The sequence below is a fragment of the Lolium perenne genome, chromosome 3, assembly GCF_019359855.2.
Source record: "Lolium perenne isolate Kyuss_39 chromosome 3, Kyuss_2.0, whole genome shotgun sequence".
In the NCBI taxonomy this organism is placed as follows: domain Eukaryota; kingdom Viridiplantae; phylum Streptophyta; class Magnoliopsida; order Poales; family Poaceae; genus Lolium; species Lolium perenne.
Genome location: NC_067246.2, coordinates 210,290,458 through 210,361,856, shown reverse-complemented (window position 1 = coordinate 210,361,856; position 71,399 = coordinate 210,290,458). Strand labels below are relative to the sequence as shown.

General features: G+C 45.1%; 3 protein-coding genes across 4 annotated transcripts; 2 read left to right on the top strand and 1 right to left on the bottom strand.

Annotated features, from left to right (window-relative positions):
* The first annotated feature begins 32,250 nt into the window (after positions 1-32,250).
* Positions 32,251-40,143, top strand: LOC127343223 (uncharacterized). The gene is made up of 7 exons (XM_051369344.1): positions 32,251-32,390; positions 36,982-37,166; positions 37,757-37,857; positions 38,289-38,394; positions 38,597-39,076; positions 39,165-39,502; positions 39,723-40,143. Exons 2-7 carry the CDS (start codon positions 37,010-37,012, stop codon positions 39,873-39,875), a joined length of 1,335 nt encoding a protein of 444 aa, XP_051225304.1. The 5' UTR covers positions 32,251-32,390; positions 36,982-37,009; the 3' UTR covers positions 39,876-40,143.
* An 884-nt stretch (positions 40,144-41,027) lies between these two features.
* LOC127343224 (large ribosomal subunit protein uL5m) lies at positions 41,028-42,781 on the top strand. Its single transcript, XM_051369345.2, has 4 exons — positions 41,028-41,182; positions 41,295-41,368; positions 41,447-41,501; positions 41,771-42,781. The coding sequence occupies exons 1-4, from the start codon at positions 41,114-41,116 to the stop codon at positions 42,374-42,376; spliced, it is 804 nt and encodes a 267-aa protein (XP_051225305.1). The 5' UTR covers positions 41,028-41,113; the 3' UTR covers positions 42,377-42,781.
* A 2,461-nt stretch (positions 42,782-45,242) lies between these two features.
* Positions 45,243-51,198, bottom strand: LOC127343222 (mitogen-activated protein kinase 8). 2 transcript variants are annotated; one of them, XM_051369342.2, is made up of 10 exons: positions 50,814-51,198; positions 49,044-49,452; positions 48,382-48,509; positions 48,208-48,267; positions 47,432-47,581; positions 47,194-47,349; positions 46,895-47,106; positions 46,672-46,773; positions 46,301-46,377; positions 45,243-46,212 (listed from the first exon to the last, which is right to left on the bottom strand). In XM_051369342.2, the coding sequence occupies exons 1-10, from the start codon at positions 50,847-50,849 to the stop codon at positions 45,791-45,793; spliced, it is 1,752 nt and encodes a 583-aa protein (XP_051225302.1). In that variant the 5' UTR covers positions 50,850-51,198; the 3' UTR covers positions 45,243-45,790. The 2 variants fall into 2 exon arrangements, with proteins under 2 accessions (XP_051225302.1, XP_051225303.1); XM_051369343.2 differs by lacking the exon at positions 50,814-51,198 and adding an exon at positions 49,814-49,993.
* Between the last annotated feature and the right edge of the window lie 20,201 nt (positions 51,199-71,399).

The following is a 71,399-nucleotide window of genomic DNA, read 5'->3' as shown; positions in this document are numbered from 1 at the left end:
AATTAAACTCCAATCGGTTGAACCCAAACCTCATAGACCCACCCCCTGCCTGCGATGGCGGCATCGAACAAGGAAAATGATGACTACGAACTGTTTCGAAGGTCTTTTCCGAAGGTCCCCTTGAAGAACTCGTAACAAGATGCGACGTCATCACCGCCGCGAGCCTCGTCAGTTCGTCCAAACTATTTTTCGACTCTGCAAATGATAGTGCAACTCTATCTTTTTCTCTCCCGTTTGGCCTGCCATGTGTTCTTCATTCTCACCCGATGAAGGTAGCACGGGATTGCAAGCTGACGCCACTGGACAGGTTCTCCTCCGGCGCTGTGATGCCAGACGATGCACGGTAAGCGGTGGGTAGGTGCCAATGGAGATTGGGTTGCCATGGTTGACACCGGCTTTCACCTTGCAAATGGAAACTTGTCAACGTCTACACTCGCCATGAAATTCCTCTCCCTGTGCCGTTTGAAACCACCCACATTCCAAATATATACCACCACAACCTTCGTGCTATTATATTTCACAAGATATATATTTGCCAAGTTCCCACATTCTTTGGGGGTACAAAAATTTCTCTCTTGTTGCTGTTTTTGACATCGAGTTGCCCTCCTTTGCGGCGAAGATTACGGATGGACAGTTCTTACAGAGCCCAAGTCCCACCTCTTTTACAATTACAGCGATGCAATTCTCCACAATGGGCTTGTGTTTGCCACAACTCATACCGGCTCGTTCACGCATGGAATCCTCGACAAGTTGGTAATTTTCCTCAGGACGTAGTGTATGATGAGCTTCATTATTGATGGTCAGTAAAGATAATTTTAATGCACAAACTTATTAATTTTCGAACCTGACTGATCTGACTTGGAGGCTTGGGGCATATTTGCTTCGGATGAAATTTCATTGGTATTTAGACTTTTTATTCGAGATGATTACCATAGAAAAATTTGAGGATTGTATAATTAGGAGTTTTATTCTCGAGATTGAATTATGTTGGATTTTGACCTCTACTTGAACTTCTTGAAATGAATCCTTTGGTTTCCCATGTGATGTACTCAAATACACCAATATGATGTATTATTGAATGGAAATGCCATTATATCATCCCTTCGAATCCTAATGCGTTTTCCCAATTCTTACGTTTTCAGATTTGTGCAAACCAAACATACCCTTCTTAACGGTAATTTCGTTTTCAAGCAGGTCCTCCGTTGATCGTAGAGCCACCGCCCATTGTGTTTGAATGGCGGTGTGCACTTGATGATGCTCTTGGCCATGATCACGAGGTCGATTATGGCATGTGGTGGTTAGCAAGATCTATAGATGGTTCTAGACTTCTTGATCCATACACCGGGCATTCTTGATGAAAGGGAATATTCCTGTAAAGTTTGCCATCTTGCTTCGATCGTCGTGTTCATCATGGTCGCCTTTGTTGGCAACTATGCTTCCAGGTTTGGTTGCCTGGTGTTCACGAAGGACACTAGTAAGTTAAATGAAGGTATTCCATGGGAAAAGATTGATGACCTTGGAGAATATTCTCTTTTCCTTGGAGTGAACTATCCGATTATGCTGCCGTTAGGCGGTGCGGATGTTGTCCCAGGATGTCGACGAGAAGAAATTGTGTGTACACCTTGCCGAATGAAGCATGGCTTCGCAATTCGCAGTTACTGAAATATGCCGATTCAGATCTGAATCATGAAGATTGCGCCGTTGGTTTCCAAACCAACGCCTTGGAAGAAAACATGCAAAACAAAAAAAGATAGGTACCTGGTAAAGACACCGCTTTGGTTCATCCCAAACTTCGCCAACGCCCCGGATTGGAACAAGTGTGATGTTTAATTAAACAGGGCCTGCAGCCATTGTAGCTACCGATAGTATGTAATTTCATAGCTAATGAACGAGGCAATTGTGGTCTACTAATTACAAGCTGTTTTGTAAAGAGGTGGTCTATAAGTATACCCCTCTCTTCATTGATGCATTTGTGGTCTACATGATGGTACTCTTAAATATATTGGTGTGGCTCCTCAACACATAATGTGGGGGTATTATTGTGTTAAAGTTGAAGGCTTGATCAACTATAGGTTCACTTCTCTAGTTACATTACTAGGTACTCCGGTTGGCTATGTTGTGATGAACACATTGTGTTCTGTTGTTCGGTGAAGACAAAAGTAGAACTATGGTATGCTTATGTTTAAGAGCAAGCGAGGTTTAGCTTGAGATGTTAAAATTCAGATTTGAACTATTTTTTGATATGGAAATTTGAAATATATATGGTACTGTATATGATTATGTATAACAACAAGCGACGAAAGGGCTGATGCTCCTATTCCTTGTCGGCGGGAGGACTATGTGTGCGGCGACTTGAGCCAAATTAGAAGGCCATAGCTATGTTGATTAGTCCTTGAAGTTGGAGGGGCTAGGATTTCGGATGAGCGGAGTGGGGGAAGTTGTTGCTCATGGAACAAAAGTCCTTAAAATAGTAATGTTACTAGTATATAGGAGTACAAGGTATATGCTTGTACTATTTTAGTACTATAATAAGTATATCGGGTTCATCAAAAAGAATTATCTCGGGTTCACAACCACGTGGGGTCAAGGTGAGGGAAAGTTGGTCAATACCTCTTACCGCTATATCCCCGCCCCAAGTTCTAATGCGCAAGTGCTGTTATTTTTTTAAAGGGAAATAGTGGTTCCTCTCCCCCGGAAACATGCCCCGCATCTCCACCTCCTAGTATCGTAGTACTACTACTGCATCTTCTCCAAAAAAAAACCTCTTCTGTCTCTTTCTCCCGTTCACCCATCTCTCCCTTGCATTAGATTACCGACTCCAATGAAGCAGAAGCGTAAGGTTGAGGAGATTCCTGATTGCTACCACCAGTCCATGGGGTGGGGCAACCTCCACTACCCACTGGTGAAGAACATAGCCGAGCGGGCGGATATCCTCAGCACTAGTCGCCTCGCTCGAGGCATGATCGGCATGCGGCATGCCATCCGCGGAGCGCATAAGGTTCCGTTCGGTTTACCGAGCCTGCTCCACTGCGACCCCGAGACATGGCCGGGCAACCGCGACAATACTGTAAGAGTATTTATTTATTTACTCATCTCGTTTCAGCTTGTGTTTTTTCAATCAACTTTTCTTATTGCCAAACATCATGCATGAATTTAGACTCAACATCATCACCTGATTTGGGAGTACTGTAAGGTTTGCTGCCTTCACTATGCACATGTACTCTTCGGAATTGCTTTATTCATCCATTACATCTGTGCTTCGGTTACGCACAATCCGCTCTTCATTCTGTCGAATACCTTGCATGCATAGACAATTTTGAAACAAATCCTATTTGCGGGGCATTCACGCGTTGCGATGCCATTAGACAAGCCGACAGTTCCAGCATTTATCCATACCAAGGAGGAACTGGATGGACATGGACCCATGCCTTTGGGTGGGTTGTAACGGCGATCTGGTGGCATTTGTCCAGCAGGACGGGCACTTGACGATCCGCAACATATACATATCAGATACTATTATACCTCTTCCATCTCTGCAAGATGCAGGAATTTCTTTGGGCCCTACTAGTGAATGGTGGCATGGCAGCCCACCATTCCTTTTCAAATACAAAATAGATAAAAGTTTGGAACTGCTCAAAGTACGGATCATCAAGAGGCCGTACAAAGATGATCTAGCAGGGCCATGGCATTACGAGGTAATCGTTGTATTTGACGAATTGATCGCTATCCTACAAGCGCCCCTAGAAAAGGAGTGGAATATCCTGAGAAACCCTGAATTCTTTGATAGAAACAGCTATGTCGATGCCATGGGCATTCCTGGATATGGTACAAGTTCACACCTACATCGTGTATACGCAGTTACATATCCGTATGGAGATGTTCTGGTTTGGGAACCATATACCTGTGGTGAGTCTTTGTTTTATGTCTTAACTAGTAAATGGCATGCTGCACATGTTGGACCAATTACGATTCGCAATACTGATGTATAAAAGTTGCGTTCTAAATGTTGTTCAAACTTTCAATACAACTAATAATTTGGTTATACCATCAAAATAAGTGTGAGCATACAGTTTATAAATATGAACAAAAATTTGGAACCTTTCTTAATCACTATCAAGTGGGACGTGTGATATCGGTGTGAGACTGCTCTGATTTTTCTTCACAATGGAAACATGACGGTTCTAGAAACAGTGGACACTGGTGTGGTATTTTTTTCACGCGAATACCTCTAATCCCAACCGTTAGATTTTGGACACCAACAGTTGGAATTGCTGATACATGTCTTGTTAAAAACTGGTGCCTTATAGTAGTAGAAAATAGAAGATAGAAGAGAAGAGATAATTTTCAGTGTAGTTCCTACTTGCTGCATTGTGGTTGATCTTTGTGCATTGCAGGGACACATGCAGCCCCGCGTCTCATTGACGCCCCTGTCATTGAAGATGAAGAAGCAGAAGTGGCTGCAATTTTCGCTCAAATCGAGGGAGATGCTGTCATAGAAGATGATGAAGCAAATGTGGCTCAAGGCGATGGAGGTGCCAATGAAGATAATGATGCTGATGAAGAAGAATTAGAAGAAGAAGAATTAGAAGAAGACGAATTCGATGATGAAGAATTAGATGATGAAGAATTAGATGATGATGGTGATAATCATAATTATGAAGATGAAGATGTATTTCTTGGATTTTCTGACCAGTGCACTTGGTTCCTGGCACCAATGAGAGCAGAGTCCATTACTGGTGAATCTGATCTCGCGTGGATTCAGGTTAAAGGTTATCGACCCATCCTCGGTCCTTCAATATTACATATGGGTAACAAGCTGAGGTCTTATCCTTTGGTACGGTGCTACGTTTTCTTGAGATCTGCCCATACCTTGGACCCTGTAGAAGAGGCAAGGTGGGAAAGATTGAACAATTTGAAGGGGCGTACTTTATTTCTTGGACTCAATCACCCAATTTTCATGCTACCCCCGCCAATCGACGCAGAGGCTGCAGAACCAGATTTCCAATTGTTCAAACCTGACTGTGTCTTTGCTACCCACAATCGCGCCCGTGATACATGGATACGTCCAAGGCCAAATTGGTGCAGAATGCACGTCAATGGAGGTCCTGCCATAGGCTCAAGATTGCAGTACAAAAAAGAGAAGATTGAACATAGAGCCGAAGCACCCATGTGGTTCGTCCCAACACTTCCACCTGTTTTTCCTTGAGAAATAAGAGACAGATGGTGACCTAATTTTATAGAGAAAACATAGTGTTCGTGAACTTAACCTCATGAACATTCGCTGTTCGGTTTTTGCTGAAATCAAAATTTTGCAGAGATGAAGATCTTTGTTTGAATCCCGTGCTGAACATATTTTTCACAAATTAGCTACCCGTATTGTGATGAATACATGCTGGTTTGTTGTTTGGTGCGATAGCAGACATGAAGATCTTTGTCCTGAATACCACAATGGACATCTTTTTTCTTCAAAAATTAGCTAAGCTCACGCTATTAGGCGCAAATGCCTATTAAGAGATTTGGTGCTCTTGGGCACCAGTGCTCCTGCTATTTTAGAAAAAATAAAAAATATATTTATTTGTTCAAAAAATTAGAAAAAAAAATCATTGAGTAGCTAATGAATTGTCCCATAAACGTGCAAAATTTCAGTTTCAAATACAAAAAATTCTGGGCTACACAAAAGTAACAAACGTGTGGATCTGGGTATGCATATTTCAAATCTCCAAATTTCAACAGATTTTGTCTTTTTTGTGTAGTCTACGATATAAAGAATGTCATATTAAAATTTTACACGCTTGTAGGTTACTTTATTTATTATGTCTACATTCATTTTCAGATTTTTTTGAAACAAATATGTATGATATTTGATTTTTTTAAAACAGCAGAGCATCGGTGCCCATTAGCCAAAGACACTTTTCGCAAATGCCTTCAATAAAGGAACAGATGGTGACCTTATTTTATAGAGAAACCATAGTGTTTGTGAACTTAAAGTCATGAACACACGCTGTTCGGTTTTTGGTGAAATCAAAATTTAGCAGAGATGAAGATCTTTGTTTGAATCCCGTGATGAACACATTTTTCCTAAATTAGCTACCGGTATTGTGATGAATACATGCCGGTCTGTTTTTCGGTGGAGTAGCGGACATGCGGGGATCGAAAGAAACGGCAAAGTAGCCGTAAATCGGGGGTCAAATATAAATTCGAGAAAGGAAACGTTTATTCAACGATCGGCTGACATGTGGGACGTATCTTGCAGCCGCGGCCTCAACATTTATCATTCGGAGAGGATGACATGTGGGACCCACGAACCAGCATCGTTCTCGACGTTTCTCAAAGGGGCGAGGAGATCGAAAGAAAAAGGCAAGTAGCTCGAAATCAGGTGTCCAAAAAATCCAAGAAAGGAAAGGTTTATCGCACAAAGAGGTGACATATTGTACCCGGTTGCAGCGGCGTCATCAACGTTTCAAAGGCGGTGGAGTTCGAAAGAAAAAGGCAAATAGCCGAGAAATTAGGGGTCAAAAATAAATCCAGCAAAGGAAACTTTTATCGTACAAAGAGGTGACATGTGGGACCCAGCCAGCGAGCGTCCTCAACGTTTCTAAGGTGGCGAGGCAATGGAAAAAAGGCAAATAGCCGTAAATTAGGGGTCAAAAATAAATGCAACAATAGAAACTCTTATTGTTCATAGAGGTGACATGTTGGACCCATGAGCCGGCGGGGCCCTCAACGTTTCAAAGGCGTCACGGGATCAAAAGAAAAGAACCAAGTAGTCATTAATTAGGTGTCAAAAATAAATCCAAGAAAGTAAATGTTTTACTTTTCATAGAGGCTGTCATATGGGACCCATGAGCCGGCGAGCGTCTTCAACGTTTCTAAGGCGGTGGGGATCGAAAAAAAAGCGAAGTAGCCATTAATTAGGGGTCAACAATAAATCCAAGAAAAGAAATGTTTATTGTTCTTAGAGGCTGACATGTGGGAGCTATGCGCGGCGACGTCCTCATCGTTTCAAAGGCGGTCGGGGATCCAAAGAAAAAGGCAAATAGCCGTAAATCGTGGGTAAAAAAAAATCCAAGAAAAGAAATATTATTGTTCATAGAGGCTGGCATGTGGGACCCATGAGCCGGCGGCGTCCACAATTTCAAAGGCGGCACGGGATCGAAAGAAAAAGGCAAGTGACCAAAAATCGGGGGTAAAAATCCAAGAAAAAAACTTTATTGTACATAGAGGATGACATGCGGGTCCCATGAGCCAACAACTTACTCGTCGTTTCGGAGGGCCGAGGCGGCATGAGATCGAAAGAAAAAGGAAAGTGACCAAATATCGGGAGCAAAAAATAATCCATGAAAATAAACTTTCATTGTACATAGAGGATGACATAGGGTCCCATATTGTAGCGGTGCAGAACGTTTCAAAGACGGCATGAGATCGAAAGAAAAAGGCAAGTGACCAAATATCAGGAGCCAAAAATAATCCAAGAAAAGAAACTTTTATTGTCCCTTTGAGAGTCGGCATGAGATTGACATACAAAGGCACGTGACCACATATCCGGAGCCAAAAACCTAGAAAAGAAACTTTTATTGTACATAGAGTATGACATGCGGGTCCCATGACGCTGCAAAGCATCCTCAAAGTTTCCAAGGCGCGGGGATCAAATGAAAAGGAAATAGCCAAAAAGCGAGAGGGTGAAAAAAATCGAAGAAAAGAAACTTTTATTGTTCATAGTGGATGACATGTGGGACCCATGAGGCAGCAGCATCCTCAACGTTTCCAAGCGACGGGGGATCGAAAGAAAAAGGAAATAGCCAAAAATCGTAGCGTGAAAAATAATCCAAGAAAAAAACTTTTATTTTACATAGAGGATGACATGTGGGTCCCATTTTGCAGCGACGGTCTCGACGTTTCAAATGCGGCTTGAGATCAAATGAAAACGAACGTAGCCTGAAAGTAGGGGGAATAAAACTCCCAGACAGGAAAGTTTTTTGTACATAGCGGATGACATACGGGTCCCAAGGCGGCAGGGGAACAAAAGAAAAAGGAAATAGCCAAAAATCAGAGGGGTGAAAAAAAATCCAAGAAAAAAGAAACTTTTAGAGTTCATAGTTCATAGAGGATGACATGCGGGACCCATGTGGCAGCAGCATCCTCAACGTTTCCAAGGCAGCACGGGACCAAAAGAAAAAAGGATGTACCCCTGCGAGCCTTTTGATCAAAAAATAATCCAAGATAAGGAAGATATAAATTGGGGCTGCACAGCCATCGGGCCTTCTAACTCTTTGGACGTCTTTTGACTCGTACAATTTCAGCCCACTCCAAAACAAGAAAGTCCTATGCTTCGCAAAAACAAAACAAAAACAAGGAGATTCATATTAGTTCGTTTATGTAAAAATAAAGATTTAATTTATCCGTTTGCAATAGCTCAGAGCGAAATACACTTTTTATTGTCTGCAAAATAATCAAGATATCACATGTTTCTTGTACGGGGAGGCTGACATCGGGACCCATGAGCCAGCAGCGTCGTCAAAGTTTTAAAGGCGGCAGGGGATCGAAAGAAAAAATAAATCAAAAATCAGTTGGTAAAAAAATCGAAGAAAAGAAACATTTATCGTTCCGAGAGGATGACATGCGGGACCCATGTGGCAGCAGCATCCTCAACGTTTCCAAGGCAGCACGGGATCCAAAAAAAAGGCAAAATAGCCAGAAATTAGGGGTCAAAATAACTCCAAGAAAAGAAAGGTTTATCGTCCATAGAGGCTGACATGTGGGACTGTTGTCGTCAGAAACCCACCGGCGGGCAGCGACGGGCAACACCGTAGAGCCGGGAACAACCTAGAGCTGCGGCTGGCTGAGGTCCCTCCGAGCGACGGCCCGCAAAGCCTTCTGGTCACACGTCCGATGCTGATTGCAAGGGCGTGCCACCTGACCTATACCTGGTCAGGAAGGTGATGGAGATGCCTCGCTTAGTTTCCTGCATGGCATACACGTAAACATTAAATACGAGCCTCGATCGGCTCTCAGGTTATCCTGTGAATCGGCTCAAGGAGCCGATCCACCCATGATTCGTACGGGGTGCACGAATATATGGTGGTCCTGCTTGATCAAGATAAAGCTAATGAGATCTACGACGATTTAGGGTTTTCACCGCATAATCGGATCATCCTACTCCAGGTTGGGCCTCGCGGCCACGCACGGTGATCGTAAGCCGATCCTAAACAAGGCCTAAAAACCAACACGAAGTTGATCCCCGGAACATCCTGTTTAGGACTAGCGAACGACACCCTACGTGCCGCTGGATCCTCCCCCCCTTTGTAAGGCCTAACTATTGCAGATATTAAACTAATCCTTGTAGAACAAGGAGCAATCGTAACGGATCAGATCTACTAAATAATGATCAAGCGGGGTGCCGCCCCCACACCTAAGATAGGTGTGAGGGCGGCTAGACATGCAAGGGTTGCACTACGATAGCATGTTACGCGAAGAACTATGCTAACCCTAACACATCTATGATAACTACGTTGCTCGCCATCAACAAGGCTTCAGTACGAGCAACGCATGAACAACGTGGAGCTTGTGCTGCCTAGATCGCAAGATGCGATCTAGGCAGCATGTCGCTTACCGGTAGAAACCCTCGAGACGAAGGAGTTGGCGATGCGCCGAGATTGATTTGTTGGTTGAACGTTGGTTGTTGTTTATTCCATAAACCCTAGATACATATTTATAGTCCAGGGGACTTTCTAACGTGGGAATAATCCTCACCGTGCACGATACAAACTCTAACTTTTAATCTAAGATACAATCTACCATAATTAAAGATACACGGGCAATCCAGCCCAAACTCCTCGTGCAAGGCCGCTTCAGAGATCTTCCACGTGTAATCTTTCAAGCCCATCTCCTTTACGGCCCACCTCCTGATTTGGCCAAAATCTGGTGATAACACATGCCCCCCTGGTTTTGGCAATGATAATTCCAAAACCACTCTGTTTTTCCTTCGAAGGGTCATGTCGTGGCAGAGCAGAGCTATTGCAGTATTCTTCATCATGATGACCTGTCTTTCTAGCTTCTCTGCGAAATTCGATAGCTTTGGCATCACTTCCTCGGAAACTGCAATGGCATTAAATTACCACCAGGCTTCTCATTATTTAACTGTGCCGATCGATTAGCTCTCTTTATCCTCTTCCTCTGTTCCAGCCATCGGCACCAAAAAACCCTCTCCCCCTGTAGCAATGTCTTCCTCCTCCTCTTCCTTCTCAAGCCTCCCCCTCCAATCGTCGCCGAAGAACAAGAAAGAGGATGACCTCCACTCCGGGGCGAACCCCATCTCCTCTGACAAGGAGAAGAAGGAAGGAAAAGTAGAGAAGACCAAGGTCTCCCCCTCCGCCAGGCTCCCGCTGAAGAAACGCTCCCGCATATGGGCGGACAGCGAGGACGACGATGACGACGAGGAAGGAGAAGAGGAGGAGGAGGAAGATGATTCCTCCTCTTCCGCTGGGTACCCACCGACGAAGCGCTTCCGCTCCTGGGCGGACAGCGAGGATGATGATGATGACGAGGAGGACGAGGCTCCGGCCAAGGGCTGGGGCAGTAGCGACGAGGAGCTTCCTGGGAGCAGCGCCGATGACATCGACGGCGGTGATGACGAGGACAGCGACGACTAGTAGAATAGGACTAGTAGTAGCAGTGCACTAGGCACCAGATCCCTCTTTTGAGAGCCATCGGCTCTTTCTTGTAAAGCCGCTCCTTTGAATTAATGAAATTGTCCTTTTAATTAATCCAATTTCATTCCTTCCGCCTGTCATGCCAAGACCAATAGCAACGTATCGGATTTCTTTTCTTTTGGTCGCCTGTGAAGCCGGACTCAATGCCGATTAGCCCGTCGGTCAAGCACTTCTCAATTTCAGACTGCGATTTGATATCTGACCACAATTTTCGCAATCCCTTAGCCGATAACTACTCATCGGCTATTTTGAGAATCCAGTCCCTTTCCTTCTCTTGCAGCGACAGGACGGTCCAATACCTGTAAAAGCCGACGGCCTCCTTTCCTGATTCCTCTCCATAGCTTCAGTAGTCTTCTTTTGCAACACCTTACTACTTCAGAGAAGATCACAATGCAGGGCCAGTCGACGTGACTCCAATCGGCTCCCAAAAAAGGACATCTACCAAGTTAGCTGCCCCCCGAGCCTTAATCAAGGCGAGAATGCCGGCGAGGATGCGCAGATTATTGACCAGCCACTGAACGTTGATATTGATGTGAAACTTGAGCACATAGGGTCCTGGTCTTGTGCAACTGTACTAGAGTCGATGGCTGCGCATCGGCTTCGCATCTTGCGCAAATTTTTTTTTTATTTGGCCGATTTTTCTTAATCGGCCCCCAATGTTTCACTGCACGCATGTTTACACATGTTTATCTGCACATGTTCATCTGACTATATGCCCCCCGAGCCGAATCTGCCAAATGACTGCAGATATCGGCTTTTATGGTTAGCCAGGGCACTGCACTTGCACGTCAGCTCCGTAAGGATTCGTGCTGACTTTCATCTGCCGACGTGGCCGCCGCCCCGTGGATCAATGCTAAACATAAGCAGAACATGTGGTAAAGATAATTTTGGCCGATTGCTGGAATCGGCCTCCATATCCATTGGAGCGCTGACTAAAGGTTCTGTAATGTTCCTTCATAATTTTTTGGGGCCGATCACAAGGATCAGCCTCGCCCCGTTTGCTCATTGGTTTAACCTTGCTACTCGGTTAGGCTGGTGGATAAGACCAGCCCAACCTCTGACTTGATGCGCCTGCTGTCGTCCAACTTGAGTGCATCGTAGAATCGTGGAGTACTAAGCTCCGTCGGAAGGACGAGCACCATGTTTGTACCAGCCGATGTTTCATCATCGGCTTTCCTTTGCTTGGGACGCCACTCCATTTTCCGTGGACGACCCTCTTCATCCAGGGTTCGCTGAACTTTCGCAGCCAGATCAGGTCGTGCCTTCCTTAACGTATGCAAGTATAACCTTTCGGCTTCCTCCAGGCCGCGCAATCGCTGAACCCTGCACTTTTGGGAACGGCTGAGTCCATCAGGGCACCACCTTGGACGGTGGTACCTGTCTTCTTCTTCTTCTTGTCCCTCGTCTTCAGAATCCTCGAGATCTGCCCACCGAGGGGACTCAGCACGTTTGCTTTGTGGCGGGAGAGGCCCTAAGCGCCTGAACACAGACACGTTGGCTGCCTCCTTCTTCTTCTGGTTGCATTCTGGGCAATTGCCGATTGTGGGTAATCGGCTCATTCCTGAATCCCAGCAGTGTCTGAAGAAGGGGCAATCCCAGTGCCTGTCGTTGTCGTCTTGCTCCCTTAATTTTCCTTTGGCACGGCGCTCGTGCTCCTCCTCATCGTGATCGTGCCGACGATGTCTTCTGGCTTCTCTAGCCAGACGGTCTCTTTCATCATCATAGCTGGACCGTCGTCGTTGGTCATACTGACTCACATATTTGTTGAGGAGGTGATCAGAGAGGGGTCGCTGATATCTTATGTTCTTCACTTCTCCCTCTGTGACGTAGCGCTTGCCATCATGATGGAGCCGATCGCGTGGAGCGGCCTCCTCTGTGTCCTTGCTACGAGAGCAGCTGCCCCCGTCTCCATCTTTGCCAGAGTGGTTCCCAGGTCCTACCATGTTGATGCTGAACAAGGACCCTGGCTGGCAACCTTCAGGGTAAGTGCACTCCACCATGTTAACGGCGGGGAAGGGCTGGGTATCGACCTTCATGGCATACTGGTTGAAAATTAGACGCCCTTTTTCTATCGCCGCTTGGATGTGCTGACGCCATACCCTGCAGTCGTTGGTGGCATGGGAGAGCGAGTTGTGCCATTTGCAGTATGGCTTTCCGTTCAGCTCTTGCACCGTGGGGAATTTGAGACCTTCAGGAATCGTCAACTGTTTCTCCTTGAGCAGGAGGTCGAAGATTTGCTCAGTCTTGGTCACGTCAAAATCAAATCCCCTGGGTGGGCCTGGTGGCTTTACCCATTTGCAGGACACGGGGTTCCTCCCCGAGTCCATTCAGCCATCGCTACCTCTTGGTCTCCGCAGAACTTCGTCTTCCTGCATCGACCGGGACTATCGCACGCTTGAACTTGTCTTGGTACAGGTCCGGTGGCGCTGTTCATATGCCGATAGTTTCTGAACCATGTGCGCCGGTGAGGGATAATCTGCTTGGGAGGCCATGTCCTTGAGCTGTGTTGCAAGGCCTGCTACGCCAACTCGATCGCTTCTTTTTCGATTATACGAACCGAATAACATCGGTTCCTAAGATTCCTGAAGCGCTGGATATATTCTCATCACGGTTTCTCCGCGCTTCGACGTAGTTGTGCTAGATCGGCAATGCCAGACTCGGAAGCCTCTGAATGGTACTGCATATGGAACTGCTCTTCCAACTGCTTCCAAGTCCGGATGGAGTCCGGTGGCAACGAGGTGTACCACCCGAAAGCCGATCCCGTGAGGGACTGTGAGAAGAGCCTCACGCGTAGTTGATCCGACACTGAAGCCGGTCCTAGTTGCGCCAAATATCGGCCGACGTGCTCGATGGAGCTGGAACCATCTGATCCACTGAATTTGGAGAAATCAGGGAGCCGATATTTAGGTGGCAGCGGGATCATCTCGTAGTCGTCGGGGTACGGCTTGGAATAGCCGATTGCCCTCCTTTTCGGCACCATGCCGAACTGGTCTCTCGCATGGTACGATCTGATCCGTGTCTTTGCCGCAGAGTTGAACTCGAAGATTCGCCGGGTGGCATACTTAGCCAGCCATGTTTGCTTTTCCAGTTCTGAGCCAACTGCAGGAGCTGAGCTCTGGAGGTTCGTCGGGGTGGCGTACTTAGTTAGCCACGTTTGCTTCTCAAGCTCTGTCGCTGACGTCCCTCCTGTTTTCCCAGAAGTCCCTGATGTTGTGGCCTGGTTTGCGAGTGCCCAGTTGCCACAATCTGGCACATACGTGCATGTGTACCCGTGAGGGATCTCCTTAGGCGCCTCGGGCAAGAACTGGTAGTCACTAGGGTCACCACCGATCTTGTAGACGACGAATGCCGGTGTAGCCGGCACTTCTGGTGCTGCCAACGCAAATGGCAGCGGTGGACGGGACTGGAGTGGCAACTCTCCTTGATGCGTCCTGAGAGCTGGTCCTGACGGCGAGTACTGGTGCCTCATGATCTCCTGGATCACGCGAAGAGCGACACGCTCCAACGTGTTGACCAGGTTCTCAGAGTGACGGTGTAGCGAGTGAGCCACCAAGTAGTTGATCTCCTGCCGCAGGGACCTGGTGCGTTCCTCCGACGGGGCAGAGAGGTCTATCCCATCGAGTGCACCTTGCGGTGAGAACCCCTTCCATCTGATGCCATGTGAACGGGTTCTCTGAAAAGAGCCGATGAGGTCGGCTTCGAGGGTGACTTTGATCTCATCATACCTCTTCTTGAGCTCGTCGGGCAGCTCCTCGTAGGTGACTGGCGTGCCGTCCGCCATCAAAGATGTAGATGGCGATGTGGTTGATGATGAAGCTTGTCCCACCGGGCGTGCCAGAATGTGTTGTCGTCAGAAACCCACCGGCGGGCAGCGACGGGCAACACCGTAGAGCCGGGAACAACCTAGAGCTGCGGCTGGCTGAGGTCCCTCCGAGCGACGGCCCGCAAAGCCTTCTGGTCACACGTCCGATGCTGATTGCAAGGGCGTGCCACCTGACCTATACAGTCGGGAAGGTGATGGAGATGCCTCGCTTAGTTTCCTGCATGGCATACACGTAAACATTAAATACGAGCCTCGATCGGCTCTCAGGTTATCCTGTGAATCGGCTCAAGGAGCCGATCCACCCATGATTCGTACGGGGTGCACGAATATATGGTGGTCCTGCTTGATCAAGATAAAGCTAATGAGATCTACGACGATTTAGGGTTTTCACCGCATAATCGGATCATCCTACTCCAGGTTGGGCCTCGCGGCCACGCACGGTGATCGTAAGCCGATCCTAAACAAGGCCTAAAAACCAACACGAAGTTGATCCCCGGAACATCCTGTTTAGGACTAGCGAACGACACCCTACGTGCCGCTGGATCCTCCCCCCCTTTGTAAGGCCTAACTATTGCAGATATTAAACTAATCCTTGTAGAACAAGGAGCAATCGTAACGGATCAGATCTACTAAATAATGATCAAGCGGGGTGCCGCCCCCACACCTAAGATAGGTGTGAGGGCGGCTAGACATGCAAGGGTTGCACTACGATAGCATGTTACGCGAAGAACTATGCTAACCCTAACACATCTATGATAACTACGTTGCTCGCCATCAACAAGGCTTCAGTACGAGCAACGCATGAACAACGTGGAGCTTGTCTTTGCCCTAGATCGCAAGATGCGATCTAGGCAGCATGTCGCTTACCGGTAGAAACCCTCGAGACGAAGGAGTTGGCGATGCGCCGAGATTGATTTGTTGGTTGAACGTTGGTTGTTGTTTATTCCATAAACCCTAGATACATATTTATAGTCCAGGGGACTTTCTAACGTGGGAATAATCCCCACCGTGCACGATACAAACTCTAACTTTTAATCTAAGATACAATCTACCATAATTAAAGATACACGGGCAATCCAGCCCAAACTCCTCGTGCAAGGCCGCTTCAGAGATCTTCCACGTGTAATCTTTCAAGCCCATCTCCTTTACGGCCCACCTCCTGATTTGGCCAAAATCTGGTGATAACAGGGACCCATTAGCGAGCAGATTCTTCAACGTTCAAAGGCGGCAGGGGATCAAAAGAAAAAGGAAGTAGCCAGAAATTAGGTGTAAAAAATAACTCCAACAATGGAAACTTTTATTGTTCATAGAGGATGACATGCGGGACCCATGAGCCAGCAGCTTCCTCAACGTTTCAAAGGCGGCATGGGATCGAAAGAAAAAGGCAAGTGACCAAATATCAGGAGCCAAAAAAAATCCAAGAAAAGAAAGTTTTATAGTACATAGAGGATGACATGCGGGTCCCGTTTTGCGGCGAATTGTATCACCGTTTGAGAGGCGGCAGGGGATCGAAAGAAAAAGGCAAGTGACCAAATATGAGGTGCCAAAAATAATCAAAGAAAAGAAAGTTTTCAACGTTTCAAAGGCGGCAGGGGATCAAAAGAAAAAGGAAGTAGCCAGAAATTAGGGGTCAAAAATAACTCCAAGAAAGGAAACTTTTATTGTTCATAGAGGATGACATGCGGGACCCAAGCGCCAGCAGCTTCCTCAACGTTTCAAAGGCGGCATGAGATCGAAAGAAAAAGGCAGGTGACCAAATATCAGGACCCGAAAATAATCCAAGAAAAGAAATTTACTTACATAGAGGATAACATGTGGGACCCATTTTGCACAGGACCAAAAGAAAAATGAAGTAGCCAGAAATCAGGGGGTGAAAAAATCCAAGAAAAGAAAGATTTCAATTGGGCTGCATCTGGACATCTGGGCCTTCGAACTATCCTGCTGGGCCTTTTGACTCGTACAATTTCAGCCCACTCCAAAACAGGAAAGTTCGGTTTTTTCTCAAAAAAAACAGAAAGTCCTATGCTTCGCAAAAACAAAAAACAAGGACACTCAACATATAAGTTTGTTTATGTAAAAATGAAGATTTAATTTATCCGTTTGCAATAGCTCGAAGCGAAATACACCGTTTATTGTCCTGGAAAATAATCAAGATATCACATGTTTCTTGTACGGGGAGGTCGACATCGGGGACCCATGAGCCAAAATCGTCCAACGTTTCAAAGGCGGCAAAGCGATCAAAAATAAAATAACACACTAAAAATCAGTTGCTAAAAAAATGCAAGAAAATTAAATATTTATCGTTCTGAGAGGATGACATGCGGGACCCATGAAGCAAGACATCATAACGTTTCCAAGGCGGCTAGGATCAAAAGAAAAAAAGGAAATAGCCGAGAAATTAATTGGGGGTAAAAAATAAATCCACCAAAGGAAACTTTTATTGTTCATAGAGGATGACATGTGGGATCGACACCAACGACGTCCTCATCGTTTCAAAGGGGGCAGGGGATCAAAAGAAAAAGGCAAATAGCCAGAAATTAGGGGTCAAAAATAACTCCAAGAAAGGAAACTTTTATTGTTCGCAGAGGATGACATGGGGGACCCATGAGCCAGCAGCTTACTCAACGTTTCAAAGGCGGTATGAGATCGAAAGAAAAAAACGCAAGTGACCAAATATGAGGTGCCAAAAATAATCCAAGATTTATTGTACATAGAGGATGACATGCGGGTCCCATTTTGACGGCGGTCTCAATGTTTGAAATGCGGCTTGAGATCAAAAGAAAAAGAAAGTAGCTAGAAATTAGGGGGTCAAAAAAAAATCCAAGAAAAGAAAGTTGATGGACATAGAGGTTGACATGCGGGTCCCATGTGCCAGCAGCTTACTCAACGTTTCAAAGGGGCCAGGGGATCAAAAGTAAAAGGCAAATAGCCAAAAATCAGAGGGTGAAAAAAAATCCAAGAAAACAAACTTTTATAGCACATAGAGGATGACATGCGGGTCCCATGAGCGGCGGGTTCCTCAACGTTTCAAACGTGGCATGATATCGAAAGAAAAAGGCAAGTGACGAAATATCAGGAGCCAAAAATAATTCAAGAAAAGAAACTTGATTGTACATAGAGGATGACATGCGGGTCCCATGTGTAAGCAGCTTACTCAACGTTTCCAAGGCGGCAGGGCATCAAAAGAAAAAAGGAAATAGACAAAAATCGTAGAGTGAAAAAAAACCATAGAAAATAAACTTTTATAGCACATAGAGGATGACATGCGGGTCCCATGAGCCGACGGGTTCCTCAAAGTTTCAAACGTGGCATGAGATCGAAAGAAAAAACCCAAGTGACCAAATAACACGAGCCAAAAATAATCCAAGAAAAGAAAGTTTTATAGTACATTGAGGATGACATGCGGGTCCCATTTAGCACCAGGTTCCTCAACGTTTCAAACGTGGCATGAGATCGAAAGAAAAAGGCAAGTGACCAAATATCAGGAGCCAAAAATAATTCAAGAAAAGAAACTTGATTGTACATAGAGGATGACATGCGGGTCCCAATTAGCAGCAGCGGTATCACCGTTTGAGAGGCTGCATGGGATCGAAAGAAAAAGGCAAGTGACCAAATATCAAGAGCCAAAAATAATCCAAGAAAAGAAATTTTATTGTACGTAGAGGATGACATGCGGGTCCCATTTTGCAGCAGCGGTCTCAACGTTTCCAAGGCGGCATAGAACCAAAAGAAAAATGAAGTAGCCAGAAATCAGGGGGTGAAAAAAATCCAAGAAGAAAGATTTCAATTGGGCTGCATCTGGACATCTAGGCTTTCGAACTATCCTGCTTGGCCTTTTGACTCGTACAATTTCAGCCCACTCCAAAACAGGAAAGTTCAGAATTTTCTAAAAAAACAGGAAAGTCCTATGCTTCGCAAAGACAAAAAAACAAGGAGATTCAACATATAAGTTTATTTATGTAAAAATAAATATTTAATTATCCGTTTGAAATAGTTCAGAGCGCAATACATTGTTTATTGTCTGCAAAATAATCAAGATATCATATGTTTCTTGTACGGGGAGGCTGACATCGGGGACCATGAGCCAACAGCGTCGTCAACGTTTTAAAGGCGGCAGGGGATGGAAATAAAAAATAAACCAAAAATCTGTTGGTAAAAAATCCAAGAAAAGAAACATTTTCGTTCTGAGAGGATGACATGCGGGACCCATGAGGCAGCAGCATCCTCAGGGTTTATTGTTCATAGAGGTTGACATGTGGGACCCATGAGCCAGCGGCGTCCTCAACGTTTTAAAGGCTGCAGGTGATTGAAAGAAAAAATAAGCCAAAAATCGTTTGGTCAACAAAATCCAAGAAAATAAACATTTACCGTTCTGAGAGGATGACATGCGGGACCCATGAGGCAGCAGCATCCTCAACGATTCCAAGGCGGCAGGGGAAATATCCAGAAATTAATTAGGGGTTCAAAATAAATCCATCAAAGGAAACATTTATTGTTCATAGAGGATGACATGTGGGACCGACACATCAAAGGCGTCCTCATCGTTTCGGAGGGGGCGGAGATCAAAAGAAAAAGGCAAATAGCCGTAAATTAGGGGTAAAAAATAACTCCAAGAAAGGAAACTTTTATTGTTCGTAGAGGATGACATGCGGGACCCATGAGCCAGCAGCTTACTCAACGTTTCAAAGGCGGCATGAGATCGAAAGAAAAAGGCAAGTGACAAAATATCAGGAGCCAAAAATAATCCAAGATTTATTGTACATAGAGGATGACATGTGGGTCCCATTTAGCAGCAGCGGTCTCAATGTTTGTAATGCGGCTTGAGATCAAAAGAAAAAGAAAGTAGCTAGTAATTAGGGGGTGAAAAAAATCCAAGAAAAGAAAGTTTTATAGTCCATAGAGGATGACATGCGGGTCCCTCGAGCCAACGGCTTACTCAACGTTTCAAAGGGGCAGGGGATCAAAAGAAAAAGGCAAGCCAAAAATCAGTAGGGTGAAAAAATCCAACAAAGGAAACTTTTATAGCACATAGAGGATGACATGCGGGTCCCATGAGCCAGCAGGTTCCTCAACATTTCAAACGTGGCATGAGATCGAAAGAAAAAGGCAAGTGACCAAATATGAGGAGCCAAAAGAAAGTCAAGAGATTAGAGTTTTGTAGTACAGAGACGAAGACATGCGGGTACCATGTAGCAGCAGCGGTATCACCGTTTGAGAGGCGGCGGGTTTTCAAAAGAAAAAAGAAATTGCCAAAAATCAGAGGGTGAAAAAAACCAAGAAAATGAACTTTTATAGCACATAGAGGATGACATGCGGGTCCCATGAGCCTGCAGGTTCCTCAACGTTTCAAACGTGGCATGAGATCGAAAGAAAAAGGCAAGTGCCCAAATATGAGGTGCCAAAAAAAACTCCAAGAAAAGAAAGTTGATTGCTCATAGAGGATGACATGCGGGTCCCATTTAGGCTGCGGCGGTCTCACCGTTTGAGAGGCGGCGGGGGATCGAAAGAAAAGGCAAGTGACCAAATATCAGGAGCCAAAAATAATTCAAGAAAAGAAAGTTTTATAGTCCATAGAGGATGACATGCGGGTCCCATTTAGCAGCAGCGGTATCACCGTTTGAGAGGCGGCAGGGGATCGAAAGAAAAAGGCAAGTGCCCAAATATGAGGTGCCAAAAAAAACTCCAAGAAAAGAAAGTTTTATAGTCCATAGAGGATGACATGCGGGTCCCATTTAGTAGCAGCGGTATCACCGTTTGAGAGGCGGCAGGGGTTCAAAAGAAAAAAGAAATTGCCAAAAATCAGAGGGTGAAAAAAACCAAGAAAATGAACTTTTATAGTACATAGAGGATGACATGCGGGTCCCATGAGCCTGCAGGTTCCTCAACGTTTCAAACGTGGCATGAGATCTAAATAAAAAGGATAGTGAAAAAATATGAGGAGCCAAAAATAATTCAAGAAAAGAAACTTTTATAGCACATAGAGGATGACATGCGGGTCCCATGAGCCAGCAGGTTCCTCAACGTTTCAAACGTGGCATGAGATCGAAAGAAAAAGGCAAGTGCCCAAATATGAGGTGCCAAAAAAAACTCCAAGAAAAGAAACTTTTATAGCACATAGAGGATGACATGCGGGTCCCATGAGCCAGCAGGTTCCTCAACGTTTCAAACGTGGCATGAGATCGAAAGAAAAAGGCAAGTGCCCAAATATGAGGTGCCAAAAAAAACTCCAAGAAAAGAAAGTCGATTGCTCATAGAGGATGACATGCGGGTCCCATTTAGTGCAGCGGTCTCACTGTTTGAGAGGCGGCGAGGATCGAAAGAAAAAGGCAAGTGACCAAATATCAGGAGCCAAAAATAATTCAAGAAAAGAAAGTTTTATAGTCCATAGAGGATGACATGCGGGTCCCATTTAGCAGCAGCGGTATCACCGTTTGAGAGGCGGCAGGGGATCGAAAGAAAAAGGCAAGTGACCAAATATGAGGTGCCAAAAAAAATCCAAGAAAAGAAAGTTTTATAGTACACAGAGGATGACATGCGGGTCCCATTTAGCAGCAGCGGTATCACCGTTTGAGAGGCGGCAGGGGATCGAAAAAAAAGGCAAGTGACCAAATATGAGGTGCCAAAAAAAATCCAAGAAAAGAAAGTTTTATAGTACATAGAGGATGACATGCGGGTCCCATTTAGCAGCAGCGGTATCACCGTTTGAGAGGCGGCAGGGGATCGGAAAAAAAAGGCAAGTGACCAAATATCAGGTGCCAAAAAAAACTCCAAGAAAAGAAAGTTGATTGCACATAGAGGATGACATGCGGGTCCCATTTAGCAGCAGCGGTCTCAACGTTTCCAAGGCGGCAAGGGATCAAAAGAAAAAGGAAGTAGCCAGAAATCAGGGGGTCAAAAAAATCCAAGAATAGAAAGAATTTTGGTTCATAGAGGATGACATGCGGGACCCATGATCCTGCATCGTAAACGGCTCGATCGGAGAACGTTGAACGAGATGGCGCGATCGAGAAAAAATACAATGCCAGAGAGGCTGCCATCTGGGCCCTACATCCCTCGGCGGTGCGGATTTGCGTTGACTCGGCCGGCGAACCCGAGATTTCGAGATGCACCACGTCCCGGGCCACCATACGCGACGTTTTGGCCGCTTTCGTCGGGCTAGGTGGCCTCAAAAACGAGAAAAAAAAAGTTTTGACATGCACCACGGAGGGACCCAAAATCGTCGGCCATGGTACACCAGCAACCACGGCGCGACTTCAACTTCGTCGGCCATGGCAACTTTTCTTGTAGTGCAATCCCAAAACGAAATCCATAGAAATATCCTCCCAAGGTACACTAGGAACAGGAAGAGGCATATATAAACCATGTGGATTAAGTCGAGACTTAGCTTTTTGACATGTAGTGCAGCGTGCCACAAATCTCTCAACGTCTCGACGCATACGTGGCCAAAAGAAGTGTGCAGCAAGTACATCCTCCGTCTTCTTGACACCAAAGTGTCCCATCAATCCTCCTCCATGCGCCTCCTGCAACAACAAAAGACGAACGGAACTATCTGGGATGCATAGCTTGTTAGCACGGAACACAAATCCATCATTGAGGACGAATTTGTTCCATGTTCTACCATCTCTACAATTCAGCAACACATCTTTAAAATCAGCATCATGCAAGTATTGTTCCTTTATAGTTTCTAATCCAAAAATCTTGAAGTCAAGTTGAGATAGCATAGTATAACGGCGCGACAAAGCATCAACAATAACATTATCTTTACCCTTTTTGTGTTTTATAACATAAGGAAAAGACTCAATAAATTCAACCCACTTTGCATGGCGATGATTCAACTTAGCTTGACTACGAATATGCTTCAAAGATTCATGATCAGAATGTATAACAAATTCTTTAGGCCATAAATAATGTTGCCAAGTTTCTAATGTCCGAACCAGCGCATATAATTCTTTATCATAAGTAGAATAGTTCAGACTAGGCCCACTCAATTTCTCACTAAAGTATGCAACAGGTTTGCCCTCTTGTAATAACACACCTCCCAAACCAATTCCACTAGCATCACATTCAAGCTCAAAAGTCTTATTGAAATCAGGAAGTTGGAGTAATGGAGCATGTGTTAACTTATCTTTCAAAATCAAAAAGGCTTCGTGTTGTGCATCGCCCCACACAAAGGGCACATCCTTCTTTGTAAGCTCATTCAGCGGCGCAGCAATGGATCCAAAATCTTTCACAAAGCGCCTATAGAAACCAGCGAGGCCAAGAAAACTCCTCACTTGTGTGACCGTCTTTGGCTGCGGCCAACTCTCAATTGCCTCAATCTTGGCTGGATCAACTTCAATACCCTGCGCAGTAACAACATAGCCAAGAAACGCAACTCGATTGGTGCAAAAGGTGCACTTCTCAAGATTACCATACAAACGTGCATCACGTAAAGCATTGAAAATAGCACGTAAATGATCCAAATGTTCCTCCAAAGATTTGCTATAAATCAGAATATCATCAAAGTATACCACCACAAAACGTCCAATAAAAGCACGTAAAACTTCGTTCATCAGTCTCATGAAAGTACTAGGTGCATTAGTTAAACCAAAAGGCATTACTAACCACTCATATAAACCGAACTTAGTTTTAAACACTGTTTTCCATTCATCTCCTAATTGCATACGAATCTGGTGGTAACCACTACGCAAATCAACTTTAGAGAACATAATAGAACCACTCAATTCATCAAGCATATCATCTAAACGAGGTATTGGATGACGGTATCGAATGGTAATATTATTAATAGCCCTACAATCAGTACACATGCGTGAAGAACCATCTTTCTTAGGTACCAAGATAATAGGGACAGCACATGGGCTAAGAGACTCACGAATGTAACCTTTATCTTGGAGAACCTGAATTTGTCGCTGAATCTCTTTGGTCTCTTCAGGATTAGTACGATATGGCGCACGGTTGGGCAGCGAAGCACCTGGAATCAAGTCAATCTGGTGTTCTATCCCACGGATAGGTGGTAGTCCAGGTGGTACATCTTGTGGGAACACATCAATGAATTCCTGCAAAAGGTTAGCAACCGCAGGTGGCAAAGAAGGAGGCATATCCTCAAATGAAAACAAAATTTCTTTGCAAATAATAGCATAACATTGAGTAGTGTTCACATCAAGTTCAGCAATATCAGATTTGCTAGCAAGCAAACAAGGATTTTTTAAACGAATTTCAGTAGCATGGTTTGAATCAGATTTAGTATTAGTCGTATGTGGCACAAAATCTGCAGCAACAATCTGATTCTCACTCTTAAGTTTCTCCTCGTTTTTTACTCTACTAGCTCTAGCAAGATCATCTTTTAGTATTTGTTCAGGAGTCATAGGTTTGAGACCAATTTTCTTTCCATCATGCATAAGAGAATACTGATTAGTTTTACCATGATGAACAGATTCTCTATCAAATTGCCAAGGTCTACCAAGTAACAAAGAACAAGCTTGCATAGGTACAACATCACAATCCACAAAATCAGAATATGTACCAATGGTAAAATGCACACGTGTAGTTCTTGTTACCTTGAGCTTCCGAGAGCTCTCAAACCATTGAATGTAGTATGGATGTGTGCGCTGTCTTGTAGGGAGAGAAAGCTTCTCCACCATGTCAACGCTAGCCAGATTATTGCAGCTCTCTCCATCAATGATGATCCTAATAGCTCGCTCTTTTACAACGCCTCTTGTTTGGAACAGATTGTGGCGTTGATCATGCTCAGCTTTGCTCAATTGCACGCTCAACACACGCTGTGCAACTAAGCTCCTGTACTGATCAGCAGTGTCAGCTTCCATTACCTCCATCTCTCTCTTAGAATCAGAATTGGCACCATCACGTGCAGCAATAAGGGCCAATGTATCTTCATCAAAGTCACTTGCAGAATCATATTCGCCATCTTCACGCACCAACATCACACGCTTGGTTCTGCATTCTCTCTCTATGTGTCCAAATCCCAAGCATTTGCGACATTGAATGTCGCGCGTCTTCCCCGTGGAGGCCATCGAAGATGAACTCCGAGGAGGACCAGCAGATGGTGGTGGAGTAGCAGCCGATGGTGCTCGTGATGCAGGCGCGGTGTACTTGGAGGTAGTAGGCGCTGGTGCAGCCCCACGAGATGGTGGCGCTGATTGTCGCGGAGTCCACGACGATGTACGACCTGCAGAAACATTAGCTTTTCTCCATGGTGGTTGACGATCCTGCACTTCACGTTCAGCTTTGCAAGCAAGATGAAACAAGCGAGTAATAGTATTGTACTCCTTATAATCTAGAATATGCTGAATCTCTTTATTCAAACCACCAAAGAAACGTGCAAGCATAGCCTCATTATCCTCTACAATACCACAACGAATCATGCCAGTTTGCAATTCTTGATAATAGTCTTCTACAGAATTTTTTCCTTGTTCTAAGCGAGACAATTTTTTCAGCAAATCACGTTGATAATGTGGAGGAACAAAACGAGTACACATAGCAAGTTTTAAACCAATCCAGGTAGTAGGAATATTAGCATGATGTACTCTACAATGCTCAGACCACCAAATAGATGCAAAATCTGTGAACTCACAAGTAGCAGCACTAACACACAAATGATCAGGGTATTTTAAACATGCAAAGCGTTGTTCTACTTCCAATTCTCATGTAAGATATGCATCAGGATTATATCTACCCTCAAATGGCGGAATATTCAGTTTTAGTTTAGCAACATGATCATCATCATTACGTACCAGCCGAGGAGGTGGGCGAGCGTTGCGGTTAAGTTGTCGTGGGCGACCAGGTGCAGGTTGTTCGACTTCCTCGCCATCCAGCACGTTCTCCTCGACCTGCTCGTCCGCGTCCCCTTCATAATCTTCGTAGCCTTCATCAGAAGGCGCGTCATGTGCGGCTGCTGCAGCAGGAGCGGTACCCGCCGGAACGTTCGCACGAGGAACGCGGCGTGCGCGGCGTTGCACATTGGCGCGAGGCGGCGGTAACCGAGTCAACAACTCCTGGAACTTGGCGTCGAGCTTGGAGTTGAAAGCTGCCTCGAGGCCATCCAGCTTGTCCAGCGCGTCGGTGAGTTTGGCATCCACGTCACCAATGGGCGCCTCGGTGTCGCGTGCATGCCCGCCCAAAAGGTGGGTGAAGTGAGCATGCAACTCCTCACTCGTCATCGTGGCCGGGTCAACAGCGGCCGGTGTAGGTCCTGACATGGTTAGTACTCAAAAAGCACAAATGTATATGCCTAGAAACTACGGAATATGGTGGTTCACGCACAAGTCGTCAAGCAAAATACAAAGCTCTTACAAGTTCTTACCAAACAGGAGGAAGGTGATACGGCAACCAACAAGGATCAGCGTCTCCAAAGATTGCCAAAGCGATTACCTGGGGTCGACACAGTGCACGTGGAGACAATATGTGGAGCTGTAGGATGGCTTATATATGGTAGCAAAAATAGCAATTGTCAAAACAGCGATGCAGTATTGAAAGTATGCTCAACAACGGTACTGTGCTGGTCCTAGGCTAGTCCGTACTAGAGACGCGTGCCTAGAACACTAACGAGGTCACGGCGCGGCACACAAGCAACGAGCAGCGATGAGGTGGCGATGATGTGGCGACGCGAGGTGCGAAAAATCACTATGATGGCAAGTGTCTCAAACTGACCCCCAAGGTCTAAAAACAGTATAGCCTCAGAAATTTTTTTGTCGAAATTTCTGGAAAGTGCTCCGGAAAGCGCGCCGGCGCCAAAAAAATGTCGATATAACGGCCAGTGGCGAAAAGTGATCGCCAAGGTGAAAAACCAATGTAGCCAGAAATTTTTTTCGGAGGTGGTTCCAGACTTTTTTTTTTTTTTTGCTCTCCTTCCAAATCTTTACTGGCGGCCGAAACTTATCTCACGGAAATTTTTCTACAGTGCAGGATGATATTAGAAGGTAACAGCTAAGTAGGAAAAACAATAAAACCTAAATCTACACGGACTCTGTCGCGGCAGAGGAACAGCACGAATCCGTGTCGCGGTAGGAAACAGGGTATATGGCAGATGTATATGTCTGTGGCGGAAACGATCTGGTGGGTGTATATGGTGGGTGTATATGGAAGTGGCGGAAGTATATGGTGGGTGTATCTGGCGGTGGCGGAAGTATATGGTGGGTGTATATGGCGGTGATCTGCGTATGGTGCGAGTGGGCGGCAGCGGCGTGACTAATATGACCAGAACTCGAAACTCTAAGGAACTAGACGCTAAGACCAGCAACTCGACACGAAGATGCAGACACAAATTCAACTATGCAAAACTGAAAAGACAATGCAAGGCGTGGCAGGGGGTTTATGGGACGAGATGATCTAAACCCTAACTGTATTTTTAGCTTTTTCGTGGTTTATGGGTATGATGGCAGATGCAATCTACACTAGGAAAAAACAGTAAAATCTCACCGAGCAACCTGAAATCTGATACCACTTGATAGGGCAAAGGTGGCCGATCTTTCGATGAGAGTATGATAGCGTCGATTTGTTGGTGGAGTTCGTGCTTGACGATCCGACTACACGTGCAAAGCTCGTGCGCCAATGCAATCGCTAGGACAATCTCCAGGAGTTACTGATCTTGCGGATGCACGATCAGCCTGACCAGCAAGGGTCTTAATTCCTACCTGAAATCGAGAACAAGTAAGAACTAATATTGCAATCAGAATATTGCGGATGAAAGATGAAAGCTTTATTGAATATGGTGGGATTCCGAATAGTCGGTCTTGTTCTGGGCGTTGGTCTCAAAAGAAGTACACGAGAGTTGCAGCAATGGCTAACTTTTAGTCTAATCAAAATCCGAGTCTAAACGTGACGGCTATGGGAGTATTTAAAGGAGGAAAAGGTGGGGTTTCGACCAGCCATACGTATGGTGGCCGAACCAAACCCTAGAAGGCCTTTCCCCCTTCAATACAGACTGTAAAAAGTGGCTGACTTAATTCCTGCGAAAATGACATGGGCCTGGCCCAAAACTAAAGGTGACGCAGCACCATATTATGCTATGGACGAAATTATGAAGTGGAGAACTCTATATTTCGTCCATGTCTTCATCTCTTCTTATGGTGGCTTCAAAGTCCTGAAATCTCCACTTGTGGCGTCATCTTCAATCCTCAAGTGCTTGCTACCATCTCCTCCATGTGTGATCATGCTCCAATGCTTGTCCTCCTCATCCATACTAGGTCCATCATTCCTAAGAGAAACAAACATATCTGATTTAGGCAGCATCATATTCTTATGTATATGAGGAACAGTTCCAAGAAACGAAAGTACCTGATAGTTAAGTTGTTTGGCACGAGCTCGAGTGATTGGTTCTTGTATTTGTGTGGCTGTAGGTACAGCGGTTGTATCAATAGATGGGATGTCCTCATCAGTACTCCAGACTGTCTCTGCTGGTTGATTTTCCTCGCCACTTACCTCACAAGAATGAAGTTGTCATGCAGGGACCGACCTCGGATAAAAGCCGATTGATTAGTACTCACCACCTCTCCCAGTCTACGCCTGAATCTGTTAGCCATTAGTTTGGAGAACAGTTTGGCGAAGCTATGCACCAGACTAATAGGGCGGTAGTCCTTAACCTCCGTGGCATCCGGTTTTTTGGGATCAGCGTGATCAGGGCTCTATTTACACCGCGCGCTCACTGGCCTTACACGAGCGTTGGCGTTCTTGGCACCTGATCTACCCACCCTTCTTGGCCTGTAGTCGGAGACTAATTTGTTGAAAGTACAGTACAGATGCTAGCTAGGCTGCAGTGCACTTAAAAGCTAACAGCGAGGCAACGAAATTAGGCGACAATTGTTGGCCACGCTAGGTCGATCGGATTTTCCCGTCGCCGTGTTTAGCGCCTGAGCAGTTGCAGGCCATCACAACAGTCCTCGCAGGACGAACGATGCAGCTGAGAAAATTCGACTTCTTGGGGATACACCTGGACCAGAAAAGTACTGGGGATCAAGCCAGACGATCAACCTACCTCCTTAGCCTGTTCTCATTTTTTCTCTTCAATTAAAGCTCCTAATCTCTTATTTGATTCTTCCGATCGATGGCCAAGTTCAGGTTGGGGTGCTGCTCGGGCTCTACTACCATGACTCCAGGTCCAAGAAGGTGTTCACCACCACGCCATTGGATGCACGCATGCTAACACTAAGAGATAAAGAAAATATACTCCAGCTTTTGGAGCAACAAGCACATGTGATCTTCCAACACAGGGTGTATTGCATGTTTAAAAACTGATTTATACTGTTACTAGCAATGGTAGGCGCGGCACGCCGCGTCATTGAATGATGAATTTTTTTAGCAGTTAGAAATGGTTGTGGGCTTCTGTTGTGTGTGAATAATGTTTTTACCAATGCATAGGTGTGGGTGCTTTCATTTATTTAAAACTTATTTGTCGCGTCATTGTGTTTTTACACTGTTCAAAAAATCGTCCGATTCAACGATTAATAACTCATTTATCACCCGATTAACTCATTTATCGGCCGATTTGCCTATTAATTGCTAATCGCCGGCCGACCGAGTTGCATTGATTTTTTTATGAGAGCTGAATACTACTATTCTCTCCATATATGGTCATTGAGATGTTGGCTAGTCTTCCTGAACGTTTACGAAGGTGAGGGCGAGTCTCAATAGATTGTGGGTTACAAAGGTGAGGGCAAGTCTCAATAGATTGTGCATAGATTGAGCGTGTGTGACAGAAGTTTTATTTAGTTGCATGCGAGTCTGTACAGAATGTCATTGGGCCATGGATGGAAGTGGCGAGCGTTTTTCTTTCGGCCATGGGTGAGTTCTTGGTGAACCGACTAAGTAAAAAACATAGTGAATTGCCGATTCTGTTGGAAAACAGGATGATTTCAAGAGATAGATGCTTGTGTTATGCACAAAGATCTCGGTAGCAAAATGTTAAAACTAGAGGATACCCCGCGCGTTGCAGCGCGAAGAGCTTATAGAAATAGTTTAATTGTAGTTGTTATGCTTGTGGACTAAAATACATGTTCGGTATGACACCTTAATGGATATTATATAACGATTTGTAGTACATATGGTGAAAGATTTAAAAGGAAATATTGTTTTCTATGAAATTCGGGATTGTTATGCTTGTGGAGTAAAATACATTTTTGGTATAACATCTTAAAGAATACTATAAAATGATTTGTGGTACAAATGGTGGAAGGTTGAAAAAACAGAAATGTTCGATTCTGTATAAAATTCGAAATTGTTATTCGATTTCGATCAGCTAAGTTGCACCTTAAGAGAAACATTAATCTGTTTACCTTTCCTTTGTAAGATGCAACTTTTTATGTTTTAACAGAGTAGATTTAAAAAGAAGTATATCTTTGATATTTGTCATTGGGCCCCGCTAGTGTGCAATATAACACTATATGAAAATCACAATATTATCAGTTGAGAAGGGTAAAGATTAATAGAACGGAACATTAGGATTGACGTAAAGCATCGATGATCATAATGGCCTAATTCAACAGGTTCGTGTACTTATGTTGGCATGTTGCCCTAGGATATTGGTGCTGCGGCAGCAACTTTCTTGGACGGCAGATGGGTGCCGAAGCAGCTCATCCTTCAAACTGCACCTGCCAGCTAAGTTTTTTTAATCAGACTGTTGCATGCTAAGGACTGAGTTGTCTCATCGCCGTTGAATTTGGATGAAATCGCCAAGGAACCAGAGTGTTCGTAACCTGTAATGTTAGTATGTAGTTAAATACTATTGGAAAGATTTGCAGTTATATACATAAATGGGGCCAAAAGTACCTGAGTTTGTGTTGGTAGTATATAAAAGGGTCGATACAAAAGAAATTTATTCTTTTCCTTGAAGTTGATAAAGGCTATATATTGTCTCTTTCTGCTGTAATCTGAAAGAACTTCGTGAGACAGCAAAGATAGTTCTTGGTGAGAAACAATAATAACCTATCTAAAATACAAAAAAAAGAGGATATTAGTAGGAGGATAGAACAAAGGATGAGGAAAAAACGTATGAAGGGAGCAGAGAAAGTTGGCACTTGCACGCTGGGATGAAGAAGGGCCCTGCAGTGATATTTCTAGCTAGGTGCAAGTTTGTAGAACTGGCTGGCGCACAGACTCACCATGACGGTCTTTCCGATGACCTACCAATGAGAACTTGTTGTGGTGGTTTGGGAGAGAACGACCAGAGATGAAACTACTACCGCGCAGTTTATTATATAAAGGCAAAACCATAAAAGTGACTTCTCAGTTCTCAAGTGTGTGGGTCAGTTTCTTGTGCATTTCTTCACGGAGGAAATAAATGGTGGCGGAGACGAACAGTGAATCCATCCGGGTGTGGGTGGATAGTGCAATCAAAAGTGACGATTGGTTGCTAAGATAATAAACGGCCAGACCAAGACCAACGATAAAACAGGAGAATGTGAACGGAACCATCAAGGTGGACAATGGGAACGTCAATTTTATTTCCTACATGGCATACTTGCTGAGGTGGAGGATTGTTGAGGTGGATAGCTTGCATGTCAAGAGAAATAAGGTAGTGGGGGTCTCCTATTTAGAGATCAAAGATAAGTGATATACATTGACTTCATCACTGTTTTTATACAACTGATATGTTAACAAACTACAAACCTTTGCCTTTTCTGATGATATTTGGAAGGCAAAAACATAAGAGACATGGGCATTTCCAAGGGGCCAGGGCTAATTAGCTTTTTTAGAACCATTTTTCAGTGCCACTTCTAGCTTGCGTGTCTCAAACATAGAGTGCTTAATTGATAGCTCACACTCATGCATAAGCTTTGCCAATATATGGAAAATAGAGATTCGCATGAGACTTAGCCAAGTACATATAACAACAGTGGAAAGAGATTCCTAACTGATATTATTACTTGTGTATTCCCTAAAGATTGTTTCCTGTAAAGCCAATAATCCCAGCGTTGTTAGTATTTTAGTACTTCCATCCAGGGCAAGAACCAATGGTAAATTTATAAATCTTCCTCGCAATCAAATGTAAATATTACTATTACAATGACCAAAAAAAAAAATATAACTATACTGAGCAGAGCTCCTTTGTAGGGCATAGGATGACAAAACAACTAAATAAAATATACAAAATCAACTAGGCAAAAAATTGGTCTAACGCCCCTGTAGGCTGTAGCCGAGATGATGCTCTATACGTTTTCTCCCGGGCGGGCGTTTGTCACGACAGGGCGAAAAACATTCGAAATGGCGGTGCGAGCGAGTGCGATGGGGGCCGGCGCAGCGCCCATCTTTCCTCGCCGGTGACGTGATGGTTGGGACGAACGGTGAGTCAGACCGCAGTCAGCTCCACACCAACGGCTCAGATCACGCCGCTGCACCCACATTCCTCCATCCCATCCGTCCACGTCCCCTGCAGGCTTTGACCCTTCTCCTCTTCTCACCAACCCCGACACGCAACCCCTCCAAGCTCTCTCCGACCGCCGCAATCCCGCCCACACAAACCGTACCCAGTCACTGACACCCGGACCCGCCCTCGCCCCGGTCCCACGTACAGCGGCTCGGACCCGAAAATCTCCCGCGGTAGCAAAGTGTGGCACGACCAATTCGTAAACCCACCCACAGCAGCAGCTGACCCCATGACATCTGGGCCCGGGGCGCACGTCCGGGCCACCCGTCAGTGATCCCGCCCAAGACGAGTGGGGAGGAGGGCCGCTACCAAATTCGAGACCGAGCCCCCATAATTCTCCCCCTTCCTCCCCCCTCCCCTCTCTTGTGATTCCGGTGCTCGTCTCCCTCTGCTTCTCCCCGTCCCCCTCCTCTCTCCTCCCTCCGTCCCGCCTCCGGGAGAGGTCGACGGAGAGAGGGAGAGCCGCGCCAGCACCGTCTCGGTAAGCTTCCAACCCCCCTCTGCAGAATTCCCTGCCTGGATTTGTTCTGGCTCCTTGGCTACAGATGGCGGCAGCTCTGCCCGATTCGGTAGAATTCCTTCGCGTATAGCCTGCTAGGGGTTCTCCTCCAAATCCTGCTGCGGATGGCGCCGGAATTCCCTAGTCTTCGCCCCGGGGTTTGGGTTTTTCGGGAAAGAAAAAAAAACACACACACATACGGACGGAGAATTTCAACTTCTTGCGCAGCGGATCAAGATTGGGGGAGGCTTCATATTCTTCCGCACCCGCTAGGTTAGGAGAGGTCGCGATGCTTGTTCTCTCTGTCCCCAACCCATCCTCGTTCTAGCCGGGGAAACTCTATTTTTCTTGGTCGGGCTCCAACTTGCCTGCTTCGCTTCGTCTACTATGCTAGTTCTCTGTCGGAAACGCAGGTAGCGTGTAGTTTCTAGCTAAATCTCTATGTTGACTTGGCAGGAGCTTATGTGGTTCTAGTGCACGGCGGAGATCTGGCTACTTTCTAGGGTTTCTATGTCGGAATTTCCGTTTCACCTGTTCAAAAGCTCTTCTTTTGGTAGTACTAGCCGATTTTCAGGCGCATCCTTTCAAAAGGAATAGCTTCGTCGAAATACTTTCTCCAGTGTAAATTCACTTATCCTTCCCCTTTAGGGTTTGGGTTCTAGTTGTTGTTTTGGCGGCACGCGGTCTTACCTTGTGCTTGCTTTCTTGCATGGAAATCATAAGAATTACTTGGTCCAAATAGTTCTAGTGCACGACGGAGATCTGACTACTTTTCAGGGTTTGTCTGTCGGAATTTAAGTTTCACCTCTTCAAAAGCTCTTCTTTTGGTACTAGCCGATATTCGTGCGCATCCTTTCAAAAGGAATAGCTTGGTCGAAATACTTTCTCCCGCGTAAATTCAATTGCTCTTCCCCTTCAGGGTTTGGCTTCTACTTGTTTTGGCTTTACGCGGTCTTACCTTGTGCTTGCTTTCTTGCATGGAAACCATAGGAATTACTTGGTCCAAATTGTTTCTCCGCGTACTCTTACCCTTTATTAGGGTTTAGGTTCAGTTGTTTTGGCTGTACACCAACTTACCTTGCGCTTGCTTTCTTGCATGGAAATCATAGGTAGCTGATGAAACATGTTTTGCATCTAAGTTTGTTTGTTTGCTTCTACAATTGGAAAGAAAACAAAATATGCAGATTTAATTATTTAACGGTTCCCCTGCTTTGCCGCGAAAAGGACACTGCTTTTACGTAAGCAAAGGAGCACTTGCGGAAACATGTGAGAAACAAAATAAATGCAAATTCCACCTGCTTTGCTGCTAAAACGGCTTTTGCGTAAGCTAAGGACCACTTGCGGAAACATGTGAGAAACAAGATATGCAAATGTAACTGTTTTAATGGCTCCCCTGCTTTGCTGGTAAGACGGCTTTTCCGTAAGCTAAGGACCACTTGCGGAAACATGTGAGAAACAAGATATGCAAATGTAACTGTTTTAATGGCTCCCCTGCTTTGCTGGTAAGACGGCTTTTCCGTAAGCTAAGGACCACTTGCAGAAACATGTGACAAACAAAGTATGCAAATTCGACCATTTTAACTGTTCCCCTTCTTTGCTGGTAGAAAGTCTTTTGCGTAATTTAAGGACCACCTGCGGAAACATGTGAGAAACAAATATGCAAATGTAACCGTTTTAACGGTTCCCCTGCTTTGCCGCTAAAAAGAATACTGCTTTACTTAAGCTAAGGAACACTTGCGGAAACATGTGAGAAATAAATTGCAAATTTAACATTTTAACGGTTCCCCATCTTTGCTGCGTAAGCTAAGGAGCACTTGTGGAAACATATGAGAAACAAAATATGCAAATTTAACATTTTAATGGTTCCCCATCTTTGCTAGTAAAAGGACACTGCTTTTGCGTAAGCTAAGGAGCACTTATGGAAACATGTGAGAAACAACACATGCAAAAATTATGGTTCCCCATCTTTGCTGGTAAAAGGACACTGCTTTTGCGTAAGCAAAGGAGCACTTGCGGAAACATGTGAGAAACAAAATATGCCTATTTAACCATTTTGCGGTTCCCCTGCTTTGCTGGTAAAAGGATACTGTTTTTGCGTAAGCTAAGGAGCATCTGTAGAAACCTGTCATTAGGAGTGCAAACTGTCCAAGACAGTACGACTTTAGCCAACGGCAGTACTTTCATGAGTTCGACCCGGTTCAGAATTGGCCCAATCAGGGTTCTTCTCGAGATTGTGGTGTGGATGGCTCGGGAAATCCCTTGTCCTGGCCTGCAGGATTTGGGTTTTGGGGGGATATTTTTGAAAACACACACACGGGGAATTTGAGTTCTGGGGCGGCGAATCAGATTGGTAGCGTACGAGGTTTTGATTCTTCTGGACCCTCTAGTCCGCGTGCTTGTTTTGTCCTCCCAACCTCATTCTAGTTGGAGATTTCTATTTTTCTTCATCTGAGTTGAACTTTGCTGCTTTGCTTTGCCTACTTCGTTAGTTTTCTGTCAGAACCGCACATAGCGTGTAATATTTTTTCTAGCTAAATCTCTATGTTGACTTGAGAGCTTATGTGGTCCTAGTGCTCTGCCGTGATCCAAGTACTTTTAGGGAATTGTTTGTTGTAATTTCAGTTTTTTCCTGCTCTTTTGGTGCTCGATATTTGGGAACATCCCTTCAAAAGGAATAACATAGTCGAAATAGTTTCTTCCATGTAAATTTGCTTACTCTTCCCCCTTTAGGGTTTGGATTCTTGTTGTTTTCGTTTTACTCGATCTTACCTTGTGGTTGCTTTTTTTTGCATGGAACTTATATGTATTTGATGCCGTTCGTTATTTCTACTTAGGCTTTTGCTGCCGATCTAGCTTCTAAGTTCGTTTTTCTTTGCTGTAGTACACTGAAATCTCTTACTCTAGCTTGCAGCTTCACAATACTAGTAATTGATGAAGTATGTTATACATCTAGGTTTGTGTGTTTGCTTCTACAATTGAAAAAAAATGCAACCATTTTAACGGTCCCCCTGCTTTGCTGGTAAAAAGATACTGCTTTTGCGTAAGCAAAGGAGCACTTGCGGAAACATGTGAGAAACAAAATATGCAAATTTAACCATTTTAGTGGTTCCCCTGATTTGCTCGTAAAAGGATATATTGCTTTTGTGTAAGCTAAGGAGCACTTGCTGAAACATGTGGGAAACAAAATATGCGAATTTAACTTAGCGCTTCCCCATCTTTACCGGTAAAAGGATACTGCTTTTGCGTAAGCTAAAGAGCACTTGTGGAAACATGTGAGAAACAAAATATGTGAATTTAACATTTTAACGGGTCCCCATTTTTGCCGGTAAAATGATACTGCTTTTGCTTAAGCTAAGGAGCACTTGCGGAAACATGTGAGAAATCAAGTATACGAATTTAACACTTCAACGGTTCCCCATCTTTGCTGGTAAAAGGATAATGCTTTTGCGTAACCTAAGGAGTACTTACGGGAACAAGTGAGAAACAAAATATGCGTATTTAACCATTTTAATGGTTCGCCTGCTTTGCTGGTAAAAGGATACTGGTTTTGCATAAGCTAAGGAACATTTACGGAAACATGTGATTAAGAGCGCAAACTGTCCAAGACAGTACGACTTTTGCCAACGGGACTGTCTTTCAAGGTGTAGGTTATATTATATATTCCTTCATGAGTTCAACCCAGTTCAGAATTGGCTCAAGCAGTGTTGCGCAACGTTGGGGGTATTAAGGCATGGGAAGAACTGCAATGTGCATTAGATGTACATTGATTATCAAGTAATGTCATATGGTTGAACTGTAAACTCTTCTTCAGAAAGATTGGACACGTAGGACGTTTGTATGTTGTACCTGTTTGTTGCAAACAGATTATCAGCACTCCTCTGTTTGTATAGACTAGGAGGTTAAGCAAGGAGGATGGGAGAGGATGGGAGTGATTCACAATATTAGCTTAAAAATAGACACCATGTCATGGTTGCTTTTACACGACCATGAACCAGCTAACTTACATTGCCAATACCACTAAACACTGCATACTTCCACAGCACTCTATGTCCACTTGTACTTCGCGCTGCATGTCTATATCTGTGATGCCACCATGATGAATACTGGTGCTGCCCCTGCATTAGTTTGGGAATATCCAGATTGGTACTCTCAAGTAAACAGACCAACTTGCTTTGCAGCCTAAAATGGTCTGTTTGGTATTAGGTGTGGGTGTCAGTTATCACAGAAGCATGGTCCTGATCCTTTTTCTTATTTTGCAAAGTCACTGTGGGTTAAGGGTTTTGTTTAGTATCAGTACACTCGGTGATCCATGCTGAATAGTGATAGATTAAAATGTTTCCTCCTTTTTTATTTCAAGTAAACAGACCAATTTACTTTGTATACAGAACAATATTATTACATCCGTTCGGAAATGTAATTATGTTTTGGAAAGCTAAATTAAGACATACTACATTTCGGAACGGAGGTAGTACATCTTAGCATGTCATACATTCTTTAAATCATAAGTATATGTTGGGCCTGTTCTCTCCCTTTTTGGAAGTCACATTTTCTTACTTATGTAATGGATGTGCAGACAGTTGTGAACTGCAAAGCTGATCAAGATGCCAGCACTGAGAATGAAGAGAAAGTTTGACGAGGATGCTTTTGGGAATGAGTTCGACACCAAGTCCAAGAAATCTATGAAAATCTCGCATTTTCAAGTTGATGAGTTAGAGCAGGCAGCTGTGTTGAACTCGTCTTATGAAGATCCTCAGGATGGTAAGTTTCTGCATAGGTGCTCTAAAAAGAGAGGTGACTACATGTGCATGTAATAGGTGTCTTGTTTTCTAATGAATAAAATATATTGAACATACATTTTGCCACAAGTTTGAAATAAAAATTCATTCAAATTAGCTCTACTATTTATTCATAGCTCTATTATCCTTAGCTGTATATTCAGGATGTACTCTTGTTTCTAAATACTTGGCACTTATGACCAAGTGAAGCATACCAAGGTATGGCTACAATAAAATTTGACCAAAACCAATCTAACAGTATCACATACATGAACATGAAGTGTAACCTGGAGGAGGGTTTAATAGGGATATTTGGGAAATTTACCTTGATATTAGCAAGTCCAACGTGATAAGTGTTTCAGGAAAAAAATTATGGTGTCAGAAATGGAGTGAATATTTTTTGTTGTCATACAAAGCTAGAGGATTTCATAAAAAACCTCCAATAAGTATTGTATGTGTCTTAACATTGATGAGTTGGTTTTACACACATTATTTGTGGCCATAGATGGTTGGTGATTTAAGGTTAGTGAACCTGTGTATATTTCATATGGATTGACAGTCTCCTTTTTTCAGAGCATGAGCCAACAAGTGAGCTAGCTGTCCAGGATATTAGGATCATGGAAGTTTCTGCCTTGGATGCTGTACTTGGAGGAACATCTATTGCTTTGCTCAAGGTCAGCATCATCTGGTCTCATATTTGCAGTGTGTAACATTGTGCACTCATCCTTGTGTTTAGTAATTTAGCTTCAATACTTCTCATTTTGGGCTCTTGTATTTCTATTACCAAAGGATTCCATTGCTTCCCTAGTTTGTAATATTGTCACTTGGGTCACTGTTGGGCATTAGTTAGGTGGATGGTCTTTTCATCTCGACTTGCATTATTGATGCTTTTGTTGTAATGATGATTGCTTGACAGCCTTAATTTGATATTTGAACTTCTCTTTGTTTTGTTTGTAAGTATGTTTACATGATGGCTTTCAGTAAGATTCACTATTGTTTCCAATTTGGCTTATCTCATGCTTAGGTTCTTTGTACACTCAGCATTACTGTTTTCTATTATTTGGAAGAACCCCTGCAACTTGAGGTTGTCCTATTTGTTTTACAGGATTTAATATCTGAAAGAGTGGTTTCACCAAATTTGGAAATTGATTCCTCGTCTGATAATGATGGCAGCAAATCTCAGTTAAATGTAGCCACCAATGTTGATAAAGGTAAGGAATGACCCAAACCCCTCCAGCAGTTTGTTTGTAATCATGCTTATCCTCTAGGTTATATTTTTTTGTTCATGACCAATCTATATTTATCTGTACTTACAGAAACACATCCATCAAATGTGATCTTTTGGGGAATACATTTATTATGCTCAAGAGCAAGGTTCAACCTGTGCATTAATTTACAATTTTGCATTTGCAGATGTTGCAGATGGTGTAATTTATGCAGCACAAGATAATTGTGCTGTTAATGATCATGAAGGAGTCCTGGGCTCAAACCAGGACTGCAGTCTGTTGGACATTTATAATCCCGACGATGCTTTCCCTTTCTTATTTGATGCTCCAACTGGTCTCCTGGCTAGCTACAGTACATTATGTGATGAATTTGTATCGATTGATTCATTGATAGACATGAGCGGCATTTGCGGAATGTTCCCACTTAATGAGATCACTGTGGAAGGCGGTATTTGCAATGAAGCATGCTCATCACCAGGAGATATGTGCTACAGTAACACTGGCGGGGAGTACTTTAGTAACTCCGAGGTGTTAGAGTGGCTTAATCCATATGTGGATGAGGAGAATGTACCTAATCTTATTGACTATGCCGAGTTGGGTTCAGATGCTGCTTGTGTACCTAAAGAGCAAGCGACCAGGAAGGTCACTCTTGTGCTTGATTTGGATGGTATGTTGCTAGCATGCTAGTAATTACTATATGTGTTAACTTGTTGCTTGCTGTCGAGACTAATGTATTGGTACTTCTTCCTGTGCAGAAACCCTTGTTCATTCAACCATGGAGCACTGTGATGATGCTGATTTTTCCTTTCCTGTGTTCTTTGATATGAAAGAACATGTGGTATATGTGAGGAAGAGACCACATCTGCATATGTTCCTCCAGAAGATGGCTGAGATGTTTGACGTTGTTATATTCACAGCCAGCCAAAGTGTCTATGCAGATCAGCTGCTTGACAGGCTTGACCCAGAGAAGAAATTATTCTCTAGGCGCTTTTTCCGTGAGTCGTGTGTTTTTACGGAAAGTGGTTACACAAAAGATCTGACTGTCATTGGAGTTGACCTTGCAAAGGTTGCAATAATTGACAACACTCCGCAGGTAAATTGCTACGATGAATTATTTGGCACACTTCTCGCTCTTAGTACTGCCACAGTTGCATTAGTAGTTAAGTGTCTCACAAAGTGTTACTAACCAACATCTCTGTTTGGCAACATCTACTGATCGCTGCTGCATTCTCTGTTCAGTGCTCTGCCTAAGCATTTCTTATAATGTCAGAATAGTTGATGATGTCTGAATACTTGTTCCGTGCTTTGTACAGGTTTTCCAATTGCAAGTGAATAATGGTATACCCATAGAGAGCTGGTATAAGAACCCCTTGGACGAGGGGTTACCCCAGCTGATTCCATTCCTAGAGACTCTTGCTGTTGCGGATGATGTTCGACCCATAATTGCCAAGAAGTATGGCAACTAAAAAGGATAATTGCTGAGGTTTTCCGGCAAGTGATAGGAGCAGATTGGTGGTTTAATCACATAGAGGAACAAGAACTCACATGACATGTTGACTGGACTAGTTGAGACTTTGCAGTTTTCTTCTCTTATTTACATCGCTTCCATAGGATCAAGAATTTTGGTTGCATAGCTACCCCTCTTGAAATTGTACATATCCTCAGCACATTCCATAGAATTTTGTACATAGAATGCTGTTAGAAATGAAAATGAACCTCTGAAAATTTCTTCTTTGCACCGTTGTTATGTGTGGCGTGCTTCCTATTTTGATGCTCTTGCCGTTCTGACTTTTGATTGGCAGGTCGTCTCTTTCTTTTGGCAGTCCACGGGGTACCGTGTCTGTTAAGTTAATAGCATTTGTGTACTTGGTCCAAGCTCGAACTCGTATATCGGCCAAGGATTTATGTGTCCAGTTTGGAGCCTTGGAGGTGTAGTCTGGCGTGAATATGATGTTGAACTGTGGATTGCGCTAGTTTATCTTGAAATGATGAGTTGTGCCCATACTGCCATACGGGAAGTTTTTTTTTACATTGCTGATTGGGAATGATCTACTCCCTCCGAAAAGTATTTAGAGCGGGAGGGAGTATTAGAAATTTGAAGACGAAGAGGCAAGAGGTCCGATACATGTTTTTACATTGTTATTATATAAGTGCGAATGGTTCATCAGAAATTTAAGGATAGTAAGAAATCCAGTGCATATACCGATATACGAATAAGCTAAACTAAATGTTCGGCGTATTCATATTTACGTCTTGGTCCGATAGTGCGTAGGTGATCGGAGTATATATCAAGTTCTCAACCAATTCGACTGATACCCGAGTACTATACAAATCCTACCGGATGACTACAATAGTCAAGACGTCTGCTATACACATTTTCATGGTGTCAGATTTATTCTTTCCCGAGACTCGTTAAGACGTCCCTTATACACGCCTTCACGTACCTCTACACTGTCTCTACTAAGATGAAACATGCAATGCATCGTATTTGGATGTTTTTTCTTTGATTGAGAATAATCTGGATAGCAAATTACTCCGTAAGTAACATGTGGCCATGTCAATGCAGTAACTGGGCCAGGCCCAAGAAGGAGAATGGTTATGCGTAGAGAGTTACGTATCGCACTCCACACTTCCTCATCTCTGTTTCACAGTCCGCCGCCGCCGCCGCCGTCGCCGTCGCTGGGAAAGCTTAAGCAGAGAAGCCATGGCCATCGGATATCTCATCGCCGCGTCCAGGTCCAGCCGTGCCCTCGCTGCCGCCGCTATCTCTCAGGTTAGGCCCCTCTTTTCCCCCTCCCGCGAGTTTCTCCAAGCTCACCATGAGAGAAACATGGCACCGATCTACAAGATCTTTGAACTGATCTGATGCATCGTGTTTTGTTCAGGCTTCCAGGGTGCACCAACACACCACCATCTCTCCCCTGCTCTCCAGGCTTGGACCGGTCGCTCGCGCCTTCAGGTAAGTTCGTGACGCCAACGCCATGTGCCACCTCTTGCTTGTGAAGAGTGTTGAATTGTATCTGTTCTATGTGTGCAGCTCAAGCCCTGGAGCAGCTGATGTTGATCCAGGCGTCTCCGTCATGGAAGGGCAGGTGTGATATTTTGCCTATTTCCGCCCTAATGGCTCTGAATCTATCATGTTCTGCTAAGTGTGTGGAGTGTACCCATTTGTAATCTGCAAATGACCAGCAATATCATCAAGTCATTAGTTTGTAAGGCCGTTGCTGTACCCGTAAGCAGTCAGTTGTGTGATGTTCAATTGCTCTGATGTTTCGATGCTGATGACGAAAAACCTTCGCTTGGTAGTAGTTATTTGTGGTGCTGCCGGTAGAAATTGCTAACAGACAGTTTATTTGCGCAGACACGGCGGGTGGGTAAGAAGGCCAAGGGCGCGAAGAGCGGAAAAGCCATGATGTTTCCACTCCATTTTCATTACGAAGACGTATTGCGTGAGGATCTGCTGCTCAAACTTAATCACACCAATGTCATGGAAGTACCTGGGCTGTTCGAGATCAGACTGGTACCAAAATCTACCTCTGATGCCAAAATCCAATTTGGAAAATTGGCCATGGAGATTCTGTGTGGTCAGAAATCCATACAGGCACAACTGCCTGACCATTTGAAATCAGGAAGGTCGTCAGCCAACTCATTTTTGGCGTCCCAGAAAGACGCTACATCTCTAAGACAGAGCATCATTCGAGGGCATGGAATGTACAATTTTCTGGTCAGGGTCTTGACAGTAATGTCTATGTTGGATTCTAAGGTATCGATAGAACAGGGAAACTGCATCAAGTTCTTCATGGCAACTGAGTTTTGCGAGTTCTCCCCAGAGATAGAAGATCATTTCGAGATCTTTGAGAATATTGGAGGCTTCAATGTGACTATTGTCACTTCCGCCTGTTCAAAAGAGGAGACTTCCCTACTGTGGAGTGGCTTTTTGCTCAAAGATGAAGGTGAAATTAACTAAGATGCTGGGGATGAAACAATGAGATCACAAGCGTCACGGCTAAATATGAACTCAGATGAAAGCTTTTAGCATTTTGTAATCTGTTCTTTTCCCAGGGCTAGCATTCCAAGGTGCCAAGAACGAAAAAGCTGGGTACTTCCTTGGCTTTTCTTGCTGCATTATTAGCCAGTTACTTGTGAAGTTTGGCTTCTCAAGTAGGCTATGATTCTGGATAGCAATTGGTGTAGATTTTCTTTTGTTACCTGACGCTAGCCAATATTTGTCTTGCTCTTGAAGTTTATCATTCGAACTGATAACATATTTACTGAGACACTGTGTTCCTCTTGTTGTTTTTCTTGTGGATGGACATATGGTGTATGTTACTCAAGTGAATGCAGGAGAGCAATTCTCAAGCATAATATTTCATTTTTAGCCTACTCCAACTTGCTTGGGAAAAGCCTTTGATGTTATTGTTGTTGTTGTTGGTGGTGGTTTTCTCTTGTGAATTTATAGATTTCAACTTGAGTCTTCTTATCTGGGAATGATATGTAGCAAGGTGGGCCCAATGAGTAATTTTTTTTAGTTGCCTGATGTACTGAACAAACGAGAGAAGCACATTCTTAAATATTGACTTTAGTTCTTAGAAGGTGACACAGATTATGCGTTCCTGTTGCATCATGGGAAAAATGAGGACATTGTATGGTTGCCTGCGCGAGGGCACTGTAGTTTGTTTGGTTGATTCTTCCATCTCCTATGATTAGTCATCTTTCTAATTACAAACTTGAAGTATATAGTATTCACATTCTCTCTGTTTCAAACCCTCCCTAACAACTACTTCTAATTACAAACTTGGAGTATTTTTTTAGACTGCTGACTTGTTGATGGCACACTAGCCATTAACCATACGGAAACAATTCAAAAAGGCAAGCAACAATCAATTCATAATGGCGTCAAAGAATGAGCATGCTAACATATTTGTTGCATTTCCCCCATAAGAGTACATAGTTTATGTTCATCTTCACTGCTACTCGTGCCCATCTAAAAAATGAAATGTAGAAATGCAGTCTTCATATATATAGAACAAGATGAACACAAAACGAACAACCATAGAAATAGAGTGCATGAAAAAATATAGAAATAACACATCGAGTTTCAAAGCAACAGATAAGTTAACACCCAAGTTCAAAAGGTAGTGCACGACACAAAGCTAAAGGAACATAATCGATCCCACTATTAATGTTACACCACATGATACATATAAATTCTAATTCCTTCTCCTGTCCGCATAATGCCTCTTCAACCAAATGAGCCTGCCCTCACTTGTCTTCATAGTATAAAACATGCAACGATTTTCAAAATTTCCAAACAATTTAGTTGTCATGTAGTATTCCTCATTTCCTTGAGCCCCACATTCCACAAATTTGTCCATGATGGCAATTTCACTAGTCAATGTGACAATATTAGTGGACGTCACCGAGTTGCTATCAGTAGTAGATAGCTCCGGATCGCTGGTAGAAATAGAATGGTCAACTATGTCATTGAATTCTCTTTGCACGGAGTCCTTCTTATTTGGGCTAGAGGCAATACAAGCAATCCCGCACTTCGAGTTTCTGATAACTGGGCTAGCTTGTACCTCCTCAGCAACCTTCTTAGCAGCCTCGGGCATGATTGAACTGTTCCCGTTGATATGCTCTTTCGGTAACATAACCTCAAGATCATCCAAGTACTCTGGAACCCTTTGCCGGAGGTTTTGATGAACTTGTTGTCCTATATAAGCAACACTCAACAATTAGTCATAGTGCAAAATGTGCAACAGACAAAAAAATAAGACATAATGGAAATTACACATCCATTGTTTATTTCCAACAACCAGCATCAGCTGTCACAGTTTTTCGGCAGTCCCAACCAAGTCCAGTTCATATATCTTTATAGTGTCTCCATGCTAAATACAAAGCCTTAGATGTTTGTGTTACTTTTTTGGTGCACTATAATTCAGTGTGCTGGGGAAAATCCACACTCTAGTTCTTATACCGCATGGGACTCAAGAAAGGAGTAGGTCGATTTCCTGCTAGCATCTGTTTGGAACAAACCTGACAAAAGAAAACTCTGAGAGGTAAATGCATACAATTTGCTTTCAGGGGTCTTGTCCTGTTTCATCTGTACACACTTATGAATTTGCTATCAAATATGAATAAAAACTCTAACCAGGAAGAAAAAATCGTAAGAACAAAGGGACTTGCGACAAATTTCGTGCCAAAGAAAGCACATACACCAAAAGCAGACCATTGAGCATACATACTCTGGTAATCTGCGGAAAATGTGCCACAGATCAGTCATATACAACAAGGATACACTCTAAGCTCTCGCGTCTTGCCAAATAAAGCACACACAACAAGCATATAGTACATGAACCTCAAGCATCTGCTCTGAAATTTTGCTGTCAGTCACTATGCCATAGATCAACCATAAACCACAAAGCCTGTGCCCTAATTTCACGGCAAACGCTTGCAACCAGAACAGCAGACAAATACACGAAAAAAATTCTTAGCGAGAAAATCTCAACTCAGAAACCACTTGCACTAAAGGGATTCATAGTTCTATGAGCACGTAGCTGTTAATACGAAAAAACCATGCCCTTATCTCATATACTTCCTCCTTTCAAGTCTTATCCAACGTCTTAACACTTTGACCACTGATACACTAAAGATATAGATCGGGCATGTGAAAATAGCATGGTTGTGTTTGTCTTGTAAAGTACCTTCATGCCATATATCCTATTACTACTAATTCTTTAGCCATGTTATGAGTGAAAATCATGGTCAAAGTAGTACATGATCTGTATGTTGGAAAATAAATGGGAGTAGCAGTTACTGTCAGAGACACGGGGTTCAGCCAACAGCCCACAAAACTAACAGTTCACTACCATTCGATCTTACTAAAGTTTGGTTGTATTATTCTGTTACAGATCTAAAGATACTAAGTATTACAGCACTGAATTCCTATAGAAGCATAACTGCTTCAAACCAAGGAAAAAGATCACGATGCACAAATCTAAAACAAAACTGACGGCAGTCTCTGACAGTGGTACTAAGGAAAAATCAAGTTATTTATGTACAGAAGTTCACCATTTTCATTATTCCCATGTTTCCTTTCTTTCAGAGTAACACAGACACCCATCATCTTCTCACCACAGCCTCCCCCTTGGCAGCAAATAACCCATGTCATTCCATTCTTCGGCAGCCAGATCAACAGGCAGGATGTTGTCCATGCAGAATCTTCGTTTTTTCTTTTCTTTAGCAGACATCAACTTCCTCCTCGATCAGAGATCATCGATCCACTGTCTGAATCTTTGGCCCATGGGGCAACTATGGAAGCATCTCGATTCTTCCAAATTATTACTTCAGGTAAGCAAGCATTTTGGAAATAGCCACTGCACTAGTACATCCTCGAGACTCCATACTGGGCAGCACCGACCTTATTGTAGCTACCTCCGACTGCGGCGATGCCGTTAAATGGGGCAATTCCCTGCATCATGTTAGGCTGCAACGCAGCCCTTTCTGCTACATCACCTTTCGGAGCACCCTTTGGAATGTAATAGGAGGTAGACCTCAAGTCGGGAGAGACCATCTTCGCATCCATGAAACGCTGCAAAGGCTGGTACTGCATGCGGTCTTTTTCAAGCTCCTGCTGTAACTCCCTCTCTGAACTGTCTGACTTTCGGTGGTAGGCGTATGCTGATAAATTGGTCGCAGCTGCAGGAAGCACTGGATTCCTCGCCACCCTTCGTTGACTGTAAGGATCCATAGCGCTTGAATTCTCATATGGTATTACCGGGCCAACCACTCTTCCTGGTCTACCTGCGAAATTTCGCAGTAAAGAGGTTATATCATATTGGTACCACTCGAAGAATAAAACACTAGACATCTACTTGGAAGAAACTATTACCTGCTGGAATCCTTTGGGGAACTTGGGAAGGCTTTTGGTCTTTCGGAGGAATTGGCGTAGAATGCACTGTAGTAGTCCTGCAAATTGCAAAGTAAATGTCAGCAACAAATTTGGGCACTCTATGTCATTATTATCACCCCAAATCATCAAATATGTATTGAAATTCCTGACTACCATACCATTTTTTGTCATCTAAAGCGATTCCGTAGTACCATATATCACCGAAGAACAATCTTTTAACTACGCGAATATAGCTACATTTAATAAAACTAACGGAATCTCTTTTTAAAACAGAAAAGGCAGAACATGGCAGCATAGACTATTAGTAAAATATTTGCAGTGGAAAGAAAAACCGTCAAGGTTCTTGTTACCTGGGGAGCGAAACATGCTTCCTGTCTGATGAAACAACTGCTCCTCCCTTCCCTCCATTTTCCTCCAAGTTGGCAAACTGCCTCCGGAAATTGTCAACAGCACTGCATAATAACATAGGCTCAACACAACCAAAATTGGATCAGTTATGAAAATTGGCATGCAAAAATGGTGAGGTAGGGTAGCAGGGGGTAAAAAAATTAGAAGAAGTCTTATGGTAACAACCTTGGATATAGGAAGTTCGGTTTTTCAGTTCCATTGATGTAATCCTTGAGAAGTTGAGGATGATACTCCAATATCTCCCGGAATATAAGCTCCTTTACGTCCTCTTTGGTAACCTTTTTCCGTTCAAACTCAAACTCCAATTTCGTTATTGGCTGGCAGGATGGTTCTCTCTCTACCTTCCCAAGGCCTTTAAAATATGGATCAGCTAAAGCCTGATTATGATAATCGAACAAAGAATATTAGAATGACCAAGTTTTTAACACCTAGGTTTTAGTCAAATTTTATGTGGAAACATTTACCTCTTCCGCCGTTGGTCTATCCTTGGGGTCAAATGATAAAAGTCGCTGCATAAGTTTGAGTGCAGCAGGATCTGCTTTAGGGAACCTCTCAGAAAAAGATACTGGCTGTTTTTTTCTCATACTACTCAAGTACCTCCTAGCCTTCTCATTCCGAATCTGCAGTTGCAAAGGGATTAATGATGCTTGACATTTATGGATAACGTACTTTGGATCATGAATCATGAACGTAAAAGCATACCCTGGAAACAGTATCCAGCGACGGCGTACCCAAGAGATCAGTCATTAAATCCAACTGGTGAACTACATTTTTACCAGGAAACAAAGGTTTCCCAGTTAAAATCTCCGCAAAAATGCAACCAATGCTCCATATGTCAATAGCTGGTGAATACTGCAGAAAACAAGCGATTTAGCATCCTGAATCTAACATATAAAACTTTTAAAGAGTGCAGCTGAGATCAGGTATTTATTGTCATTTTATTAGCATGGACCAACTGACTATCTAGGATCTAGTAGTAGTATGAACCTTGAATTCAGTCTGGTGACACATCACACATGCCTTATACAAGAAAGAAACTTGCCAAATGCCTGAAAATAAAAATATGATATCCATCATACAGCAAAGCTGTAGACCACACATGGAACACGGTAGTGAAACCTTGTACAGGGTTGTAGCGCCTGTACATGCTGAGAACTGAGCGCTAGCTCAGTGGCAGGAGTTCAAGGTGTTGAACCCACTCCTTAGGGGTGCTATTCGTGCTAAAAAGTTTCGTATCCTATCTAACAACGTATAGCCAAGGGAGGGATCATTCCCCCGTTTGTAACATTTTTATACCTTGTACAAGCTGTGAGTTGTGACAAACGATTATCTTCTTCTTTATTGCTATGCGCGTAATAATAATTATACACGATATTAAACAACATAGCCTGCTCAGGAATCGCATGAGGCATGTTTCTAAGGAAAGTAGCACACACAGTATCCTAACAAACAACTACAGAGGTGTGCACACTAATTACCTTAGTAAAGAAAGACCCACAAAGCTCAGGAGCCCTATACCACCTAGTAGCAACATAATCCTGCAGAAAATCATGAATATAAGATGAAAATTAAGTGACAAAATTCTATTCTTGAATACAAATCAAATTTGGAAAATAACAAGTATGTGACTCTAGTGCAGCAAAATCACATACCGTCCAGAATACAGTCGTAGGAGTGTCATTAAAGGCCACTCGTGCTAGACCAAAATCACATATTTTGAGTTTACAATTAGCATTTGCTAATATATTCTTTGGCTTCAAATCACGATGATAAACATTAGCTGCAATCACATAAACATCGGTCAGAATATAGACAATAGTAAATGAGCATGCACTTCGAATTGGAAATGGAGGGTTTTTTAAGCTGATAGCAGTAGTGACTCAATGATGGATAGTAGAAAATAATCATGATGGCATCAAAGGTAAACGCAAGTAAGTGCATTTGTCAACAAAAGGTATGAAACAAAAGTGGGGGGTATTTTTAAGGTCAATCAAATGCCAAATATCAGAATTTGAAGAAAAATTATCAAACACAAGTGCATAATGAATGGAGGGCAAAGCACATTTTCCCCTAAATATGGTGGCCTTGATTATTGAGTTAGCATTAAGAACTTCAGTGAAATTTACGTGTGAATGCACTACTCGAAATTGTGTATGCTCCTAATGGAGCGCAACAAAGCATCAATACTGTAGTGTGCATAGAGTATTACAAAAAGAACCATCCCTAGAATAGATACTTGAGAAAGACTATAACACGACGATGAAGAACTGTGTACTAACTCGGATTTCAATTTGAAAGAAGAGAAGCAGCATACCGGTATGAATGTATTTCAGTGCACGAAGCATCTGATATAGAAAGAATTGATGGTGCTCTTTGGTTAAGTCATCATTGGCCTTGATGACCTGGTGGAGGTCTGTATCCATCAGCTCAAAGACAACATAAATATCCTTGAAGTCCCTCCTCGATGGAGGTAACATTATGTGCCTAATCTCAACTATATCAGGATGTCTCAATAGCCGGAGTAATTTGATCTCGCGGAGGATCCGGGCAGCATCAGATAAGTGCTCAAAGATATTGTGTATTTTCTTGATTGCCACCTTGTCGCCAGTATGTTGGTCGATAGCTGAACAAACGACACCGTAACTCCCTTTGCCAATGACCTCCTGAATTTTGTACCGGTTAGCATCACCGTATTCACTGAAGAAGTCCATCTCCGATGAACCCTGAAAAGTGCAGCAAACCGAGTTAATATGCGCAGGCACAATGAAAAGAAAACAAGGCCCAATTTACAGAGTAACATCTGCCTCAAGGATTAAGCTTAATGTCAGATAGCCCAGCCTGCCTACAAGTATAATAACTTAGTAAAGTGCGAGACAAATTTCAGATCATTCTTTGGATAAACCCAAATACTTATCACGGAAAGCTTTAAATGAAACAATTTTGGTAAAAAAAAAAGACGAAGTTTATCTAGGGTGGTTTCCAAATAAATTACTATCCAAATCCTGAATAAAATAGTCAAATTTTGTATACAGGCTGGCTCACTGAAAGGGCAGCAGGCTCATAATCTGCATTCAAGTAACTCACAGAGGATTCTAGCGTGATTAATTGGACTCCGTTAGCTTCTGGATCAAGCACAATTGGGCTCCTGGACCAAGCTCAAAGACGGTAGCTACACCTCCCTGTCCGTGCTGTGCAAACCTCCTTGGTCTCCAGGGATGAGCTAAACGGCGCGTGTGGAGCCAAGTAATGCTTACATAAGCCCAGCAGCAGAATGAGTCCTTTTAAGGATGTGTTCTTGGGCACAAAACCATCCACATCGATATGCCGTCCAAGTGGGCATAGAATATCTTGCCAACCTAATCCACTAACGCAACTAAGATGATTGGCCATTATTTTTTTGGCAGGAAAAGGGACGGTATTTGAAGAAGGCCACAGAATTGGGTGTTTGAGATAAACATATCTACTCAGCGAATCTAATACGGCATTCTGCGTGTGTGGCGCCTCTCTTACTAAGTTGCATCTGAATCATCCTTTTTTCGTGCTTTCTTTCTGGTGCTGATTACCTTTAAGGGGCAATGAGTATTCTACTACTAACATGGAAAAGTCAGGGGAGAATATGATTTCCTTTAGAGGAACAAAAGCAGACGTTGCCCGAGCATAGAAGATTTCAGATATTATCGGGAAAAGCATCCAGCGGAGAGAACGTTGTGGTAATTCAGACAACTTGTGATCCAGAAACAGCAGGAGCGGGAGAGAATCTCTCTCGCAAGAAAAATGGAACACAGGAGCGGCTCCGAAGCTCTCGAGTATACGGAATTACATCCACGGAAGGATAAGAGAAGTCGCGGAAAACAACGGCGAGAACGGGCACGCGCTCACAAATCAAACAATTCGCCTGGGAAAAAAAGCCCGAATCCGGCGACTCCCGGTGCCCAAATCCTCCTTCCCCCGAGGTTGGAGCCCGCCGGACCAACCACCGATCTCCAAACGCGCGCGGCCAACAACCCACACGGGCACACCGTCGCTGAAAGCCAACCACCCCGCAACCAAGAAACAACAAACCACCGAGAGACCACCCACCCACCTTCCTCCGCTGCTGCTGCTGCTGCTCCGGCTGCATCGCTCCTCCGCGTCCTCACCGGTCGTCCACCCGCATTTGCCGCCAGGCGCTCGCTGCCGCCGCCGCACGCGCGGAAGAGAGATCTCTCTTCCCGGAATGAACCGATCTCTCGGTCGATCTCTGGATGGAAGGATCGATGAAAGGAGCGCTGGCTGGGTGGCTGCGACCCCAACCGGAACGCTCGCCCCGCTCTTGTGGCCTCCTGGCTCGCTGCGACTGAGCAACTCGCGGGGCGGGGCGAGGGGGCGGGTCTGGGTCTGGCTGGTGTGAGTTGTGGCGTTGGTTCGTTCTTGTGGCCGGGTGGGGCAAAAGGTGGTGTTGATAAAAGAGAAAGGAAAACAAGGAAGCTCCCTCCGCTCCGTCTCGTGCGATCGGGTTCGGTCACCGCCCTGCCCTGACCTGGGGGCCTCTCGCCGCCATGAGCGGGCGTTAAAAAGGCGAGCTTTATTTTACCGGCCGCGCGCCCGCGCCGTGGTGCGGGGTGGCTCGGCTCCATGTGAGGGAGGGTTTTGGGTTGGTTCGGGCGGCGTGGCGTGGCGTGGCGTGCTATCCAGCTCCACTTTTCTCCGGTGCCTTTTTTTTTTGGTTTTGCTTTGGCCGGCGCGACCACGACGACCCGCTAGCCCGGCAAAGCTGATTTTTGCGCTCTTCCGTGTGAGTAGACAAATGGAGGCCAGCTACACGTTTAAAATATGTACTCCTTTGTAGTTCGTAATTAGATTTGTATGTTTGTAATATATATATCATTGTCTACCTCTAGAATTTTATTTCCACTTTTCTAAAACTTTAACGTACAAATTCCGAGTGTTTAAAATTAAAATGCTCTGTGTAGCCCGCTCTCCGTTTTGAGTTTCTATTTCCTTCCTCACGTTTTGCTTTGTAAGGGCATTCTATCAAATTTGCCAGTATCAGTATCAAGATATTTAAAATTAAAGGGCTGCTTGTAGTTTGGCCTCGTTTTAAGTTTGTCATTTCCTTTGCAGCCTTGCAGGCGGCTCACATGGCCGGCCACATGGGGAGTAGCAAATTTTATTTGAACCGATCGAGCAGCTTTTACGCAGCGAAATCTCTTTTGGTTACTAGGTGAAAAAAAATAAGGACGTACGTGATTTGCGTCGGAAGTTTCGTGCGTGCGCCGTGCCGCGATGATACGATAAGATATCGCAACTATCGGGTTGGTGGATCTGGATTTCTTCCGTCTCAAGAAAATATGTGTGGATAACTGGATAAGGCCTCTCTACTCTGTCTCTCTACCCGAAGCTCGCCCACGTGAGGGCCAAATAATGTGCCATGCGGTGTTTAATCATGAGCGTGTGTCTGTAGGTACAATTTTGTTTCCGTTCTTTAATTTCCCAAAATTCACATTGCCTCGCCCGTACGATCCTCCTTGTAATCATATACATACCCATCATCAGCTCATATTTGGCCTAACAAAATGCTTTGAATTGAAGCTTTATCCAGATGGCAAAAAAGATTCAGCGCAATTTAATTTGGGCACACTTGTATTGAACATAGTACATGGGTGCGCCAATTTATTTGGACCAGGAAGAGTAGCTTTGTTTCTTCACCCTCACATTACTACAATTTGTAAACGGACATTTTTTCAACTTAGTTTGCATTTATGTTATTCTTAGACCTCAACACAAGTGACAGTCATCCACACGGGCACAATTGTTTTACCTCTTCCGGAAAGTCTGTGTGGCAATATCTATCGGCTCTTTTATGTGTGACCACGGATAACGCGGAATTTAACACTACTCAATCATGAGGACAAATCATTCAAAGCATTATTGTCTCGCTTGAATAGCAACATCATTCAATTTTTTTAGTGCTTCCTAGATCATTGCGATAGACATATGGGCTAGACATATCAAGCCTTTACGAGTGGTCTTTTTCTATTTGACTATGAATAATTAAGAATTTAATGTTCTTCAATAATGAAGAACCAATCATTTTAAGAATTATTGCCCCATACGATAGCTACATAATTCAAAGTTCTAGTGGTTTCTTTTGTTTGAATTTATCTCTTTCCTATGTAGCTGCGTGGACAAACTTGCATTTCCACCTAATTGTGCAAATATTCATACGCGCTAGAGCTTGTTTTATTGGATCATTGAAAGTTGTCTTTTAGCTTAGAGTATAAATCAACAAGCCTTTTCATTTATTTCCAAGGCATGTAAATTCGTTGTATTATTATCATGTATTGTTGTACTGCACATATGACAACAACACATTTACACAATGTACTATCAAAGCAAATATATGCCTTATATTTTTCAATACATGTTTATTCGTTGCATTAGTATCATGTACTATTGTACTACATAGTTGACAACAACACATTTACACAATTCTACTCTCTAAACACATAGAAGTCGTATAATTTGAAAAGATAATTAGGACATCTACTGGCACAATAAACTTCAAGGAAAAATACTTATGGAAGGTGTTTGGGTTTTAGGATTGGTAAAGAAATGGCCTTTGTTCTCGAAATCTCCCTATTCTTTCTATGGGTCACCTAAACCTCTCCGTCAAAGAATTTATGAGGGATTGTTTTGTACCGCTCCAACATATTTCGCAACATACAAGCCACGTGTCTTGTAGCCTTTTCCTACAATCCAACTATGCTCTTAACATAGTTCAAATTGTTGAATGTGTAATGACAACAATACAAAATATTCTTAAAATATAACATCATCTAGACCCTCTATGAACTGCAATATTACATATCTCTTTTATATAGTATTGACTCTTATTAATTCTTCATATGCATGTCCTTTGGACCAAAAGAATGGCGGCACTAGATTTCTCTGGATTGTCTTCTCATAGTCCCCATTATGCATGAATTTCAATGTCATCTGCGGCATATTTTCCAAACTCATTCTTGTAGGATCAAGAATGGTTTTCACAAGTTCTACCGAAATTACTATTCATGTGCTTTATATATGTTTTGCATCATCTTTTTTTTTTCACTTGCATTCATGCCAATTTTTCGTGTTTCGCACTACTACGGTTAAGAAAAAAAAAGGCACGTGGTATCAATAGTGCGTACGTGGCTAACCACATGTAGGTGGACGACCAAAATTTGTTTTTGCACCTCAACCCATGTATACAGATGTATGACGTGCAGCAGCATGCATCACATTCACAAATTTAATTCGACGTCATCATTGCGTGCAAACTTGTCTATATATGTTGGTGGGACTTGCTTCTTGAAAGAATTGACCATAAAATTAATTGGACCCAAAGAATTCGTCAAAGTTTGACAGAAATGTTTATATTTTCGACTAAAGTAAGGCTAATTAATCCAGGGTAGGAAATTGCTGATTTGTTTTTTATAGTTCTTGAAGATTTAGCTGTGTTGTTCATCGTGAGTCGGTGTCATATCGGTCTTGTCTCTGTCATTAAGCAACCAGTATTTTATTTAGTGAGTGCTTGTCGTGTTAATATATTTGCACACGGCACATTCGTTTCCTGTGATAAGAAGCTAATCAACGTGCGGTTTTATCCACGAAAGTAACCACGCGGCCGCTCCTGGATCTAACACAAGTCATGAGTGTTAAGTCATAAGAAATTGCATGGCTGCACGTTAGCTCGACACCTGTCGTTGCACTCAACAAGTGGAAATGGCCTCGAACTTCAGAACCGTAGTTAGCTTGTTCTTGCGTTGTAAACGTGTTTCCACTCTAATAGAGGTGTCGTCACCTGCATTCTTCTTGATCAAGATCCCGTGGATATTTTTTACTAGACAGTTTTTCATTTTACACAAGGACCCGTGGTCCGTGGATGCCGGATTTGGTGAAGAAAGTCGGCCACCAGCTCACACCACCTGTTTTCATCAACTAGCTGGGGCCTGGAGACTGGCATCCATCCGGTTGAGGTTGATCACCTGCTTCCCCGAACCCCGATCGATCGAGCTCCGCTCCCCGTACATGTCACATGCGCAGCCAGGAACCGGACAAGCCGGGCGGACGAGCTGTCGCTTTTACTGGAAAGGCGACGTCCCCATCTGCTGCCCTGCCCCCGCCGCGCCTTCACCGTCGGTTCGTGCTACGGCCGGGACACGAGCAGCTCGACTGACGGTGTCCCCATCCTGTCGTGCTCCTTTTTGAAAACGTTGCGTTGCGCTCGCCGTTGATCCGCGGGCGACGCCGCTCGAGACGGCGACACTCTCCGGCGCGCCGTGCGCCGAGACCGACGAGAGCCGCGCGATGTGGCTGTCTAGCTAGATACAGCGAAGCCCGCCGAGGACGACGGCGGCTTGGAACTTGGACGGGGGCGCGGCCACTTGCGCAAATTGGGGGAAGAAGACGGACGAGACACGAGAGAGCCCATCCGCTAGCCGGTAGCTGCCTAGCTAGCTGTTCCAGGTTCCATTTCGGCGTCTGCTAGCTCGTTGCTCTTCGGTTCGACAGCGACGACCGGAGCCAGGAAGGACAGCGTTGTGTCTCGGTGCAGCGCAGGTAGTCTCGGAGAAGGCTGACTTGGCCGGTTCTACGCTTAGCCGGGCAGAGTGGTAGACTGTTTGGATGTCGTTGGCTCTATACTAAAGCTCTTGATTTGATTTGACGTGAGTTATTGTGTTGATGTGTGGAATTCCTTTTGCTGCCAGTCTCTTGGACCAAAATTTTAACCAGCCAGCTTGAGCTAGCTATGGTTTCCTAAAAGATAGGTCACGGGAGATATTTGCAGGTGACAGGATCGGCACGGCTGTATCTAATTTAGGTTTGTCATGTCAGAATGGCTGACTCAAAGATACGGAGTACAATTTTTGTACTCACGTGCAGTGTACTTTTGCGCGAGCATCACCCGTGAGTGAGGCCGTGAGGATTGAACGAAAGCCGGTTCTATACCGTGAACCACCTTGAAATAGATTAATCGATTGAGTTAAAGCACAATATATAGGCGTCAATCTTCTCGTAATAATCCATGCAATGTTCAGAAAGCACGTGCAAGCCGGACCAACATTTTTTTCTTTAAAACATAGTACAATCGTATACGCTTATATATGCATATACACTCACCCTATGAAGTCACAAAAAACGGATTCAACGGGTTTTGAGATTGATGAAGTCACCACATACATCTCGCCGTCGACAGGAACGTCGCATGTTCCACCTTTAGTGCAAGTTCAATAGTATAGCGAATTGCCAGCTATAAGCAAGATGTCATCTCAACTATAGTCAACATATAGCTAGCATATACAATAATTGGTTCTAAAATGCACTACTTTATCAATACATGACTCATCTTTTAGTCTCACGATACTACTAGGAGCACATGCTAGAGTTGGTTTATACATGAGAGCCCATTTACATTATCTTTTTTCTTCTCTCCCCTCCAACTAAGCATAAGTATTATATTTAAATCTTTGAGTCTGCTGACTAAGCATTATTGTACTTGCTCTTATGTGACACCAAAGTCTCAAATCTGGAAATTTAAACTCTGGTAAGTTTGGGTGTCACTACCCTTCTAACCATCCAACCACGGGTTGTGTCTCAGCCAAACCAACATTAAACACCAACAATTCGAAAAAAAAATTAATACCAACAAATAACATGAACAATATCATTATATAAAATTAAATAAATAAAGTAGCATGTTTGTCTGCTTGTACTTTATTTAAATACTAAGATATGTGATCCGTGATCGATCAAGCTATTGACTCAAAGTCAGCTCCAAACGTTGGATCACCTCTATAGGGACCTTATGCATTTTGTATGCAATATATTAGTTGTAGGAACCGGTGGAATCTTCCTTTCAATAATGCAGTTGCTCAAAGAGATCTTAGCCTGATGTACTTAAAGGAACTCCCAATAATTTCCATATGATAATTTAAGATGTAGTGAGCCCAAGGGGTCCCATACATGCCTCTGCCGCTCATGTTAGGCCATGTTGATCCGTTGGAGTAGTTGGCCCATCCTAGTTTCAAAATCATTGTGGCCTCCCTTTTCGTGCTACACCTACAGTGATCGCAAGTTTCCCTCAAAAAAAAAAAAAAAACCTACAGTGATCGCAAGTGGAGTGGAGAAACCGGAGTGATGCTGATTGGTTAGTAAAGTTTTAATCGTGTAAGTTCACTTATTTTGATTTTCATATAGTCAACTTTGAAAATTTTAGAAGATCCTACATTAAGTATTGTATCTATGTTGCAGATTTCTCTTCCAGATATAGTGAACTTACCTGGACGAGGCGTTTTTGCACCCGGAAGCATATGATCCCGTTTTTTGAAATAACTTTTAAACTTAGTTAAAAATGTTAAAAAATCTGAACCAAAAATTTACATGTACATTTCGACATTATATGTGCTTATAAAGTTGTTTCGAGGAAAACTGATTTTTTTGTGTTGTGTGCAAAAGAAGACAAAAATTGGTGCTTAAAAAATCTTTTCGAGAAAAATTTCTTTATCATTTTTATACTGCACACAAAACATATTATTTTTTCGCAAAACTTGGCGTGCATACATATAATATCGACATTACGCGCTAAATTGTTGTTTACATTTTTTGATATTTTGAAATGTTTTTCTCAGATACAGGAGCACATATAAAGTGGTTCTTCTCGGTACACGCCAAATTTAAAAGTGGTTTTCCGAACTTACCTCCTCTTTTCTCAATGTCTAGCGATGCAAACGCCCAACGGACCAAGCTTCGTCACACATTTGGATTCCGAGCTCCCTGACAATATAAGCCCAACGTCTTCATGTGTTTTTTTTTTGCAGGGAAAAAGCACGTGATATATTAAAGCCTCGGACTTACAGTCAGGTCCAGCAAGAAAATAAAATTACAAACAACTTCTCCAGACCCTGATGTTAAAGACGACCCTGATGCCGCCGATGGCGCGCCGCCACCACTGCATCCCTCGATGGCTTGGTACTGAGATGCAACCCCTTCGCGGACGAGAAGTCGCCGGTCGTCGGATCCTAAGAACCTACACCATAGGCCATCATCTCCATCGCAAGGCTCCATATCAGCTCCTTCTTCAGCTTCATCACGATCCGGCCCGACCGCCACGCTACTGCCGGAGAGGGGAAGACGAGCTTGACAGATCCGAAAACCCTAGAGCTCGGGGAAGAAGAAGACTTGATCGCAGAGCTCCTGAGAGCGCCTCCGCCGGAGAGGGTGAGCTTCTCCACAAAACATCGGGCCGACCGCACCACCTCCTCCTCCGCACCGCCGGCAGGCCACATGGAGAAACCTACACTATATACATGTTGTGGATCGACGATTCCCCACCCTCCCGCCACCGGAGCGGCCGCGATGTTCTGACGGCAAGCGAGGTGGATCTCCTGGCTTGGTTCACAAATACGCTCCTCCCTACTGTAGCGGGGGAGGTTCATGTGTTTTGTGTGTGCACCTGACGGTGTGGTAAACACACTAGGAAGAACTTTCACTTGCCAAGCTGTGAGAGTTCACACTGACTCTCATGCTCAACTCAACAGACCTGACAAGAGGGGTTTAACATCTGCAATAGACTTCACACGATTATCACCTTAACGCAGAATAATCAATCAACGTACCCTTCGCATGCAGCATGCGCGAGCTCATATGCATGGTGGCCGAGATGCGTGGCACTATCCACTTGACGATCACACTCGCTGATAAAACCATAAGAGCATCTCCACTCGTCCCCCGAGGAGGCCCCCGGCGAGCGTTTTTTCCATCCGGACGGCGAAATTCGGCCCAGTCGCACCCCCGGTTCCTCGTTTTCGTCCGGATTTGGGCCTAAATTCATCCGGCGATCCCACGCCCCCCCCGGCCCCCCGGGGAGCGCTCGGGGACTCCGGACGAAACGAAAGCGCGCGCGAAACGGCGAGGAAACTTCCCGCGCGTCTGGTGGCCCCAACTTGTCGGCGAGAGAAACCGATCGTCGTCCTCATCGCATCGTCTTCCGCGCGCTGTAAAAGCCTACCGCCGGTCTGCATTCGCCGGCCACGCGGCGAGTTAATGTCGTCGTCTTCCGCGCGCTGTAAAAGCCTGCCGCCGGCATGCATTCGCCGGCCACGCGGCGAGTTAATGTCTTCGTCTTCCGCGCACGCATCGTCTTCCGCGCGCACTAAAGGCTGCCGCCGGTCAGCTCGCCGCGGACGCGTCGCAATCCACGCGGCATTTAATCCCCGCGCCAGCCACGCCTATATACGCCGGTCCGCTCGCCGCGAGGCGTACCCCGTGCTCCACTCTCCCTCCACTCTCCCTCTACTCTCAAGATGGCGTTCTACGACGATGACGGCGCAGCCAACAACGGCTTCCCCCGCCGGTCGCTCCACGCGTGGGAGGGGCACCTCCTCCACCAGGCGGGGTACCCCTGCCCGCCGGACACGAGGCCTCCCGGAGGCGGCTGGCGGCTAAGTGCTGGCGGCGTTCCAATCCCGCCGCCGCCGCGGGGCCATGCCCTCGACGTCGCCATCGAGGAGGCGAGGATGACGATGACCGACGAGGAGCGCGCCGACCCGCGCCACCACCCCGACAACTACACGCGGTGGAACTCCTACTTCCTCCGGCGGTGGGAGCGGGAGGCGGCGGCCTCGGACGACCGCCGCCTCCGCTGCGCGCGCAACGCCGCGGGCCGCCGACGGTGGTGGAGCGCGCCGGGCCGGACACTCGAGGCCGTCGTCGAGCACATCGAGGGCGGCAACTCCCCGGTGCTCACGATGCCCCCTCTATCGGCATCGAGGGCATCGGCGAGCCGCCGTCGGGAAGCGTCGGCAGCCACGGCGCATGGTCGCCGGCTCGTCGTCTTCGGATCGGCGTCAAGGTCATCCTTGGCGCCGGTGAAGAGGAGGAGGCGACGTCGCCTTCGACGCCGGTGCGCGTCAAGAAGGAGCCGGCGTCTCGCCGGCGACCGAGGCGCAGCAGCGGCGCCCTTGTCATCCGAGAACAGCCTTCCGCGCCGCAGCGGCCGGAAGAAGACGAAGAAAGAGGCCGCCGCAAGCCGCCTCGCCGAGGAGGAGGCGAAGCGCGGAGGAGGCCGCGATGGCGGAGGCGATCGCCGTGTCGCTTGCCGACATGGAGGAGGAGAAGCGCGCGGACGACGCCGCATCGGATCAGGCCCGGCGCGCGCGCGGCGCCGAGAGGCGGAAGCGGCGGCGGCCGCTGGACCTAGCCGCCGCACGCCAACTCGCCGCCCGCGCCGCTCCAACCGCCAACGACGATGTCGCGCGGTACCGCCGTCTGCGACACCTCCATCCGGCGTCGCTGTCCCCGTCGTCGACCTCGAGTCCTCCGACGACGATCGGTACAAGCCATCCCCGGGGTGGGAGACGCCGCCGAGCAGCAGCCAGGCCGCGCAGCCGAAGGCCAACGACGACGGCTCCGACGACGACGGCGACGGCGACTACACGGTGTTCTACCGCCATTTGGGCATGTAGAGCGCCGTGTTTTAAAATTAGCGTTTGAATTCCCCTAGCCGAATTCGAAATATAGTCGAATTCGGCCTCTATGTATGAACTCCGCTTAGTTTTAGTCTAAATATCATTAAATTTAGTCTATATTCACCCGAATTTAGCCGAAGTTTGTCAAGTTTCCGTTTTTTAAATTCGCATCGTCGACTTCGCCTGGGCACGCGGCTGGGAAACTACTACTCCCCACGCCAAATCTTCCTCCAATCCGGACGAAAATTTCGCCGGATTTGGGCGTGGGGAGCGCCAACGAGTGGGGATGCTCTAACATAGAGCAACAGGGCGCGTGTGGGGAAGCAGTGCGGTACCATCCATACGTGATTAATACAGATGATTCTGTAGCAGCACTTAGGATCCCCTTTGTACGCATCACAGCTGAGGCTTGCAGTCATACAGCGTTAGTTTACATACTCGAGCACTCTTTTGCTTACAACCGTGCCTACAGCTTACGGTCTATGCAACGTCTGCTGCTGTAGGACCTCAGGATGGACCCAAGATGGATGCCCACTTCCCCAGTTATACAAGATCCAATGGGAAAGACTTAATACAATGCAACGGTCACTTTCCCGCCATTAGAAATGGATTGATTCGTGGAGTCTTTGTCACCGCCTTTAAAGCAGAAAGGAACAATTACTGTTTGTATAATTGCAGGAGCCCCACAGACACAGTGCTTGTATGTCGGGAAATATTTGTATAATTGCAGGAGCCCCACAGACACAGTGCTTGTATGTCGGGAGTACTGTATAGACTATCTAGCGTTGTTACTGATTGAGAATTGGGTGCAGTGATTGATTGTCATGGTGAGTCTGGTGACTCGTCGCGTCCGGCAAAGTGGGCAATTAAGTAGTGTATATCCACTCCGTTGCTCATTGGTTCAGCCGGATACTCGTAAACAATCTAGAGATTCTCTGACGTACCCTATACAAAAAATGGAAAATAGCCCGAGAATTGACAGTGGCCGGTAGACGTACAGCAGTAGGAACACACTAGCTAGTAGCCTGGTACCCAAACCCTAAGACCGGAGATCAAAGTCAGTCAAAACCCGTAATAATAAATATACAATTGGAGTAACGGACAGGCACGGCGATTTCGACAGCGGCTCGCCCCAGTGAAGAAAAGAAAAGGCGAAACGACGGCGACAGAGAAGTCTGAGTAGCAACATGCAGATATCGTCCTAGCAATTAGCATGGGATCCACGTCGGCGAGCCTATCCATAGCAGACCGTGTATGGACAGCAGGCAACGGCAACAGGAGGAGTGCTGGGACGCCCAGGGATCCATTCGCTCTGAAAACGAAAATTCTTCTCTTAAAAAGGCAGCGGTCGGCCTTGGTTTGGAGATGCCATGCTCACCAAGGAACAGACACGGCCGGTGTCATTTGGCACGCATCCCGGTTTTCCCGTGCGGGCGTCGTCTGCTTGCACTTGCCAGTGCAGATTGGTGCCATTTTCTTCCACTGTATGTATTCTCAATCAGAATAATGGCAGCGCCACCACTCCTCTAATAGGACGGATCCAAAAATTTAACTTTGGGTGTTCAAATTTCAATCATCAGAAAATATAAAGGTGAAAAGTTAAAAAAAATGGCCCATGCCTTCACCCCATTAAAAGTACAAATCGACCATTGTAGCAACAATATCTCAAAAGGTTTAAAAACATGGAAAAACCAAAAGAAAATTACAATACGCAATATGATCTATCATAGCTTCGAAGCCGCACGGCGTCCCTCTATCCCTACCGCTATCGGCCCATCGGCTTTCTTATTTCCCTTCTCTGCTTAGCCCGGCGCCAGCGACATTGGAGCCATGGGGCACCGCCTAGCGTTGGGTTGGTTCTCGGTTTGGGAATGTTGGTCATTGGTCGCTACTTGATTTGAGAAGGTCACATGTCATTACTTATTTTTTCTTTGCAAGAATAGGCTGGTCGCCGCTTTGCCATCGCTCAGTCTGGCCTGCTTGTTGGGTCACATTTCGTTGCCGTGTGAACTACTCCCTCTATCTACAAATAAGTGCAATATCTAACTTTGGTCGTAAGTCAGACTTTTTAAATTTAACTAACTTTATAGAAAAAAATTAAGAACATATGACATCAATGTGATATATTGAACTACACACTAAAATGGATCTCACTATACTAATTTAGTGTCATAAATGATATTGTATTTTCCTATAAAGTCCGTCAAATTTTAGTAGGATTGACTTAGAACAAAAGCTAAAAGTACACTTGTGGATGGGGAGTATTCGCTAATTCAAGATTTAGTCCCAATTTAGAAGAGAAAATGTGAACTAGTCGTACATAGAAATACCATAAGTGATACATGAACAATATACATTATGTGTAAGCAATTTTTTGAGAAATATTTGGGCTTTCATCTGCACACCGATGACCCATGGTGTATCTGTCCATGCTAATGGCTGGTGGCTCGGCAAGTCGGCAATGTCTCAACTCTCGTCCCTGCGAGCATACCCACAATAAACATATGGTAGGCAATACATGATCGTAAAACCTTCAGACTTTTCTAGAACATGTGGATTCTGAAGAGTTATACCGCCGGAATGAAATCTTGCCGTCACGCATCATGATATGCGTTATGATGCTTTGGAAGCAGCGACGAGAAAGGGATGTATGTGAAGTAATGAGAAACGAGGCTTGCCAGCGTAATTAGCGTGACAGTAACGTGCTAAAATTTACGCAGGCAACACATCACGCACTGAAAACGAAAATTCTTCTCTTAGAAAAGCAGCGGTCGGCCTGGTTTGGAGATGACATGCTCACCAAGGAACATACACGGCACGCATCCCGGCTTCCCCATGCGGGCGTCGTGTGCTTGCGGTTGCCGGTGCAGATTGGTGCCATTTCCTTCCACTGTATTCTCGATCAGAATGGCAGAACCACCACTCCTCTAATGGCTAGGGGACAAATCGATCAAGTGCTTTCACCTTTCTAGGTTAGTGGCGCGCCGATGCTGGGTTGGTGCTTTCCCAGCATGATCTCATTCCTTCCTTGCTAAGTATGTGGGCCTGCCGTGGTTTCTTGCGGATCCCTGCCGGCTGGTGGCTCCGCAATGTCTCAACTCTCATCCCTGCGAGCAGACCCACAATGAACATATGGTAGACAATACATGCATGGTCGTAAAAACCTTCAGACGTTTCTAGAACACGTGGATTCTGAAGAGCTATACCGCCGGAGCAGTCCATTGCAGAAATCTTGCCGTCACGCATGCATGATTTGCGTTATGATTGCTTACAACGAGAAAGGGATGTGAACAATGAGAAACGAGGCTTGTCAGCGTAATTAGACTGACAGTAACGCGCTGAAATTTATGCAGGCAAACACATCGCGCACTACTGAAAGTCTGAAACTACCCATTCGACCATTCGTCGACTCGAATCCGTGTACGTGCTGCCACACACATGTCATCGATCTCGCCTCAATGATGCGCGCAATAATGCAAAATTAATCCACTCAACAGATACATACACTTGCCAGTTGCCACGTACCTAGCTAGCCAGACTAGCGACCCGCGCGCGTATCGCCGGCGTGCTTCTTCCTACTACGAGGTACGAGCGACGTGTAATCTTGTCCGCCGCATTTTAGCAGTTGGAGCAATTAATTTGGGAGAGATTTTCCCTATCAGATCGAGCGACAGAGCGTACGCGGTCGTGTTTTCCTTTTCTTTGGTTACTTGGTGAAGGAGTTTTTCGACGTCAGTGGATTTGTAGCCTAACATACGCGATGCAATCTCCGTATGGAGAAAGCAACACAGATTTAAAGGTTCGTACGTCAAAGTGAGTTGCTTCGGATCAGGCAAAGAGAAACAAAAGATGACAACTGCTGGCTAGATTTTCTGGGAAGATGATAAAGGTACTACAGTGTTGAAATGTACTACGGAGTACATATTAACCAGCCTCTCTCTAACGTTTGGTATTTTCGGTGCTCATCAATTTAATATGGTACTATTAGAGCTTTGAGGCCACAAGTTTAAGACGTGGGCAACCGCACTATTAATCCAAAATTTAGCCAGAGCCCTTCTCTAACAGTTCGAACTTTTTGGTGAACTGGCGGCTCATCAATTCAATATACAAGAGTATACGTCCGATGTAGTATACAATTAACAATTGTAAAGCATGTTTGCTCGGACGATAACGGAAACCCAGGGCCGGTCCTGAGATTTCGATGGCCCGGGCGGAACTAAAATTTTGGGCCCTTCTTATTATAATTTTTTTTCCCGTATGATGATGAAAAATAAATACCTTAAGTATACCCAACTAAAATATTAATATAAAAATAACAACCGTCCTCTATATCTACATCATCTGCTACATCAACATTATTATGTGCCCCCATAACAACTAGCACCAACTAATCTGGATTGCTCAAAGTGCTCGAGCTATTCTTGGTATATCCTTCTTATTTTCTTAGCACCTCGCTCCTAAAAATAAGAATAACAACTACTAATCAAAATTTAGAACCCAAACTAGAGCATATAGTAGAATTTCAAGAAAAACCCGCGCGACGGGTGTTCTTACTTTCTATCTTAATCTTCTATGCAGATTGGGTGATTGCCTGATTGGGGACATGGGACTGCCAGACTGGCACCGGGAATCTTGGACTGCGGCGGCCGGCGAACCAGCAGGCAGGGCATCAGACAGGGCAGCAGATCGTCGTGCGCAATCGCGAGTCACAATCGGGAGAGAAAGAGCAGCCGAGCAGGAAACTGCCTGGGCGAGGCGATAGCCACGACATTTCCGTTCCGTATCGAACCAACTATCGATCAATGGCGACCTTTGGTATCGCTGTATGACTCTTATCGATCAGATGGTAATCATACGTGTGCTGAGTGAAGTCCTGACTGGCCGGATCGGAAACGAAAAGAAAAATAAAAGACGCAAAGTATAGATCCAAGTCCATCTAAAAACGTTTACTGTTTTCTTCTACAATGTATAATAAGCCTATATAAAAAACTTAGGCCCCTAATTTTTCTGGGCCTGGGGCGGCCGCCCCGCCAGACCCCCCAAGGGCCGGCCCTGTGGAAACCTGGTGTTAAACCCTAATAAAATGCTCCTAATGCAAGAGTCTTCAACAATAAATCAGCGCCTCTAATCATCTTACTTCAAATCATCAAGGATGAGGCCAAGCTTTGGATCGCCGCGGGTGCAAAGCATTTGAGTTTTGTAATAACGGGAGAGTAATCCCTTGGTATCCCACCAGCGGAAGCAAAAAACGGTGTGGGCTAGTGTTGTCGGCATGAGAGGGAGAATATTTCCACCATTTCCCTCTCTTTTCCCCCCATTTCCCCGCCCCGCCGCCACAATTTCCGATATTTCTCTCACCGCTGCGCCCTCCTTGCCGCATCTCTTGCGACGGCATGTCGCCAAGGAAATTCAATGGTCTGCGTCTCGCCGATGAAGCCGCACCACCGACGAAGGTGAAGAAGCCACGACAGTCGAAGGAACGTCCACCAAACTGAACAAACGCCCAATGGTCGACGATGTTGGAGAAACACAGAGGGCAGCTTTGATTCCGCCGTGTCGGTACCGGCCGCCGCGGAGGGAGGTCCCATTGGGAACAAGGCGGTGAAGGAGAGACCAACTGCAATCTTCTATCGAGAAGTGTATCGTCGACGCCGACAGCCGCGAATGCGATGGAGGAAAAAACCGATGCGAGGTGGTCGACGATGTTGGGGAAACAAGAAGTGAAGATCGGCCCACCCAAAGCCAACGCCGGGACAAAGAAGCGGGAGAAGGAATTGGCCACTAGCGGAGGTATGTGCAAGCCAGAGGTGGCCACGGCCCAGACTTTGCATTATTTTTGGAAAAAAATTACGGACCTATCTGAGAAGAAATAGAGTCATTTGCCTCCCTTCCAAACTTTACATACTCTCTCTTTTGCCCCTTCCCCCTCCCCCCCCCCCCCCAAATTCTGGGCTAGCCCCGCCACTGGACTTGGCCCTTCTGATGGCCGACACTAGTACATTATGGATGTCGAGACGAGGGCTTGGTACAACGAGCAACATGCCATGATCTTCCACGAAAGGGCACCAGTGGCGAGCACTACACCAACGGCGATGAACACTCCACCAACGGCGACAACTACAAGCACTACACCAACAGCGACGGAGGAGACGCCTTCCACCGCGGCGGATCCCACGGCTAGCATAATGCGACGGAACCTGCTTTTTTGTATCTCCGAGACTATGGACTAGCGGCGATTTAGACGAGGAGAGTGACGACCTCGCTGCGTTTTATGATGAAATAGCTGCGTTGTTGTTGGACGGAAACGTGTTTATTAAAAAATAATAATGTGAGCTAAATTATCGGTTTTGAGACGCCCCGTTCGGCCGGCAAATGTCCTCTGCGGGACGCGAAGGGAGGACGTCTGGAGAGTGGAGATACTCTTAGAGCATCTCCAACAGACGCGCTATATAGGCCGCGCGGCATAAAAACGTCCGATATAGCGCACGCGGGAGGGAATGTGGCGCTCCAGCAGGCGCGGTAAACGGCGCGGTGCTGTAAAAATTTTAGGGCGCGCGGCGTTTTGCACAAACCGGAGCGGCATATCTGGCGCGTCGGCTACATCGCGCGGCAACGCTCGTCCAAGCGCGAAAAAGCCAACGGCTGGAAATCCCCCCCCCCCCCCCCCCGCGCCCGCGCCCTCATTTCCCCACCTACCGCCGGCGCGAAATCCAGCCGCCGCCGGTCGACTCCGCCGCCGCCCCCGCTTCTGCGCGCCGCCGCGTCGTAGATCCGCGTCGCCCGCACCTCCTCCTGGCAGCGGCGGACGCTCCGCCGCACTGTGTCGCTCGCGCCGCCGCCAGCGACGAGTTGTAGTCAGCGCTCCTTCTCCGCGGCCCCCTTCGCGCCGCCGTCGCGTTCTCCTCCGCGCAGGCGTCGACATGTCGTCCTCGTCGTCCTCGAGCTTGCTAGCAACATGGCGCGCCCATGGTGCTCGCCCATTTGCTCGCAAGGTATGAACCTCCACCGGTCGGCCTCTATTACTCGCCAATTATCTACAATAGTTCATAGTGAAGTAATTTTATACATATGTTTGTAGAGTTCATCATATGATTCATCGGATGACGAGTTCGACCAAGAAGAAGAGGAGAACATATCGATGCTATTAGCATACCGCGCCGTTAAGAGGCCAAAATTTGGTGGATCGGTGTTCGGTAGACAGAAGTTGTGGAGAGAAAGGATTGAAGGGCATGAGAAGTTGATGCGGTCGTATTTCAATGAGAATCCGATTTTCCCCGAAAGCTATTTTCGGCGGCGTTTCCGGATGAGTCTCAACTTGTTCAAGCACATTGCAACGGAGGTCACCAAATATGATCGCTTCTTTGAGCAAAGGAGGAATGCCGCCGGAGAACTTGGTCATAGCACATATCAAAAGGTGACTGCCGCCTTGCGTATGTTGGCATATGGTATACCGGCGGATCTTATTGATGATCATTTGGCCATGGGAGAGAGCACTTCTATCTCGTGCGTGAAGCGCTTTGTCGTTGCAATTGTCAATGTCTTTGGCTCCACATACTTGAGAGCCCCCAATGCTCAAGACACGGCAAGACTTTTGGAGATCAACGCCAACCGGGGGTTTCCCGGTATGCTTGGTTCCATTGATTGTATGCATTGGAGTTGGAAGAATTGTCCAGCGGCATGGCATGGACAATTCAAAGGCTACAAGAAGGATGCCACCATAGTACTTGAAGCGGTGGCCGACCAAGAGACTTGGATATGGCATGCTTTCTTTGGAATGCCCGGATCTTGCAATGACATCAATGTTCTTCAACGGTCACCACTAATGACAAGACTTGCAATGCGGGAAGGTCCATTGGTGGAGTTTGAAGCAAATGGCCACAAGTACAACTATGGCTACTTCCTCGCCGATGGCATATATCCAAGGTGGCAAACATTTGTGAAGCCAATTATTCAACCAAGAGGTAAGAAGCAAACCCAATTCCACAATGCACAAGCGGCGGCTAGGAAAGATGTAGAGAGAGCATTTGGGATTTTGCAAGCCCAATTTGCCATTGTTAGAGGACCGGCTAGATTTTGGGATCAAGAATGCCTTTGGTATATCATGACCGCGTGTGTAATCATGCACAACATGATTATAGAGGATGATCGCGGAAAAGATGTGGATCATACCCGCTACGACTTGATGGGGGTTCCCGTGCAAGTGAGGAGATCCGCAGATAGGATTGCCCGATTCATTGCCTCATACCATGCCATTCGGTGCAACGACACACATGATGAGCTTCAAAAAGATCTCATGGAAGAATGGTGGAATTGGAATGGACAACTGAAAGTGCATGGAGCCCCCATGTGTGGTTTTGGTAATTAATGACAATCCCTATGGACTAATGTTTGCATTGAGTTATATTTGTAGGTGTTGTCCATAGGCAATGCTTGAACCATTTGTTGGCTTCTAGGTTGCAATAAGAAGAAATTGATGAAGGATATCAAGTGTCAAGTATGTCTTGAAGATGAAGATGAAGTGAGCCCTCAAGTTACTTCAAGACATCAACATAATGAAGTGCAAGTTCAAGATGAGCCATCTCGAAGAGATCATTTGCTTGAGTCTTGCCATCCATATGGTGATCATGGATATGTGAAGATGCGCCGAAGAAGAAGCCCTCCCATGGTGGATTATGGGGGAGCAATCCACAAGACTTCGTCAAGCAAGCACTATCAAGAAAGGCGTTCCATCTTGTTGAGGTCAAGATCGTCATCATCGAGCTCAAGTGGAATACGCAAGTATAAGGTTTGCTCTTGATAGGGTTTCTTTCTCACCGGTCTCATAGTGTAGTTGGAGACAAGTTTATAGTTTAGTTTCCGTACTATCAAGAGGGCTCTCGAGTGAGTAACTCGATCGTATCGTTCGGAGAGAGCTCAAACCTTTGCATTCTTGCATCATCTTTCTTGGTTGTTATTTGGACCTTATCCATGTGATGTTTTAGAGCTTGTGCTTATTCTCATGACAAGCTCTAGTTCATCGAAAATGGATTTCGCATAGATCACTTGTTGCGTTTTTGAGTTTGGTTCATCATCTTTCTTGGTTGTTATTTGGATCTTATCCATGTTATGTTTTAGAGCTTGTGCGTATTCTCATGACAAGCTCTAGTTCATCAAGAATGGTTTTTGCATGGGCAACTTGTTGCATTTTCGAGGTTGGAGGTTTTACCGGTATGTCTTTCTTAGATAGGTCAAACCTTTCATCATTTTGTTTCTATACTCCTTTGCTGGACTATGATGGTTCCCTGCATGATATTGTAGAGCTTGTTACTAGCTTCTAAACGAGTCCAAGATCATCAAAATCGGAGTCCGGATACTCAAGTTATGTTTTTTCTAAGTTTGCCCAAAGAGAGGTGTTTGGGCTGGCCGGTAGTACCGCCCGAGCATGGCCGGTAGTACCGCCCGTGCACGGCCGGTGGTACCACCCGAGGTACCGCCCGCGGTACCGAAAAACAGGCCGAGCCTCACAGATTGTTTCCAGTGAGGTTGGGGCGCTCGGCGGTACCCCGGCCGGTACCTCGGCCGGAGGCTCCGGCCTCCCCCTCCCGGCCCGCAGCTCCATTGCCTCGCTCTCCCTCTCGCGCGCAGCTCTCACGGGCGGTAGTACCGCCCCTAGCTGGCCGGTACTACCGGCCCCAAATGGAGGCAGCCCCAACGGGCAGAAATTGGGGTCTCCTTATTTAAGCCTTCTTTCCTCTCTCTCTCTCTTTGCACTTCTTCTTCAACCTTTGGCTCTCCACCATTGTTGCATCTTGAGAGCTCCTCCTCTCCCCCAATCCCTCCATGATTGTTGATCAAATTTGAGGAAAAGAGAGAGGTGGTCTAGATCTATATTTGCACCAATCAAATTTCCTCTTTGTGAGGGAATCTCTAGATCTAGATCTTGGAGAGAAATTTTGTGTTCCTCTTCTTATATTGTTCTTCCTCTCTTATTCCCCCAATAGCTTTAGTAGCTTTGTTGGAATTTGAGAGTGGGGGATTTGGACATCTTTGTGGTGTTCTTGCCATTGCATTTGGTGCATCGGTTTGAGTTCTCCACGGTGATTCGTGGAGGTGAAAGCAAGAAAGTTGTTACTCTTGGGTTCTTGGAACCCTAGACGGATTTGAGGCCTCTGTGGCGATTTCTTGGGAGCCTCCAATTAAGTTGTGGATGTGTGCCCCAAGCTTTGTGTAAGGCCCGGTTTCCGCCTCGAAGGAAATCCCTTAGTGGAACCGTGACCTAGGCCTTTGTGGCGAGGGTCACCAGAGATTTAGGTGAGGCGCCTTCGTGGCGTTCGGTGTGTGGTGTGAGTACCGCATCTTGGGGTGAGGCCTTTGTGGCGTTGGTGTGCATCGAGCAACCACACCTCAAGGTGAGCCTCTTGTGGCGTTCGGGAGCACTAAGCCACCGCACCTCTCCAACGGAGATTAGCACTCGCAAGAGTGTGAACTTCGGGATAAATCATCGTCTCCCACGTGCCTCGGTTATCTCTATACCCGAGCTCTTTACTTATGCACTTTACCTTGTGATAGCCATCGTGCTTGAAGTTATATATATCTTGCTATCACATACTTGCTTGTATTGCTTAGCATAAGTTGTTGGTGCACATAGGTGAACCTTTGCTTAGAATAAGTTGTTGGTGCACATATGTGAACCATAGTATATAGGCTTTGGGCTTGACAAAGTAAACGCTAGTTTTATTCCGCATTTGTTAAGCCCATCTCGTAAAAGTTTTAAACCGCCTATTCACCCCCCCTCTAGGCGACATTCGTGTCCTTTCAATTGGTATCAGAGCAAGGTCTCTCATTCTTAGGCTTCACCGCCTTGAGAGTAAAGATGTCGGTTAGGGGATTAGCGCACAATAACTTGTTTATATTTGATGTCACAAATTATGATCTTTGGAAAATTTATGTGCTTAAAATCTTACGGGGTATGTCCCCGGACATGGAGCGATTTCTTGGCATGGGTTTTTCTTCTCCTAAGGATCCTCAAAATTTATCTCTTGAGGAGAAGAAAAACTCTTGCCTCGATGCTCTTGCTTCTCATGTGTTTTCCATTGTTGTGAGCAATGTAGTTACCTCGTCAATCATGCCTTTTGGGAGCTCTCATGAATTATGGACAAAGCTTCAAGATAAATATGATGTGTCCAATATTATTGAGGATG

What these genes read in the sequence shown, in the direction of transcription:
- LOC127343222 (XM_051369342.2), bottom strand. Translation starts at nt 50,849, where the DNA reads ATGCAGCCGGAGCAGCAGCAGCAGCAGCGGAGGAAG. An exon ending in GTGGGTCTTTCTTTACTAAG is followed by an intron (nt 47,582 to 48,207) that starts GTAATTAGTGTG and finishes TGTTTTCTGCAG; the next exon opens with TATTCACCAGCTATTGACAT. An exon ending in CGCTGGATACTGTTTCCAGG is followed by an intron (nt 47,350 to 47,431) that starts GTATGCTTTTAC and finishes TTGCAACTGCAG; the next exon opens with ATTCGGAATGAGAAGGCTAG.
- LOC127343224 (XM_051369345.2), top strand. Translation starts at nt 41,114, where the DNA reads ATGGCCATCGGATATCTCATCGCCGCGTCCAGGTCCAGCCGTGCCCTC. An exon ending in CTGCCGCCGCTATCTCTCAG is followed by an intron (nt 41,183 to 41,294) that starts GTTAGGCCCCTC and finishes TGTTTTGTTCAG; the next exon opens with GCTTCCAGGGTGCACCAACA. An exon ending in CCGGTCGCTCGCGCCTTCAG is followed by an intron (nt 41,369 to 41,446) that starts GTAAGTTCGTGA and finishes CTATGTGTGCAG; the next exon opens with CTCAAGCCCTGGAGCAGCTG.
- LOC127343223 (XM_051369344.1), top strand. Translation starts at nt 37,010, where the DNA reads ATGCCAGCACTGAGAATGAAGAGAAAGTTTGACGAGGATGCTTTTGGG. An exon ending in AGCCACCAATGTTGATAAAG is followed by an intron (nt 38,395 to 38,596) that starts GTAAGGAATGAC and finishes TTGCATTTGCAG; the next exon opens with ATGTTGCAGATGGTGTAATT. An exon ending in TCTTGTGCTTGATTTGGATG is followed by an intron (nt 39,077 to 39,164) that starts GTATGTTGCTAG and finishes CTTCCTGTGCAG; the next exon opens with AAACCCTTGTTCATTCAACC.